We start from the raw sequence: 72,089 nt of genomic DNA, 5'->3' as shown, positions 1-72,089 counted from the left end.
AAGACTGTAAAGGACTTGGGGTAGTACAGACCCCCACCTGGTAAAGGCTCCCCGTTGTTTTGGTGATATGGACACCCGGTCACAGGCCACACTGTGACCTTAAGAACTCAATTTGTGCTTCGTCTGTCTGTTATTGTTTTATTGTTATGCATATTGTCTTTGTTTATTGTTTAGTCCCGGAGTACTAAATTTCACTAGGGGGGAATGTGTCACCCTGACCTGGATGCCACAAGTGTAATTAAAGCTGTGTCTGAGAGCAAGGGGGAGATTCTCTAGTCAGGGGAACATTAGCATGCAATGCCTCCTGTCTCAGGCCAGTAGGGGGAGCTGGCTGCCCCTATAAAAGCTGGTACTGAGGGCAGGGTTAGGGAGTACTGGACGACCTGCCTCAGCACTGAGAGGTGTCCCAGAGCAGGGACAGAAAGTTGTGTTGCACCTAAGAGGAAGTGTGGCAGTAGGAGAGCCACAAGCCAGAGACAAGAGGCGAAGAGAGCCTGTCTTGGCAGAGAAAAGACTTAATTTTACCAGACTTTGGTGTCTGAGGCTGGAAGGATTCCACATCCCCCAGCAGAGAACCAGTCCGCAAGGGACTGTACATTCCTTGGCCTAAAAAGCCTGGAGGCCCTGCCACAACCGAAGGGACCAGTAAAGCCGTACAAGGCTGGGAGCAGAAAGGAACCCACGTCGCAGGCCATACAGGCGAGAAAACACGGAAAGCTCGGAAACGTGGGCTGTTACCCTATCAGGAGGAGATAGCCAGAAGGAGCGCAGAAAGCACGGTAGGCCTACACCCTCACCCTGACCAGGGCCAATTTCCCCGTTGCTCTCAGACATCCAGGTCCCCTCCTAGCCGGGACTGTTTGTGGGTCAGTTTACCTGTTTAGTAAAGACCCTGGACTGCAACCTGTTGTCTGTGTGCTCCTTGTTCCTCCAGCACTATCAGCACTGGGACTCTCACTACCATTACTCCCACCATCCACTATACTGCCCTGGGGCCGCACTCTTCCCGTGGGGAGTCACACTACCATAGCTGCACACCTCATCAGCCCCAGCGGTCTGCATGCAGCGGCGGTTCCTAATAACCGCAAATCCACGGGTGGCGTAGTCGGACATAATTAATAACACATAACGGACTACCACTGGCCTGACCACCCTGAGCCACGGAACCGGTTTGCCACTACTACTCCCATCGTTCCCCCTATTGCCCGGATCCGAGTGCCCCACGGCCCAGGGGGCGAGTCAGAAGCCAGGGCCCACCGGAGGAGTCTGGTTCTCTGGTGGGCTCGTCCAATGCTGCCCTAAAGCAGGCCAGGCTAAGAAAATAGTGGGGGAAGGTGACAGGAGAAATAGGGGCGGCTGGGGACCGTTTATGGACACCCGGCCGCCCTCAGGCGGCTGGGGACCGTGTGTGGATACCCGGCCACAGGGCGGCTGGGGACCGAGTATGGACACCCGGCCACCCCCTGGCGGCTGGGGACCGAGCGTGGACACCCGGCTGCCGGGAGGATTGGGACTGAGTATGGATACCTCGCTGCCGAAGCAGCCATGAGGTAGTGGCCAGCTTCGGCCTCCTCCAATCTAAAAGGCCCCATTTCAAGTGAAAGCTAGCAGTATGGTATTGCAGACGGCGGGTGGGTGGGTGGTTAGCTGAATATTTGCGCTTGCATTGCAAGAAATGGGGGAGGTACAATTGAACATTGCCCTGGGACAAGGACTTGCACAGGGATAGTTGCAAGTCTGCATCTTCTGATGCGGCAAGGATCACTTCTGATGGGCACACTTTTAGGCAGTGACCTGGAAGTCAGAGATGCTTACAGGGGTTTTCCCCATGCTGTTCCCTTGTCTTTTCAGCACTGTATGCATGTGTCACACAGCACATGGCTAGATAAGATTGTAAAATGTTAAAATGACATTTCCTGGTGAATGCATTTGTCACGATTGAAAGTAATACAAAAGTGCAAAAATGCATGAAAAATCCTACTTGTGAACATAGCCCAAGGTGAGGAGGAGTATTTTTGTTTTTGGTTATTTATTTTACCTTATACACAAATCTTTACCCTGGAAAGGAAATTCCTTAACAAATTTCACAGGAAAGCAGTTTCAGTTTCGTTTTTGAACGTTTTATTGTGAGCCCGTAAACGTGACTTAATACCTCTGACCACGTTGTTGACAGCAGTGACCTGGGGGTCAGAAATGCTTCCAGGGGCGATCCCCATGCTGTCCCCATGTCTTTTGAGCACTGTCACTGTGGTTTTGGGCACTTTTTAGGCTTTCTACAGACTGCCAGGAGTGCCACCGCAAAAATGCTCAGGTCTCCCATAGACTAACATTGGGCTCGTAGCTCGGGTCGAGCACCCGAGTATCATGGTGAGCTCAGCCCGCGCTTCGAGCACCCGAGCATTTTAGTGCTTGCTCAACACTAGTTTTTATGATGCCCGTAAAAAAATTTTTTTATACAGCATGTTCGTATATACCCCCCACGGATAAATGTCTGTCAGCCCATACACTTAGTGCATGGGCATTACAACTATAGGAGAGTTTTCTAATGGGAACATTTTTTTATGAGGCCCTCTAAGTCTCTTCCAAGGGAAATTGGATTGCCTCCCAATTTTTGGCAGCCCTTGCATTCACTGCATAGGCCAACATTATGGGAAACCCTCTCCTTTCTAATGGGAATTTGTTGTTACAGTGGCCCTGCTCTATGAGTCTTTAAATTGTTAGTGGGGTTTTTCTTGAAATTGGTCAGCCGTTGGACTCACTGCATACCCTATAACTGTATAGCAGACCTTCTCCTTTCTAATGGAAACATGTTGTACTTGTTACTGTGGCCCTGCTCTATGTGTCTTTAAATTGTTAGTGGACTTCCTGGGAGAAATGACACCCAGAGTAGATACGGTTTCTCTCTATGCCAGTCCTTTCGCTGAACTAAAGAATATAGCTGTGGTGAAATACAACTCAGCTGTGGACTGGCTCCATACCGTCTCTGGCCACAGTTACCTGTTTGCGGTTAGGAGGTCCTTCCCAGTAAGTGCACTGGGGAGGGCACGGGTAATGTTGTTGGACCCGTGCTTATGGAAGGCGGAGACGATACCGGGAGAAATAGTGGCAGCTGAGGACCGAGTATGGACACCCGGCCGCCGCCGTCATGAGGTTTTGAAAAGCTGCCGCCTCCACGAGCCTAAAAGGCCACATTTCAAGTGAAAGCAACTTTAGAGGACTTCCGGTGCAAAATGACAGCTGGAGTAGATATGGTTTCCCAAGTCCTTTCACCAAGCTAAAGAATATGGCTGTGGTGAAATACAACTCTCAGCAAAAAAAAGCTGTGGACTGGCTCTGTAGCGTCCCTGGCCACATTCACTTGACCACGTGGTTGTGGTTAGGCGGTCCTTCCCAGTAAGTGCACTGGAAAAGGCACGGGTAATGTTGTGGGACCCGTGCTTGTGGAAGGCGGAGACGATACCGGGAGAAATAATGGCTGCATAAAAGACCACATTTCTAGTGCAAGCAGCTGTCAAAAATTTGGCAGTATAGTATTGCAGCCTGTGGGTGGGTGGCTGGCTGCATACTTGTGCTTGCATTCCAAAGGATGGGGTAGGGACAACTGAACGTCGCACTGGGACAAGAACATGAACGGTGATTGTTGCAAGTCTGCAACGACAGGTGCATGGCAGAAGGCATCTTCATATGCGCCAAGGATCACTTATGATGGGTACAGTTTTAGGCAGTGACCTGGGAGACAGAGATGCTTCCAGGGGTCTTCCCCAAGCTGTTCCCACTTCTTTTCAGTACTGTATGCATGTGTCTGATGATGTGTCACACACCACATGGCCAGATAAGGTTGTAAAATGTTAAAATGACATTTCCCAGTGAATGCATTTGTTTGGTTGAAATCAATGCAAAAGTGCAAAAACGCATCAAAAACTCTACGTATGAACACAGCCCAAGGTGTGGAGGAGTATTTTTGGTTTTGGTTATTTATTTTATCTTACATGCAAGTCATTACCCTGGAAAGGATGTTCCTTAACATATTTCTCAGGAAAATCCATTTTGGATTTGTTTTTGTATGTTTTATTGTGAGTCTGTAAAAGTGGCGTAATACCTCTGACAACATTGTTGACAGCAGTGACCTGGGAGTCAGAACTGCTTCCAGGGGTCTTCCCCATGCTGTCCCCATGTCATTTGAGCACTGTTCCCATCGATTTGGGCAATTTTTAGGCCCTCTGCAGACCGCCGGGTGGAGCTGCCTGAAAAATGCTCGAGTTTCCCATAGACTTACATTGGGCTAGTTGCTTGAGTTGAGCACCCGAGTATTCCAATTTGCTCAGCCCGAGCATTAAGCACCCGAGCATTTTAGTGCTCGCCCATCACTATTAGAAACCTATAATTTTTTTTTTTTGCGAACCACTCCCAGGACTCAAACCCAGAAAACTCAACATTCTAGGCAGTAGTTGAACATACAACATGCCTTGCAGAGCTTGGGTCATGGGCAGTGACGTACCCCCAATGGTGGCAGGCCAGGTGACTGCTATGGGGCCCATGAGCTGGGAAGAACCGGTGTCAGTGCCGCATTGGGTTGCCCCTCTGGCCAGTGAGAACCGCCCCCCCCAGATTCCGATACAATTGAAAGCAATGATGGAGGAAGGAGGTTCATGTGACACTCCCTCTCCCATCATTCTGTGGCGCCCTGCTACGCACTGGTGCCATAGATCCCAGAAGGGTGCATGGATGGACTTCTTCACAAGAGGCCCTAACACATTCACACACCTCCACCTTACCACCTCAGACCAGCAGAGGGAGCCCGTTAGGGATATATATAGGGAGGGTGGAGCCAGGCAGCTCAGTTCCAGTTTAGTGTTCGGTGTTGGAGTTGAGAGTTGAGAGTCAGACTGAGAAGGAGTCTGAGAGCGTGCTGACGCTCAGATAGCAGCGAAGAGGCAGCACGCTGGCTGCTGTGCTTAGGCGAGCCAAGGCCTACAGCACGTGTGAGAGCCTAGTGAGGGCCCTGAGTGTGGCCAAAGGCGAGAGGAGAAGGAAGACGTAGCGAGGGGGCAGAGGAGCATAACAGGCTCACCCCGATATATATATATATCGGACACCGGGTCCACGCTCACAGGGACCCTTTACACCCAGTAGGAACCACCGGAACCCCTGGAGGACACAGGTCCCAAGTTCACCAAATGCTGATTGCAGTTCCAGGGCTAGGAGTCAGGAAGGCCCCGGCGTCAAGGGAGAGTGATCTCCAGGAGAAGGCCCTACCACCAGGTCAGCAGGTGCAAAGAGAGACAGTAACCAAGCAAGGCCTAGCTCCAGGCAGGTCAGAAGCTCAGAGAGTAAAGCCATGGATCAGGAGGCCCTATACCCGCTCACTGCGGACAGTCCAAAAGTGCGCCCTTCGCCTGGAGTACCCTGGACCGTGCCTGCAGCATCACCAGTAAAGGTACTGAAGCTTACCCCCGTGTGAGTGTCCGTCTTTCCTCTGGGACCATCCTGCCGTCTCTCCCCTGCACCATCCACCGTTCACCCCTACACTGCCCTGGAGCCAGCTCTACCTGTGGAGAGCCACACCATCCCTGCTGCCGTAACACCAGCTCCAGAGTACTGCTCCGCAGCAGCGGCTCCCCTTAGCCGCATTCCACAGGTGGCGTCACAAACTTTCCAAATTCCCTATAAATATTCCCATTTTTTTACTGACCGCCCTGGGTCACAGACCGGGCCAGCCACCGTGATATCCCCCACCGGCATACGCAGAGGCCCGGCTGCCGACTACCCCACGGCCCAGGGGGCGCGTCAATTGCTTCTCTGCATCTGATGCTCTCCATCCTTGTATATAAGTCCCTCATCCTGGTATATGTGTCCATCATGTGTTCCATTCTGGTATATACAGTACATCCCCCATCCTAGTACATATGTCACTTACCCTGTGCCCCATCCTGGTATATATCCCCTGTTTTGCCTCTGTTCTGTAATGTCTACAAAAAAAAAAGGCATTATCCTCACCTTCCCTCTTCTCCTCCGCCGTGCGGGGTCCTCTTCTGAAACCTGCAGCTGACTTCAGCGTGCAAGCAACAGGTCCTGGTTGCGACGGCGGTCATTATGATCTTGTCTTTAACCCCTTCTCAATAGAACGATTTTTTGTTTTTGCTTTTTTCCTCCCTTTCTTCCAAGAGCCATAACTTTTTCAGTTTTCCGTCAAAAAAGGCAGATGGGGAATTTTTTCTTTTCCTAGATGAGTTGTAGTTTGGAATAACTCAATTCATTTGTACATACAATGTACTGGAAAACAGGAAAAAAATCCAAGTGCTGTGAATTTGTGAAGGAAATGCAATTATGACATTTTTTTTTTCCATTTTGTTTTTATAGTGTTCATTGTGTGGCAAAAATGACCTGGCAATATGATTCTACAATTCAGTATAATTATAGCGATACCAAACTTGATATATATATATTTTTTTTAGTTTTCTGTTGCTATTGTCTGAGACATGTAATTTTTTATTTTTCCGTCAATAAACCTCTATGAGGGCTTTTCTGTTTTTTTAGCGTGGCAAGCAGAGGCATACATAAAAATCATGGGACCCCATTACAGAGCTTCTAATCACCCCTACTCCCCTCTCTAAGAAAAAAAAAAAATATATATATATATATATTCTGTGGGGCACAGAAGAGCATATCTCTCAACTTTGCAGCCCTTACAGAGTAATTTACCTTCTTTTGATGCCCCTAGATTCCTCTTTCAGTGCCCTCATAAAATATGATGCCAACAAAAAGTGCCCCCCAAACACAGTATGATACCCACCACAGTGAATTCCTACACAGCACCCTCCAAATGTACAGTATGATGACCCTACTGTACCCATCTGGCAATGTATGATGACCCCCCAAGCCAGTATGATGCCCTAACTGTGACTCCAACACAGCCCTCCATACAATATGATGACCCCACACAGTATGATGGACCCCACACAAACCTCTACACTTTCTAATGGCCTCCACTAATCCTCATAAACAGTATAACGGCCAGACAAAGCTCTCCAAACATTATAATGGCCCTCACATAGCCCTCCAAACATTATAATGGCCCTCACATAGTCCTCTAAACATTATAATAGCCCCCACATAGCACTCCAAACAGTAAAATAGCCACCACATAGTTTAACGGCCCCACGTATCCCACCAAACAGTATAATGGTCCCAATATATCCCTCCAAACAGTATAATGATCCCACATAGCCTTCCATATAAAATAAAGGAACCACATTGCCGTCCATATAATATAATGGGCCCATATTGCCCTCCATATAATATAATGGCCCCCACATAGACTTCCATAGAATATAATGGCCCCCACATAGCCTTCCATATAATATAATAGCCACACATAACCCTCCATATAATATAATGGCCGATGAGACGTCAGCTGATGCTTTCTCCTCCATTATTGCTTTCAACTGTATTGGCATCCAGGATGCCGATACAGTTGGAAGTGCGAAGCCGGGTGGTGGGGTGGTGCCACCACTGGCACTGACCACCCCAACTCACGGGCCGCATAGCAGCCAGGAGACTTGCCGCCATTAGTGGTACATCACTGATGGAAAGCTGACACTTGATAATGTGATAAATGATAAAATTTGGGGGAAATTAAGACTTTATGATTACTTTTTATTGCAATTTTTAAGACAATGTGGTGGCCAAAATTAAAAAAAAAACTGCAATTCTATGAGTTTCAGTTTTTTTCAAGTTTGTGTTTTATTTCTCATTACGGCATTTACTGTTTTAGTTTATTAATTTTATATTTTTATCAGAATTTTTCCAGATGCAGCGATACTAAAGATGCTTATTTTTTTATTTCTGAATTATTATTGCAGGAAAAGTGGGGATTTAGAATTTTTATCTTTTATTTTTCTTAAAAACTACCGTGTGAAGAAAATGCTGCAGCTCGTGGTACCACAATTCATACAGAATGCTTATTAATGCATTAGAATTTGATAATAGTACACTCAAAGATGCTGTAACTTGTAGTTCAACGGCTGGATAAATTTGGCTAGATGCAGTATTCGCTAAACGCGTTTTGTAGGATATTATCACTCCTTCCTAAATGCTAAATAAGAAAAAAAAATGTCACAAAAAACATGGCAAAATAAGACTAAATTATAGAAAAAAATAATGCAATGCAATGATAAAAACATAAATAATGTAAAATGGTCTGTCTCTTTAAGGCTAAAACCAGTTGTGTCCATAAGAGGTTAGAAGACCATTCATGTCCAGTGCATTGGTTGTAGGTGATTGTCGGTTATGAGGTCACGGAATGTTGTCACGCTGATATATAAGCAACTGCCGGACGGAACTCCTCTGAGGGTTTACAGTTAGTGGAGTGTAAGTAGCCTTATATTATCTGCTGATTTATCTCCTATCAATCGATTGTGTCTTTCCCTCTCGTTCCTCATTTCCTTCATTCTCGAATAATATTTGAACTTTTATTTAGTTAATGAGCAAAATGTGTCATGTGCCCACCCGGCCTTCTGTCTATGTATCCACCATCCATACACAGGTACAATACATCACTATGTATCATAGAATCATAGAATCATAGAATGGTAGAGTTGGAAGGGACCTCCTGGGTCATCTGGTCCAACCCCCTGCTCAAAGCAGGATTCACTAGATCATCTCAGACAGATGTCTGTCCAGCCTCTGTTTGAAGACGTCCATTGAAGGGGAACTCACCACCTCTCGTGGCAGCCTGTTCCACTCATTAATCACCCTAACTGTCAAAAAGTTTTTTCTAATATCTAATCTGTGTCTCCTCCCATTTAGTTTCATCCCATTGCTTCTAGTCTTTCCTGGTGCAAATGAGAATAAAGATGATCCTTCTACAATGTGACAGCCCTTGACATATTTGTAGACAGCTATTAAGTCTCCTCTCAGTCTTCTTTTTTGCAAGCTAAACATTCCCAAATCCTGCAACCGTTCCTCATAGGACATGGTTTGCAGACCAGTCACCATTCTGGTCGCTCTTCTCTGAACTTGCTCCAGTTTGTCTATGTCTTTTTTAAAATGTGGTGCCCAAAACTGTACACAGTATTCCAGATGAGGTCTGACCAAAGAGGAGTAAAGACCGATAATGACTTCACGTGATCTAGACTGTATGCTTCTGTTAATACATCCCAGAATTGTATTTGCCTTTTTTGCTGCTGCATCACACTGTTGACTCATGTTCAGTCTATGATCTATTAGTATACCTAAGTCTTTTTCACATGTACTGTTGCTTAGCTCTATTCCTCCCATTCTGTATATGCTTTTTTCATTTTTATTGCCCAGATGTAGTACTTTGCATTTTTCCCTGTTAAAAACCATTCTGTTGGTTGCTGCCCACTGCTCCAGTTTATTTAGGTCTTTTTGAATCCTCTCTCTCTCTTCTCTAGTATTAGCTATCCCTCCTAGCTTTGTGTCATCAGCAAATTTAATCAGTTTACCCTCAATTCCTTCATCTAAATCATTGATAAAGATGTTGAACAATACAGGTCCCAGGACGGAGCCCTGTGGTACCCCACTTGAGACATTCATCCAGCTGGATGTGAAGCCATTTACAACCACCCTTTGAGTCCGATCACTAAGCCAGTTATGAATCCACCTAACAGTTGCCTGGTCCATTGCATACTTGGTCATTTTTTCAATAAGGATGGTGTGAGATACTTTGTCAAATGCTTTGCTGAAGTCAAGATATACTATATCTACAGTATGGATGAAGTGTAATCAGGAATATAGAAATAACTGTCATAAATCTTTATCTATTGCCATTCACAATTACATAATATTTAAATGGTTGAAGGGGTAAAGTGTCTCCTTGAAGAGAGTGCCAAGTTGATGTAGGGAAGGAGAGAAGGAGAAAAAGCGCGCTATGTGAAGGACCTTGTGGATTGATATGGAGAAAACGGCCAAGAGGCCACTCACCTAATGGAGTTGTGCACCCCTGCACAACCCCGGTGACAGTCTGAGGATGGAGAGAGCAGGCAAGTCTCACCACACGGTGCAGGTGGCTGGGCACACCACGTGCCGTGTGTTGCAGACCGCCGTTTGTGCTCACCGTTTCCGGGTTCCTGGTCGCGGACCATGTGACCGCCCGCAGACCACGTGACTCGGGATCAAATGCGCGTCATCACAGGTCCTGTTGGTTGAGAGGAAGCGGCCCCCTGAACGCAGGTCCTCTATTTGAACAAACGGAGGGGAATTACAGGGAAGGGTTTAAGCAGTTATTGTATGGAAGCTGCTCCTGCAGCTGACCCCCAAGAGAGGGACTGAGAGAATGTATAGAATAGATAAAAAGCGGTCTATGGAGCGCTGAAGGATTGACACTAGAGAAAACGGATTTGGGGCTAAAAAAAATAAGTATTTAATGAGCCCTTTCCACAACGCGTTTCGATAGTAAGCTATCTTCCTCAGGTGGTACAAGGGTATGAAAACAAGATAAAACATATATAGACAGAGCTTCACAGTGATTGGTTGATATATTCATTGATTTTGTTCAGACACTAATAAGTTAAACCTGGGTCCAAATAGAAGAGACCCTTCATGTGCCGGTGAATACGTGCCTCCAATGGTTTCACATAAACCACCTTCAGATGAATACAAGAAACCAAAAACATATTATATAAGGTACAGAATATAGCAATACATGTTCATGAACAAATATTCAAAAATACATCAATAATACAAATTGCCCCCAGGGGTTAGTAGACAATGTTAAACATACATTTACCAATGTAAAATATACATCACCAATGCAAAATACACACAAACGTCACTGTATTGTGACGTATTGCAAATTGGTGATAAAAGAAAAATGAAAAAAATTGTTTAAAACATGACAATTGTAAATCAATTAGAAAGGAACAAGAAATAACCTTAAGAACTGGTTACATTTTCAAGAGCCAAATTTAAACCTTCAGGGGCCAACGTGCCCAATTTGAAGATCCAGAATATCTCTTTATTAATCAAACTGACCAGTCGGTCAGAGACAGTGTCGGGTACATGGTCATTGTCCATCAAAAAGGTCCAGGAGATATGAGGCTTACTATTAATGACCATGCTCCACAGACAGCTTTTTATCTATTCTATACAAGTTGATGTAGGGAGACTTATAGGCCATAAAATGTTTCCCTAGGAATTTAAATGTGCAAGTAGTTTGTTCAGAGGAATAGGACAGTAGCTCTAGTTCTGCCTATAGGACATAACTTTGCACTGATGAGAAGCAAAAAGCCCAAAAACACTTGACTGCAAATAAAGATTCTGTTTTAGTTTTCTATCCTAAGTCATTTAACGAGACTCTTTAAAGGGTTGATCTTGATTTTTAGGAATGCTACCTCCAATGGGACTAGAGCTCCTATCCTCTTTGTCTCTGAAAATGGTATAAGATTGTACAAGATTTAAAAAATTCTGTCTTGTTTCTTCCAAAAACACAAACTGTCGATTGTGTCCGGTGTTACAGCTCAGCTCTATTCACTTCTATGGAGCTGAGTTACAATACCACAAACAACCTGTGGACAGGTGTGGCGCTGTTTTTGGAAGAAAGTGGTTATGTTTTTCTAATCCTCTCATAATCCCTTAAAGGACCATTTCATGTAAACTGGATTGGTTTCAGGTTTTTGTAACTTCGGACAGTTACTGTTGTTACTGGTGATTAGTGATCCATGGAATGGGATGATGACATCACACAGTGACATCATGATAACTGCCGAGGGGCCACTCACTAGAGGGGTGCAGATGGCAGTGAAGTGTAAGTAAACCTTATATTGGCCTCTTTTTACGTCTTTTATTATGTTCTGTTACTTTGTCTTTATCTGTAGATATTAACCCTATAATGTCAGGATGTCTATTCCCCGTCCTTATAGATTTTTTTTCCCTTAATTAAAACTGAATCTTTATTTAGTTAGTGAGCTGAGGTGTCAGTAACCGACCCTTCCCCCCTTCACAAATATCACAACAGGAGTGAAATTTGATGTCTACTATAATTGCTTTTTTTCCATTATTGTAGGGTTTTATTATTTGTGAGCGAAAGAATTGTGAGAAAAATAAGGTAAATGCTTAATTATCCTAAATCTACAATTTCTCTGATGGACTGGGGTCACTTGATGGCGGAGAGTCACCGTCCATGTCACCCATTATCTCCTGCAACTTCTCCTCCCATAGAGAAATACTGAAGCTCCATGTGAGTAAGGAGAATGGCAGGTGACTTTGTGTTACCATCGAGCATTAGCCCTAGGGAAGAGTCAAAGATCTCATCGCAATGCTCGGGCTGGCTGTCAGCTCTCCTGACCCGAGCGTGACAGCTGCATAGGAATACACGCCGTCACTCTTGGGTTGTTAAAGCCGTCGACCAGTTCAAGCATTGCGATGCAATCCTCATTCAAGTTATACAACCCTCTGACTCTTCCCGAAGGCCAAGGTCAGGTATGGCAGATTTATAAAATCCAACTTTTTGGAAATTCATTCATAGGGGGAATTCATCATACTCTCTGCCACAAAAGTTGTACATTTTTATTTAACACGAGCTTCCAAATACAACTTAGCACATTTTAGCTTTTTTACACCAGCCCTGACACTTTTCAGAAACGTGGGTACGGCCTAGTCAAAAGGCAGGGAAAGGCGAGGCCCAACAGAATAGCTATCATATGCAAAAGAAAGTGTAAAAAGGGCAAACTCCACCAAAAGTCCGGTGTTTGGGGTTATGTTTGGAGGGCTTCCCATGTTGGTTTCAGAGACACTGCTGGCTTAAGTGTCCCAGTTTTGGCTACTGTAATATTGATAGTTATGTTATAAATTGGGGTCTCTATTCTATAACTACTTTCTATATCTGATTATACAAACCCTCTAGTGACCATTGATGATCTCCTATTATCAGCTCTGGAGCAGATACCAACAATTCTCATTGTCTTCCTGAGGCTGTGTGCCCACGATGCAGATTTTATGTGTTTCCGCGATGGCAATTCTGCAGTGGAAACGCATTAAAATCGCTTGTTAAGATGTCTGCCATGTTCCCGAATGATAATCCGCATGTGCTGTGCACATGCTGCGGAAATATCCGCTGCGGATTTTTATTGCGGAAAAATCCACAGCACAACCAATTTTGCGGCAAAATCGCGCCTATTGACTTGCATTGAACCGCATAACATCCCCATGTTTCCATGCGGTTCAATGCGCGGATGGTACCCCGGTTGGGAGAGGAGGAGACTCTCATCCGACCCGGGTACTATTGTACCTGCAAGTTAAAAAAGAATTAAAAAGTAAAAAATAAAAAGGAAATATTCATACTCACTCCTCCGGCGGCCCTCGGTCTCCTCCCGGTGGCGATCCTCTCTCCTCGGCGGCCCACGGTGTACTGGCAGGACCTGCGGTGACGTCATTTAGTCAGCTGATGGTCACGCGACTGCTGACGTCAGCAGTCAGGTGATGGTCGTGTGACCATCAGCTGACTAAATGACGTTACCGCAGGTTCTGCCAGTACACCGTGGGCCGCCGAGGAGAGAGGACGGGAGGAGACCGAGGGCCGCCGGAGAGGTGAGTATAAGGTTTTTTTTCCCAGTTGCATGGATTTATATTGTGTGACCAACTTGTTAAGCCTTTTTCCAAGTGATGTTCAAAATCGCTTGGAAAAACGCTTGAAAAAAACGCATGTAAAATCCGCATGCGCTTTTTCTGCAAGGAGATTTCTGCTTCAAATCTGCATCGTGGGCACATACCCTGACGCTTTAATAGGATGAAGCCAGCAGTGGAGGAGGAGGAATATCCGGGTGGGATGTATGTATCTGATATTACTGGGATAACGCATTCTCCCATATTCTCTCTGTAATAATGCACTGGTTATATTAAGCCTCAATAGTATCATTTATCTTCTTACCATTTTTGTAAATGTTTGTGTGTAATATTATTCATTGTCTTTTTCTTGGCTTTTTCCATAACAGATTGATTGAGACAATAGAGAACACCAAGAGAACATTCAGGTATTTATCTTCCTACCACATTCCTATAGGAGTAGTATGTGTCCCAATAAGGGGAGGACTCCACAGTGATGGTATCATGGCATTGCCGCTCTCACTCATGGGCATTTACAATGTTTCCATATGAAGGATACAATTGCTTTCAATAATAAAGAATTTAGACCCCATTTAATTCTTCATACTGTTGCTCATCCCTTTCCCCTGTAGGATAACAATGAGGTCATGAGCAAATTACAGTAACACCAAAAATTTACCCAGACTCCTGATCGACCAAATATTGTCTTGGAGCCCTAGATTAAAGGATAATCATACTGTGCAGTACAACCTATGTGAACGTAGAGCTATATAGATTCTGGAGGTGATGTCCATGCTGTTATCTGAGGGACACGTTATATAGATAATATTTCTTTATTGTATTTTACAATTTATACTTTAAATAAAAATTCCCTATCGTTCTCTCACAACACTATTTAACTGCTTTTCTTTCTTTTTCCTACTTCCTTTTTGATGACGCTTCGTTTGAAAATTGGGATTCTCAAACAAAGCGTCATTACTCATTAGGGGATAGAAGCGGCGGTCACTGCCTCTGTCCTCTCCCTGAAACAAAGCGACAGCATTGACCTTCATTTCAGGGGATGGGCTAGTATCTGCACAATGTGCACTGTGCACGGTACATAAAGACAGTGCGCTTTCTTGCTGGCTCAGATCAGCAGTAATGAGCCTGGAAACAGAGCAGAGCGCACTGTCAGTTCACCTTGTAAGACAAATACCCGGCTTGCAGAGGCGAGTACTGGCCCCCACGAGTTACGTTAATTGCAGAGGCGGTGCTGGTCATTGCATGCTGGGAATTCATCTTGCAATGCGCACTACTGACAGTGCGCTCTGCTTTGTTGCCGGAAAGAGAGTGCACTGCCTTAAGACGGCAGATAACTTTATCCATAGGCTTCCTAAGCATCACTTCTTCTAAACAGAGCTGTACTTTTTTCATTTCAGGCACATGGAGTCCCACAGAAACATCGGGGGGCCTAATGAAGAGTCACTGCCGTAAGTAACTGGCGCAATCATGGTCCACGACTCTCACTGTTTGTAGTCCTCAGCTTCTTTTCACTATGAGATGTAGATGCAATCGGAGATGTAACTTGAACCTCTTGGGCTCCAATATAAAATATGTAGCAGGGCCCCTCAGCTATCATAAACCATTTGTAAAAGTGATGAATATATATGTGGTAGATGAGGGGGTCCCAATGCGACTGCTCGCTCTACACTCCCTAGAGCTATATGTAAATGTTCATCTCAGATCCATAAAACTGTTTTTTTCCTTATTACTCCATATAGTTATGCCCCTGAATGCTATCATTTTTATTGCATTATAGACACACTATATATAGATGATACTTTCTGTAGGTTTCTTAAATATCACTGTTTCTAACAAAAGCTACATTTTTATAGGCCAATTACACCAATAAAAGCCTGGGCGAGCGTGGAATCCATCAGGTAAGTTATCAGAACTTTTATTGCTGTCTCAGGTTTTCCCAAAATCACAGTTTTGCAATGATTTTGGGAAACCATTGCAAAAAAATGCACCATGATTGCAATGTGTGGACCCCCTTTAACCCTCACTTATAAAGAGTTATGTTATGTATTCAGTAGAGAGGAAGATAACAGCATTAATAAAGTGGTAGAGATTAAAGCGGAGAACAGCAGAGAGGATAACATCGGAATGTAAGTAGAGAGATAGTGAGATATATAGATATTATTGGCTGGATATGATTGTAGATGATTAATAGTAATTGATGAATGACTTGTTATGGGTACAGAAGGTTCAGGCTGGGCTTTGTAGGAGATCACACATGGCAGAAGTGGAGGCCTCCAGTAGACTCCTAGCTGCAATGGCAGCCAATCGGCACCCTACAATCGACTGCGTGGGGAGCTGCCGGGCATACAAAGTGACAGCCAACAAGATAAATCCCCTTTCTAATACTGCTGTCATACTTCACAGCAGCATTTAAAGGGTTAAACTAATGCAATCACGGCTAGCTTCAATTACATCAGTTACTGTTGGGTGTCAGCTATGTAACAGAGCCATCAACGGTGCTGCAGGGAGCAGACTCAACTCTTGAGCCCGCACCATACAGAGACTGTGCGCCCCCAAAAAGTGGTTAACCGGGACTCTTCATTCAGGATATACCCCAGTCGTCATATAGCTCAGTGTTATCTGGATGTCAGTGTAGATTATATATGATTTATATCACTTATTTTATGTGTCCAATAGTGAGGAAGAACAGGAGGAACCAACTTGGGAGAGTGAAAATTGGACTATGAGTAGGTAAGTGGAGAGTCTGAGACTAAATATATAATGGGTGATAAATACATACAACAGAGAACATTATGCACTTATAGTTATGGCATTTTAAGCCACATGGTATAAAACATCAAATTCTGAATTCATGAGCATTTCCGAACCGTCTATAAAGTTGTTCTCCCTTTCTGTACCTCCATTCTATAAAATTCTTTGCAGGCATGTGACATCTTTTTTTTCTTACTTCCTTTTTGATGAGGCTTTGTTTGAAAATCCCAGTGCATGCTGGGACACTCAAACAAAACACCATCAGGGGGTAGAAGCTGCAGTCACTGCCTCTGCCCTCTCCCTGAAATGAAGCATCAACAGTGACCTTCATTTCAAGGGCTGGGCTAGTCCCTGTGTGATGTGCACTGTGCACTGTGCACAAAGACAGTGCACTTTCTCACCAGCTCAGATCAGTAGTAATGAGCCAGCAACAAAATAGAGTGCACTGTCACTTCACCTTGTAAGATGAATACCCAGCTTGCAGAGACAAGCACCGGCCCCCACAAGTTGCGTTAATTACAGAGGCGGTGCTGGTCTCTGCAAGCTGGGAATTCGTCTTACAATGTGCACTGACAGTGCGCTCTGTTTTGTTGCCGGTGAGAGAGTGCACAGCCTTTCTGCACATCACGGCAGATAATTTTATCCATTGGCTTCCTAAGTATCAATTCTTCTAACCAGAGATGTATTTTTTTCATTTCAGGCACGTTGAGTCCCATAGAAACATCGGAGGGCCTAATGAAGAGTCATTGCCGTAAGTAACTGGTGCAATCATGGTCCACGACTCTCACTGTTTGTAGTCGTCAGTTTCTTTTCAATATGAGACGTAGATGCAATCGGAGGTGTAACTTCAACCTCTTGGGCTCCAATACAAAATATGTAACAGGGCCCCTCAACTACCAAAAACCATTTGTAACAGTGATGAATATATATGTGGTAGATGAGGGGGTCCCAATGTGACTGCTCGCTCTACACTCCCTAGAGCTATATGTAAATGTTCATCTTAGATACCATAAAACTATTTTTTTCCTTATTACTCCATATAGTTATGCCCTGAATGCTATCATTTGTTACTGCATTATAGACACACTATATAGGTGATATTTTCTGTAGGTTTTTTAAGTATCACTGTTTCTAACAAAAGCTACATTTTTATAGGCCAAAAAAAATAAAAACAGCCTGGGCGAGCACGGAATCCATCAAGTAAGTTATTAGAACTTTCATTGCTGCATTAATGGAAACCATAGACGAGGACTGGGGAAATCCCAGATAGTGAGATATATAGATATTATTGGCTGGATATGATTGTAGATGTTTAATAATAACTGATGAATGACTTGTTATGGGTACAGAAGGTTCAGGCTGGGCTTCGTAGGAGATAACACATGGCAGAAGTGGAGGCCTCCAGCAGACCCCTAGCTGCAATTGCAGCCAATCGTCACCCTACGATCGCCTTGCGTGGGGAGCTGCTGGGCATACAAAGTTTCAGCCGCTGTGTTAAATCCTCTTTTTAATACTATTGTCATACTTCACAGCAGCATTTAAAGGGTTCAACTAATGTAATCTTGACTAGCTCCAATTGCATCAGTTACTGTTGGGTGCAAGCTATATAACAGTCATCATTGGTGCTGCAGGGAGCAGACTCAACTCTTGAGCCTGCATCATACAGACATAGTGCGCCCTCAATAAGGGGTTAACTATACTACCTGAGTCTTCATATAACCCTCTGTCCTCTGGATGTCAAAGTACATTATATATGATTTATATGACTTATTTTATGTGTCTGATAGTGAGGAAGATGACAGCGAGGACGAAGAGGAAACAACTGGGAAGAGTCAGAATAGTAGTGTGATTAGGTAAGTGGAGCGTGTGAGCCTAAATATATAATAAGTGATATATACATACAATATAGAACATTGTATAGTTATAGTTATGGCACTTTCAGTCACTTAGTATAAAAAATGACTGCATATACATAATAACTGATGGAGGAGCCAAAAACAAAAGACCATTGAGGTCAGATCCTTTTCCTTTATTCATGAGCATTTCCCTACCATCAATAAAGTTGTTCTCCATTTCTATTCCTCCATTCTATAAAATTCCTTGCATGTAAGTGACATCAGGGAGGGGCCTAGAGCTAATTAGGACCTTTCCAGGTAACCTCCAGCCTCCTCTCCTGCACCGATCATTGTCAGGCAGGAGAGGGAGACTTGTGCAGCTCTCTTCCTGCACTTGTCTCTCTCTCCCGGCTCCACCTCTCTGTCCAACTTGCTTTCTTTATTGCAGTCCCTATGGCTGATACGGCTGTAGTTCTGTAAAAAGGATAATTAATGTCAATTGGTGAGAACGGGGATAATGAACAGAAGGTCACAGAAGGAGCAATAAACTATTTACTATACAAGGTGCAGTTTTCTGGGAATGGGACGTCTACTATAAATGTGCAGAACTCTGAATGCCGCTTTTTTTGCTTTGTTTTATGAATTCAATTATAAAACTACTGCAAATTAAAATATCCTCCTGCATTTGTTCTATATTATGTGTCCAATAGTGAGATAGAGGAGGGAGAAGAGATTATAGAGAGTGTAACATCAGAGAGAGGAGAGGAAAATGGCGGAAAAGAGAACATCGGACTGTAAGTAGAGAGACAGTGACATATACTGATATTATAGATTGTAGATGATTGTAGATATTTAATAGTAAATGGGAAATGGCTTGCTATAACGATTACAACAGTGATCATTTATGAGAGCGTTACTACATATAGTCTATGTTATATGTCCAGTAGTGAGGAAGAGGAAGGAAAAATATACATCGCTCACATAACAGCAGTGATAAGAGAGGAGGATGGAAGCGGAGATAGCTTCGGACTGTAAGTAGAGAGACAGTGACATATACTGATATTATAGATTGTAGACGATTGTAGATATTTAATAGTAAATGGGAAATGACTTGTTATAACGATTACAACAGTGGTCATTTATGAGAGCGTTACTACATATAGTCTATGTTATGTGTCCAGTAGTGAGGAAGAGGAGGAAGAAGAGTATATAATGATTAAGATAAGACAAAAAGAAGACCACAGCGCAGAGACCACCACATTGTAAGTAGAGAGATAGTGACATATACAGATATTATGGGATGTATACGATCGTAGATGCTTATTAGTAACTGATGAATGACTGATTATATCTGGGTAGAGATGGAGGAACATATAAAACATGGCTGCCCATACACTCGTCTGTAGTTCTACCTTCGTAAAGGGATCAATGAATGTTATTTGGGGAGAAATAGGGGCATGAAGCCACTCCAACACTCCCCATAAAAGAGCGATTACAACAGTGGTCATTTATGAGAGCGTTACTACATATAGTCTATGTTATGTGTCCAGTAATGAGGAAGAGGAGGGAGAAGAAGAAATGGATAGAATAGAGTTAGAGAGAAGAGAAGAAGACCACAGCGCAGAGACCACCACCCTGTAAGTAGAGAGACAGTGACATATACAGATATTATAGGCTGCATATGGTTTAGTAGCTGATGAATAACTTGTTATCACTTAGACTGAGGAGTAGGGATGAGCGAGTAGTGAAATAATCGGACTCGCTATACTCGTAACGAGTACTCGGGTACTCGTTACGAGTAGCGAGTCCAATGTAAGTCAATGGGAAATGCGAGTAAGCCGCATGATTGTTTAAAAGCCGGTGGTAAAAAGCCGCCGGCTTTTAAACAATCACACAGCCCAATTGTTTTTATTAGAAATAAAACAAAAAAACACTTAGAGATTGCATCTTTATTAAAAAAAATTATCTTCAGTCCGAGGTAGTCCAATGTAGTCTTTTTCTTTATCTCAGCTACATCTCTGGTAGAGATTCTCTACCAGAGATGTAGCTGAGCTGTGCGGCCGTGGGAAAGTTCATGTGAGTTCATCCAGTCAAGCATGAACTCACATGAACCCTCTGAGGGCACCGCGGCTACTTCAAATGAATAGCTGATCAGCATCAGCTGATACCTCAGCTGTTTATTTGAAATAACCGGTGGGAAAGCCGGCAGTGAAAACACTTCACCGCTGCGCTCCCTGATGTGCGCTCCCCGCTCCCCCGCCGCCTCCCATCCCGATCCTAAGTTAGGACCGGGCGGGGAGCAAAGCACCATGGAGCGGGGAGCATACATCAGGGAGCGCAGCACCAAACAGGAAAGACGGCGGTGAAGTCTTTTCACTGCCGGCTTCCCCGCCCGGGTCCTTCGCTCCCCGCTCCCTGGTGCTGCGCTCTCCACCCGGTCCTAACTTAGGATTGGGATGGGAGGCGGCGGGGGGAGTGGAGGATTGGGATGGGAGGCTGCGGGGAAGCAGTATGGGGCTGTGTGATTGTTTAAAAGCCGGCGGCTTTTTACCGCCGGCTTTTAAACAATCATACGGCTTACTCGCATTTCCCATTGACTTACAGTAAATTATACTCGTTACTCAGCGAGTAATCACAAGGAAACTCGCGGAGTAACGAGTAGCCCGAGTACCGTATTATTCAGCGAGTACCGAATAGTAACGACTATACTCGCTCATCTTTACTGAGAAGGATATAAAACATGTTTGTACATATTGGGGGGGTTATTGAATTGGGGTCCCCTACACTAGGGTTATAGTAAGAACAATTTTCCCGGCTCCTGGTCTTGTCTGATTAGCAATGCCGCTTCAATGTGGCCATGGGGCACTGGAACGGACATCATCTCCTCTACCTTCAACCGTGGTAGTCACAGTGGCCATCAGCAAAACCATTTCCAGTGCCCCATGGCCACTTTGGAGAGGTAAGAAAATATGGCTTTCTCTGGATTAAGACATCGGATTGCAGATATCAAGGTGTCATTTTATTCAACTTCCAGTGACCTACATGCCCATTTTGGCGGCTTAGGAGGGACGATCCTACTGACAGACTCTCTTTAAGTTATTGCATTTACAGTATTAAGGACACACACTAGATGATATTTTCTGATATTTTCTAAGTTTCTCTGTTTCTAATAAAAACTTCATTTTTGTTACAGGCCAAAAGTAAAGACAGCGTGGGCCGACACAGAGCCAATGTCGTAAGTAATAAGTGCAATCATGGCGGCATTTACTCCAATGAGACCTTGGACTTTTGAACGATGACGTCATATTGTGACATAAGCGCCGCACATTACACAGGACAATATCACTGTGTATATCCTCATAGACTGATCAGGATGATAATGTGAACTGCCTGTATCTCAATTTCTTTGTTTGGATATTTTTAAGATGCAAACGGAAATGGTGGATACCAAAATGCTTCACAAGATCGAGCAGGAGCCATGTCAAATACATGTAGGTACTTTACCCTCTTCCCACAAATGGACGCCCCCTTATGTCCTAATTGCTGTCTTCTAGATGCAAAAGTATTCAATGATTCATCCTGGCAGAAGATCAGTCACCACGAATGTGAAAGTGATATTTATACTAGGAGTTAATAATTAGTAATGACATCTATCCAGATATCTACATCATGTAGAAATGTATAGGAGAGACTTTATGTTTATTGTCTGTGTCCTATTGGGACTAGGCTTTGTTCCCGATAATTATTTTATAGGGTATTTATTTGTGATCATTTCTTCTATTTCTTCAGCACCAGAAAAGATGAAAAAGCACAACGTCCACCAAAGTAAGTAAAAGCTTCCCCCATTATAGTCTGTGACGTGTTGTTACACTGAGGCTCATAATATTGTGTCTTTCCTTTATATCTTTATACTATATTGTATATCTTAATGGAAGAAACCAATAGTTAAATGTCTATCGCTGTTACTGGTGGGCCTTTACCCATAGTGAGAGAAAAGCATTTCCCTATTCAGTTCCCGACTTCTAAACTCACCGACCCTCCCGTCCTTTCTTCTCCATTCTAAACACTATTGAACAATTTTTTGGCTTCCCCTTAGGCTCCTCAGAGCTTTCTTATGCTGCTTCAGCAGTACAGCGGCAGAGTAAAAAAAAAAAAAGGTAAGTTTTTTTTTTTAAATAATTTTTTATTGAATGATTTTAAGATTTACAAAAAATCTATTCAGTATGATCTTAAGTTTTCAATAATTATTATATAAACAGTCGGGTGGTGACAAATGAGTTTTTTTCTTATGAAAAAATGCCCAATCATACACTGATGAAGGCGGGTAGGTTGGTGTATAGAAGGGGAGGAAGGAGGATGACGTCACAGTCAAGTTCTGATATTCAGTATGTGGTATGATAGAACTTCATTGCTAGGAGTCCTGCCAGCTGCTGTAAGTTTTCCTTTCTGGCTGATACACTGGCATACTACCGGTGGTGCACATGTGCGGGGCAGGAGGACAGGCTGCATCCCCGGCTGTATCTAGAGCAGCGGCTGTTGTGGTCGTGTGATCAGACTCCCTTCCGCGTATCACTTCATGTGGATTGGGACTCCGGTCGCATGTTCTGATGTTACACAGTACATGACTTATTCAGAGAGTTGCGCCTGATCCCAAACTCTAATCATAGCATGTGCCAATCAAGTCTGCTCTATTAGCCAGTTGTGCCGAAACAAGCACCAGGGTTGGCGTCATGTCAGGGGTAGGATAGTCCATGAGTATATACATACAGTGCCTGCAAGTAGTATTCAACCCCCTGCAGATTTAGCTGGTTTGATAAGATGCAAATAAGTTAGAGCCTTCAAACTGCAAACGAGAGTAGGTTTTATGAACAGAAGCATAAATCTTACAAACCAAAAAGTTATGTTGCTCAGTTGAATTTTATTAAATTTTAAACATAAAAGTGTGGGTCAATTATTATACAACCCCTATGTTTAATATTTTGTGGAATAACCCTTGTTTGCAATTACAGCTAATAATCGTCTTTTATAAGACCTGATCAGGCCGGCACAGATCTGTGGAGATATCTTGGCCCACTCCTCCATGCAGATCTTCTCCAAGTTATCTAGGTTCTTTGGGTGTCTCATGTGGACTTTATTCTTGAGCTCCTTCCACAAGTTTTCAATTGGGTTAAGGTCAGGAGACTGACTAGGCCACTCCAACACCTTGACTTTTTCCCTCTTGAACCAGGCCTTGGTTTTCTTGGCTGTGTGTTTTGGGTCGTTGTCTTGTTGGAAGATGAAATTACGACCCATCTTAAGATCCTTGATGGAGGAGCGGAGGTTCTTGGCCAAAATCTCCAGGTAGGCCGTGCTATCCATCTTCCCATGGATGCGGACCAGATGGCCAGGCCCCTTGGCAGAGAAACAGCCCCACAGCATGATGCTGCCACCACCATGCTTGACTGTAGGGATGGTATTCTTGGGGTCGTATGCAGTGCCATCCAGTCTCCAAACGTCACGTGTGTGGTTGGCACCAAAGATCTCGATCTTGGTCTCATCAGACCATAGAACCTTGAACCAGTCTGTCTCAGAGTCCTCCAAGTGATCATGAGCAAACTGTAGACGAGCCTTGACATGACGCTTTGAAAGTAAAGGTACCTTACGGGCTCGTCTGGAACGGATACCATTGCGGTGGAGTACGTTACTTATGCTATTGACTGAAACCAATGTCCCCACTGCCATGAGATCTTCCCGGAGCTCCTTCCTTGTTGTCCTTGGGTTAGCCTTGACTCTTCGGACAAGCCTGGCCTCGGCACGGGAGGACACTTTCAAAGGCTGTCCAGGCCGTGGAAGGCTAACAGTAGTTCCATAAGCCTTCCACTTACGGATGATGCTCCCAACAGTGGAGACAGGTAGGCCCAACTCCTTGGAAAGGGTTTTGTACCCCTTGCCAGCCTTGTGACCCTCCGCGATCTTGTCTCTGATGGCCTTGGAATGCTCCTTTGTCTTTCCCATGTTGACCATGTCTGAGTGCTGTTCACAAGTTTGGGGAGGGTCTTAAATAGTCAGAAAAGGCTGGCAAAAGAGATCTTTAATCCACACATGTGAAGCTCATTATTCTTGGTGCCTGAACTACTTCTTAATACTTTAGGGGGACCAAACAGAATTCTTGTGGTTTGAGGGGTTGAATAATAAATGACACTCTGAATTAACTTTTAACGTTTAAAAAAAAAAAAAAAAAAAGTTGCTGCAGTGCATTTCCCACTTCCAGGCTGATCTACAGTACAAATATCACAATGCCAAGTTAATTCCGCATGTGTCAACCAGCTAAATCTGCAGGGGGTTGAATACTAATTGTAGGCACTGTATACTGTATACTTAGAGGTGTCCATCTGACTATTTGTATCATACTCTATGTCCAGTTTCTTGTCTATAGGCTCAGCTCTTTTGATATGCACTTGGAACATGTTGTTACCTTAATGTTCTGGACCCCTATACCACCATTATGTAATGTGTTGCCTCCTTCTGTGTTTCGTCATCCAGTGCATGACTTACTTTTTAATTTATGATCTATTAAATTATTATTTTTGTTAAGTGCCACCACTCAAAAACGGGAAGTGACCCCCTTATATACATCCCAACCACCAGAAGGCCGCCTTTGTTCAGGAGAAGTGGAGTCGCAGGCACGGAGCATCTTTGACCCACATTAAGAATGTGTCATAGTTGGGCTGGGACTGGCAGCTGCTTCCTCCATTGCAATTATTGTCCCTGCAGGGGAGTCTGGAGCACCATTGACTGCACAAACCCATGGAAGCTCTGCAGAAGAAGCAGACAGGCTGCAGCTCTAAAGGAGTTATTTACTACTCCGAATGTCCTTGGCAGAAGCTCTACTTTGGCCTTACCACCAGAGAACTGAAGATACAGGTAAGGGAGCATGTGCGGGACATCAAAAAAGCAAGTAGTATTGATGACCCCACTGTACTTAAGACTATTCTGCATAATTTTAAGTTATACCATAGTTGTAGCCCTAAAGGTCTTAAAGTTAGGGCTATCGACCAGATTGATTTGGGTCAAAGGGGAGGGGATTTTGGAAAAGTATTAGCCCAGTTAGAAAGCAGATGGATCTTTCGATTCTGCATTTTAAGCCCATAGGGCCTTAACGAGACCCCCGGCTTTGGATCAATGTTGTAATGTTTATTTAATGCTAGTTAGGTTTCATGTGTTCTTAGGTGACTATTTTTATTGGTGATTGTTTTTATCTCCTGGTGATTTATGCCATATTTTACCCTTCCCACTAGTGATGAGTGAGTATGTTCTGTTAACCCTTTCGGCGCTCTTGCTCAGGCGAACACCGAGTATCTTCAGCGTGCTCAGGTGTTATCTTTCAGTCTCTCTGTGCCCTGATTTGCGACTGTTTGACAGCTTTAATACATGTGAGGAATATCTGTTTCTTAAGCATTCCTCACATGTATTAAAGCTGTCAAACAGTCGCAAATCATGGACACAAAGAGAATGAAACATAACACCTGAGCATGCTGAAGATACTTAGTGTTCGCCCGAGCATGCTCGCCGAAAGGGTTAACAGAGCATACTCACTCATCACTACTTCTCACATCTTTTTAATTTAGTTTTCTGTTTTTTGGTGCCAAGTAATCCTAGTACTTGTATTTTCATTAATATCATTATATCTTTTGACTTCAGAGCGGAGCACCTTTATCTTCAACCCTTCCATTTACTTACCCTTATTTTGGGTTCCCATGAGAGAGTTTGCTGTAACACGGATGGCAATATTGGCTGAAAACAAGAAAAAATGAAAAACTCATTGCCGATGAAAACGTTGTCTCTTAGTAAACCTCCTGGCTTTTCTCTTGACGGTGCAATGAGCTCACCAACCTGAAGGGCCCTGAAAAAGGCTAAGGAAAAAGCGGTATTGTATAGGGCCGCCTTGTATTTGTCTTTACATATGGGTCGCGGAGATCAAGCGGCACAGCATTGAATAAGAAATGGGACCCGGGCATTCTTTTCTGACTATCTTCTTTTTCCAGCCCTTCAATGCTTGACGAATAAGAAAAGACTTGGTAAAATCAAAAATACCCCTTAGGCGGAAATGAAAACTTAAACCCGCCAATTTTCTCTGAGCTACAGTTTCAGAAACACCCAAATCCTTCAAGTGTAAGAAATTCTGAAACATGAGGCCTGTAAGAGAAGAAGCATCTTTTTCAAAAAATTATGGCCCCACGAAAAGACACCACTCATTCCATGTCTTATCATAAGCATTTCATGTAGCTGGAACCAAAGAAGTCAGGATCAACGATAGCATCCGCTCATTAGTACCTACCATAGCTCTGGGGGGCAGGGCGTGCCTTCCTTGGAAGCCTCCGGCATGAGATCCCAGAATGCCTGCCAACGAAAACGTGACAATGCATCTGCACATACATTCTTAACTCCCGGAATATGCCGAGACCTAAACCAGATGTTAAATTGAAGGCACCGAAGAACCAAATACCTGAGTAGTGCTAGAATCGGCAAAGAGGAAGATGTGAAGTTATTTATGCAGCTTACCACTCCAGAGTTGTCTGAGCAGAAACAAACCCTTCTGTTCGCGAGCCTGAGACCCCAGAGCTCAACAGCTACCACAATAGGGAATGGTTCAAGGAAGGAAATGTTACCGCACAGACCAGAGCTAATCCATGCCGCCATGCACACCATTCACTGCCAAAAATAGCACCAACCCCGGTGGACCCCACAGAGTCGGTGAACGTCTGCAATTCAGAGTTGGAGACTTCGACTGACTGACAGCAAGTGCGACCATTAAAATTGAGGAGAAATTGTTTCCAAATATTCAAATCCTTTTTCATTAAACTGGTAACCATAATGCGGTGCTCGAACCTGGAAATTCCCCTGGTAGCCAAAGACAGCCACCGGGAAAATACTCTGCCCATGGGCATTACTCGGCATTTTTGGGGACTGAGCATGCACGCGATGCCCCGCTACAGTCAATCCCGCAGCTGTTAGAAATTTGCACAATATCACGTCAGTTCATTTGAATGCTGACCGCTCCTTCTAGGATTACGCCTATCCTTGGCACTGTTCCTTTCTGCTCCTATGCATTAAGTAACCGGATTGGATAGACCACACTATATATACACTGGCCCCTTAGAGTACTGACACACCCCCGGAGGAAGCGTGATGCGAAACGGCATACGGGTTCTGAGAGGTGAAGCTATACACTTGCGTCTTGTCCCTGACATACAACACAACTACAATTAATTTACTACTACACCTAAGTGATCCCTTGTTTGTATGTTATTGTGATGGAAGTATATGTAAGCAGAGCTGTACTCATTTAGGTACTCTGTTAGGATGTATTGGCAGATAGGAGCTTAATGACCACCAAAGTATACAGGCACTTTACTTTATATTATCTTTATCTTTGGCTGGTAGTAATTAGCATTTGGATATTTATCATTCTGGTAATACATATCCCACCATGCAGTGTTGGCACTTTATGGATACTCCCATCTATATCTTACCAATTTTTGGAATTGTACATTGTTCGGCTCTGTTCTAGCTCCTAGTCATACCTGTTAGGATCTTTATTTATGTAGTAATTTTATATTGATGCAACGCAGCTTTACATTGCACCTCTCTGCATTGGGGGTTTCTTGTCCCCACTCTGTTCTTTCTTTCCTGTTTTTTTAAATTTGCATTTATCAAATAAAATTGATTTTACTGATCTAGAGTCTCTGTCATCCGGTAGTATAGATCATGCTGCATAGGATTAAGTGGATACCATGATATATTAAATAGGCATAATTAGAGCCGGAAATACTAGTCGATATGAACTAGTACACTCCGCCAAGAAGTGACCAGTAGAGTCAAAGGTAAGATTTACGACTCAGTACCATTCACATTGGAGCTTGATGAAAAATTGTATTAGGAATATTTTGGCCAATTGTCCTCCAGATCCTTTTCTACAGAAGGACTTATTTTCTTAACCGACTTTCACAATAATGAATGAATATTTCGCAATTTTCAAAATTTTCATTTTTATGCCTTTAAATCAGAGAGATATGTCACACAAAATAATTCATAAATAAAATTTCTCACATGTCTAGTTTACATCAGCACAGTTTAGGAACCAATTTTTTTTTTTGTAAGGGGTTTATAAGGGTTAAGAGTTGACCAGCGATTTCTAGTTTTTCCCACAAAAAATCGGTTGGACTACAGGTCAGTCTAATAGATCTGACAACCTCTACCTGCCCCTGAAGGATCGCCTTCAGTAGCACTGTACCTTCAAGGACTCCTATATCCATTATATATACGGTACTATTTACTATATATCTCCTGCATTTTATTGCACCTAAAGATACCCCCAGCAAGCTCTGGCAGATTCTCACACCCACTGTGTCATTTTTTCCTCGTCCCTTACACTTCTTTCCCCTAGAGCCACCCACTGGGCCAATCTTCAAAAAAAATCCCAGACCGATACACCAGGAGTGAATGCATCCACCTGGCAGTCCACCTGATACTCCAGGTACCGGCTGCTTGTACCAGGTAACTACCCTTCCTATACCATACCTTTACACCGGATGTCATCGGTTACACCCCCCATAAACCAAGTATACCTTAAATCGCTCTAGGATAATACTATTGTGCCAACGAACTAACTTCCAGAGACCCCAAGTAAGTCCTCAACCAGGATCCACACAAACCCCACCTAGGGTTAATAGAAGATAAACAATACCTGTACCCTTCCACAGGTACGTCCCTGTCCTTCTAACTTCTTTTAAACTTACCCTAGCATGTAATTCATATTAACATCATTCTTCCTCTCTTCTCCTAATAGGATCCACCTTAATCTACATCCAGGTCTGAACAATACCCCAGGACCCTTTGTGCCTTATTTTTAGCCTTTTAAACAACCAATATTTACTATACGCATGTAGATATTTTTAATTGTATCTTTTATCTAAAAATAAAACTTTATTATTTTACTACTCCACTGTCTATGCTCTTCAATTAGATCAGCGCTAATTTTATTATTATTTTTTATTGTATTTTCTAATACCCCATTCTCTATATATAGATTTTTTTTTTCAATTACATCACCTTGAATTTATAATCTTCTAATTAAAATTTAGGGACCACATCACATTTGAAGTAACTTTGAGGGGCCTTTATAACAGAAAACACCCAAAAGTGACACCATTCTAAAAACTGCACCCATCAAGGTGCTCAAAACCACCTTTAAGTGCTTCACAGGAATTTTTGGAATGTGGAAGAAAAAAATGAACATTTAACTTTTTTCAAAAAAATGTTACTTTAGACCCCATTTTTTTTATTTTTGCCAGGGTATCGGGAAAAAATAGACAACAAAATTTGTTGTGCAATTCCTCCTGATCACGCTTATACCCCATATGTGAGGGAAAACCACTGTTTTGGCGCACGGCAGGGTTCGGGAGAGAAGGATCGCCATTTGACTTTTTGAATGTAAAATTTGCTTGAATAATTAGCCGATGCCATGTTGCGTTTGGGGAGCCCCTGATGTGCCTAAACAGTGACACCATTTTGGAAACTAGACCCCACAGGGAACTTATCTAGGTGTGTGGTGAGCACTTTGAACCCCCAGGTGCTTCACAGAAGTTTAGAACATTGAGTGGTAAAAATAAAATTTTCACATTTTTCCAACAAAAATGTTTTTCAGCTTCCAATTTAGCATTTTCATGAGGGTAACAGGAGAAATTGCACCATGCAATTTGTTGAGCAATTTCTGCTGAGCACGTCGATACCCCATATGTGGGGAAAAAACACTGTTTGGGTGCACGGCAGGGTTTGGAAGGGAAGGAGCGCCATTTGACTTTTTGAATGTAAAATTTGCTTGAATAATTAGCAGACGCCATGTTGCTTTTGGAGAGCCCCTGATGTGCCTAAACAGTGGAAATCCCCCCACAAGTGACACCATTTTGGAAACTAGACCCCTCAAGGATTTTATCAAGGGGTATAGTGAACATTTTGAACCCAGAGGTACGACACATAATTTGAAAACATTAGGTCATCATATTGAATAAGTTGTCTTTAGTCTCGAGCGCAAGTGCTCGCTACTTGAGTTTGCATCGGGTACTCGGGTAAGCACCAAGTATCACAGGTGCTGGAGTGACATGCTCGAGTCCCTGCCCGGCATGTTTCACGGTTATTAGACACCCAAAAAAACATATGGCGATCGCTCATGCATGGCAGGCAATCCCCGCAAGGTTTTTTTGGCTATATAATAGCTGCAAAACATATGTGGCGGAGACTCGAGCATGTCACTCGCCATATCGTCGTCATTTTTTTTTTCTTTACTTTTAAAAAAATCCCAACCCCAACCCCAATACAACCCCAACCTTAATACAACTCCAATCCTAACCCTAACCCTAGCACAAACCCAACCCTAACCTTAGCCCAACCCTAACCCTAGCCCAACCCTAACCCAACCCTAACCCTAGCCCAACCCTAACCCTAACCCTACCCTAACCCAACCCTAACCCTAGCCCAACCCTAAGCCTAGCCCAATCCTAACCCTAGCCCAACATTAACCCTAGCCCAACGCTAACCCAACTCTGACACTAGCCCAACCCTAACCCTAGCCCAACCCTAACCCTAGCTTAACTCTAACCCAAGCCCAATCCTAGCCCAACCCAACCCTAGCCCAACCCTAACCCTAGCCCAACCCTGACCATAGCACAAACCTAGAGTTTATTTTTTACGCCGTTCCTCGTGCAGTATAATTGATTAGATGACTTTATTATTCGGGTCGGTGCGATTACAGCGATATCAGATTCATATTGGTTTTTTATGATTGACAGCTGTCACACACGAAAATACGCTTTTTTTTCAAAGACTAGGTTTTGCGTCGCCATTTTTTGAGAGCTATAATTTTTCCAGATTTCGGGTGACAGAGTCATGTGATGGCTTGTTTTTTGAGGGACATGTTGACTTTTTATTGGTGTCATTTTCTGGCATTTGACATTTTTTGATCGCTTTCTATACCGATTTTTTGGAGGAGGAATAAACAAAAACCAACAATTCTGTAATTTTTTTTTTTAATGCAGTTCCGCGTGTGGTAAAATTGATAAGGCAATGTTATTCTTTTGGTCAGTACGTTTACAGCGGTACCCCAATTATATCCTTTTTTTATATCTTTTGCATTTTACACAATAAAAACTATTTTATAGAAATAATTATTTTTTCGTATCACTTTATTCTGAGAGCTATAAATATAAGTGTGAATGACTAACATATAGAAAAAAAACCCTAAAAGAAAACTGTATTGGATATGCATTAAAAGCAAGGACTAGAAAGACATAAAACACAAGTAGCAAGTCGCCGAGTCGTCCCCATCCCCTGGGCGCGTCAACAAGACAGAAGGCCTGTCTACAGTTTTAAAGTTTTTGGAGATTAAGCTTGATTTCGTCCAAATGGAATGCAGGTTGCCAGCAGAGAAACTGGTGGATTTGAATAATTCCGTACAGGAAGCCTTACAGGCTAGGAAATTGCGTTTGAGGCTTCTGCAATCTCTTTTAGGGAAACTTAATTTTGCTTGCAGAATCTTACCTATGGGTAGCGTTTTTTCGTGTAGGTTGTCTCATTCCACGGCGAGGGTTAAATGCCCGTTGCATTTTGTGAGTACAAAGGACTTGTAGCAGGGGCCTCTACAGCTGGCTTCCTCAATAAAAAAGAAAAATCCTTTTTAGACATTAAAAAATTCAAAGTCCCTTATTTTTATTTTTTACCCAAAATTCATAAAGATAAATTTAATCCCCCTGGACGTCCTATTATTTCTGGTATTAATTCTATCACATCCAACTTATCCCACTATATTGATCTTTTTTTACAGAAGTACGTTTTATCCCTAGATTCTCATTTAAAGGATTCTACACATTTAATTACAATATTGAGAGAATTACCCCCTCTTCCAGGCTGTCTTCTTATTACACTCGATATAAGCTCTCTTTATTCCAATATCACACATGTATTGGGTTTACAGGCAATTAAAATATTCCTAGATGAGGACCCTAACTTATAAGATCCTCAAAAAAAATTTTTATTGAGGGGTATAACTTTCATTCTTGAGAACAATGTATTTTCTTTTGAGGGGGTGATGTATCGGCAGCTGAGGGGCTGCGCGATGGGGACGAGGTTTGCCCCCAGTTATGCAAATCTATATATGGGGGCATTCGAGTCTATCCACATCGCGCAATCCCTCGGCGCCGATAAACCCATCGTTATGTACCGCCGCTTTATAGATGATCTGTTTATCATATGGAGGGGAAATACTGTGGAGGCTGCCAAATTTATTGATGAATTAAACTCTAACGACTGGGGTCTTTCCTTTACCTCTACCATATCTGGGAGTAATATTCAATATCTTGACCTTCAGATAAATATAGACAATTCAGGTAAAATATCCACATCTACCCACTTTAAGGAAGTGGATGTAAATAGCTATCTTGAATTTGACAGTGGCCATCTACCCAGCTGGATTAGAAATATTCCATACGGTCAATATTGGCGTGTCAGAAAAAATTGTACACATGATTCAGATTTTTTTCTGGAATCTAAGGTTTTACAAAAACGTTTTAGAGCTAAGGGATACCCCCGGAAATTATTAGAGGATGCTTTCTCCAAAACTAGATCCCTATCACAGAACTTGTGTATCAACAAATCCAAGAATACCAGTCAAGAGCCAAACAACGATTTCAGTTTAAATCTGATTACTACTTATGGTAAACCTACGCAAGTGTTATCCAGTTTATTAAAAAAATACTGGTTCATTTTAAGTAATGATCCAATATTAACTGGTCATTTACCGGAATTTCCTCATGTCATATATCGGAGGAGTAAAAATCTAGGAAACTATATAGCCCCTAGCAATACAACAATTGGTAGAAGACCGAACCATTCAGCTCCTATTAGCAATAATGGATGTTATAAATGTAATGTCCCTAAATGCTTATGCGGTCAATCCATTGATAACGGAGCCAAAACATTCGTCTCTGCGGTCACTGGAGAGATATATCCCATTCGCTTTAGACTTACATGTCAGTCCTCATATGTGATCTATCTGCTCCAGTGCACCTGCGGCCTGCAATACATTGGCCGCACTATCCAGGAAATGCACTCCAGATTAAATAAACATCGCCAAAACATTAGAAACGGCTTTCCCCTACACAGTGTTTCTAATCATTTCTTAAAAGAACATCAAAAAAATCCTAATAACCTAAAACTAACTATCATTGATCATATAGTTGATACACACCCTGATAGACTAAATCGTCTCATTACACGTGAAAATTATTGGATTTTCAAAATGGGAACCTTGTCTCCTGAAGGTTTGAACCTTAATATAGAGAAGACAACTTTTTAAATAATTGTTTTCATATTTTAGCAAATTTATTATATATATCTTTTATATGGAGGAGGAGGGGGGAGGAGAGAGAGAAGGAGGGAAGAGGGGAAAGGAGAGAGGGAGGGGAGGAGGGAGGAGAGGGAGAGGGAGGAGAGAGAGAAAGGAGAAAAAATTTAAAGAAAAATTTTATATATTTTTTTTATTTTTATTTTTTTGGGGGATTTTTTTTTTTGCGGGGATTTTTTTTTTTTTTTTGGGGGGATTTTTTTTTTTATTTATTATTATTATTTTTTTGGGGGGGGATTTTTTTTTTTTTCTCTTTTTTTTTTCTCTTTCCTTTCTTCGTCTACTTTTCCTAATTACAATGATAGAAACTGATTGTAATTTTATACTTTATATTTATGCATTGTTTTATGTTGTATGTAAAAATTATTATTATTATTTTTTATATAATCTAAAATATAGGGTGGTAGATGACAATATATCCTATGAAGTATTAAGATTATAGGATTCACAAGTTTTTTTTTTACAGCGAATCCTTTTTATAAGAACCCTATATGCTTCATTAGGCATTATTTTATAACAATCCTTTTTACTCTATTGAGCATATATGAACTCAAGGGGTTAATATAGAGGTATTACTCTGTATCTGGCCCCACCCCTTTTAAGTAATTGTATACCTAGTCAAGTGTATATAAGGATCAATTGTTTGCTGCTTGTCACACCTGATGAAGGTGGCTGTGTCCACCGAAACGCGTTGTGTGTGTATTAATAAATCAGTCCTTTTAATATTTTTGCCCTGTTATTGGCACTCTGGTACCACTATTCATATTCACTGATCGTTGCATTTTGTGAGGTTGATTGCAGAGCACAAGGCTGACTTGGCCGTGTGGGCAATTTTTCTGCAGTTGTATAATGGAAAATCAGTTTGGTTGGAGAAAGAAATGTCTAATGTAGATTTAGTTTTATACACTGATGCTTCTTGTTCTTTTGTTTTTGGAGTGTACTTCAACAGCTGGTGGTGCGTTAGCGAGTGTCCTGAGTCTTGAATGCATGCTGGGTTGAAGAAAAATTTGGCATTGCTGGAGATGTTTCCAGTTGTGGTAGCGTTGGAGGTTTGGGGTGCGGAATTGAAAAATAAAAAAGTGTGTTTCTTTTGTTATAATTTGAGTGTGGTTCGTTGTATTAACAACATTACAGCGGATTCCCCGCCGGTCGTATCTCTGTTGCGACATCTTGTGGTCAGATGTCTGAATTGCCATATATATGTGGCCCCCTGCTACGCACTGGTGCCACAGAACCCAAAAGGGTGCATGGATGGACTTCTCCACAAGAGGCCCTCACACATTCACACACATCCACCCTACCACCTCAGACCAGCAGAAGGAGCCCGTTAGGGATATATATATATAGGGAGAGTGGAGCCAGGAAGCTCAGTCAGTTAGTTAGTTAGTTAGTAATTAGTCTCTCAGACTGAGAGAGAGAGCGTGCTGACGCTCAGAGAGCAGTGAAGAGGCAGCACGCTGGCTGCTGTGCTTAGGCGAGCCAAGGCCTACAGCATGAGTGAAGGCCTAGTGAGGGCCCTGAGTGTGGCCGAAGGCGAGAGGAGAAGGAAGAAGTAGCGAGGGGGCAGAGGAGCATACCAGGCTCACCCCGAGATATATACCGGACATCGGGTCCACGCCTACGGGGTCCCTTTATACCCAGTAGGGACCACCGGAACCCCTGGAGGACTGCAGGTCCTAGGTTTAAACAAACGCTGACTACAGTACCAGGGCTAGGAGTCACGGAGGCCCCAGCAACCATTGAGAGTGATCTCCATGAGGAGGCCCTACCACCAGGTCAGCAGGTGCAAGGGAGAGAGAGACAGTAACCAAGCTAGGCCTAGCTCCAGGCAGGTCAGAAGCTTAGCGAGTAAAGCCATGGATCAGGAGGCGCTATACCCGCTCACTGGGGAGAGTCCAAAAGTGCGGCCTTCGTCCGGAGTACCCTGGACCGTGCCTGCATCTTCACCAGTAAAGGTACTGAAACTTACCCCCGTGTGAGTGTCCGTCTTTCCTCTGGGACCGTCCTGCCGTCTCTCTCCCCTGCACCACCACCCATTACATCCCACACTGCCCTGAGGCCTGCTCCACTTGTGGGGAGCCGTTCCATCACAAGCTGCCCTACCATCTGCCTCAGAGGACTGCTCCGCAACAGCGCCCCCCCCTTTTTGCCGCATTCCACAGGTGGCGTCACAAACTTTCCAAATTCCCTATAAATAATTCCCCTTTTTATTGACTGCCCTGGGTCACGGACCGGGCCAGCCACCGTGATATCCCCGCCATACCAGCATACATAGGCCAGGCTGCCGAGTACCCCATAGCCCTAGGGGCGCGTCATATTGTTTCGTACTGCACATTTGCTGGGGGTACAGAATTCTATTGCTGTTGATTTATATCGCTTCCAGTGGGATCGGTTTCGAGAGCTGGCGTCGGATGTGGAGCAGCTGGAGGCGGAGTGGCCCCGGTAGTTATGGGATCTGGTGTCGGTACTGCATTGAATCTGGTTAGGACTTCAGTTACTCCTAGCATAGGTATGTTTCGGCATTGCAGGTGTGGAAGGATTTGATGGATTCGGTGGGTGAGCAGCAGGGCCGGCTCCAGGTTTTTCTGGGCCCCGGGCGAAAGAGTCTCTGTGGGCCCCTTTAACACATACCACGATTCATGATGCAGAGATACGGTGGAGAAATATATATATATATATAATATATATATATATATATATATATATATATATATATATAGTACAATGCAAAGATTTCACTTCTTACATTACATGAGTGATATCTATTGTAAATTCCACAATAGCTCAGAAACCGGTGAATCGCTCCACACAGAATAGTGGCCCCCATATAATGCTTCATACGGAATACTGGCCCCCATATAAGGCCCCATACGGAATACTGCCCCCCATATAAGGCCCCATAAGGAATACTGGCCCCCATATAAGGCCCCATACGGAATACTGGCCCCCATATAAGGCTCCATGCGGACTACTGACCCCCATATAAGGCTCCATGCGGAATACTGACCCCCATATAAGGCTCCATGCGGAATACTGGCCCCCATATAAGGCTCCATGCGGAATACTGACCCCCATATAAGGCTCCATGCGGAATACTGACCCCCATATAAGGCTCCATGCGGAATACTGGCCCCCATATAAGGCTCCATGCGGAATACTGACCCTCATATAAGGCTCCATGCGGAATACTGGCCCCCATATAAGGCTCCATACGGAATACTGGCCCCCATATAAGGCTCCATACGGAATACTGGCCCCCCATATAAGGCTCCATACTGAATACTGGCCCCCATATAAGGCCCCATAGGGAATACTGGCCCCCATATAAGGCTCCATAAGGAATACTGGCCCCCATATAAGGCTCCATACGGAATACTGGCCCCCATATAAGGCTCCATACGGAATACTGGCCCCCATATAAGGCTCCATATGGAATACTGGCCCCCATATGGAATACTGGCCCCCATATAAGGCTCCATACGGAATACTGACTTCCATATAAGGCTCCATACGGAATACTGGCCCCCATATAAGGCTCCATACAGAATACTGGCCCCCATATAACGCTCCATACAGGATACTGGTCCCCTTATAAAGCTCCATACAGGATACTGGCCCCCATATAATGCTCCATACAGGATACTGGTCCCCTTATAAAACTCCATACAGGATACTGGCCCCCATATAACGCTCCATACAGGATACCGGTCCCCTTATAACGCTCCATACAGGATACTGGCCCCCATATAATACTGCATGCAGGCTGTTACCCCCCACATAATGCCCCATACAGGCTGTCCCCCCCTTATAATGCTCCATGCAGGCTGTTACCCCCCACATAATGCCCCATACAGGCCCCCCCGTTTTAATGCTCCATGCAGGCTGTTACCCCCCACATAATGCCCCATACAGGCTGCCCCCCCCCTTATAATGCTCCTTGCAGGCTGTCCCCCCCCACATAATGCCCCATACAGACCCCCCCTTTTAATGTTCCATGCAGGCTGTTACCCCCCACATAATGCCCCATACAGGCTGCCCCCCCCCCTTTATAATGCCCCATGCAGGCTGTTCCCCACCTTATAATGCCCCATGCAGGCTGTCACACCTCCTCTTTATAATGCCCCATGCAGGATGTCCCCACCTCTCTTTATAATGCCCCATGCAGGATGCCCCCCCCCTTCTCTTTATAATGCCCCATGCAGGCTGTCACACCTCCTCTTTATAATGCCCCATGCAGGATGTCCCCCCCTCTCTTTATAATGCCCCATGCAGGATGCCCCCCGCTCTTCTCTTTATACTGCCCCATGCCTCCATACATTAAAAAAAAAAAAAATCAAATACTCACCTCCCTTCTCCTCACCTGCTACCTGCTGCCCGCTGCCCGCTGCCCGCTGCTCGGGTCCGAACTCCAGCGTTGTCGGCGTCTTCCCGCTCAGCGCTCCCTGTGACGGCTCAGGGGAGGGCGCGGTGTAAAGGCGTCACCGCGCCCTCTGACCTGAGACGTCACAGGGAGCGCAGAGCAGGAAGACAGCTGATCTGCGCAGGCACGGGGAGAGGTAAGTATCCGACTGCAGGGGCCCTGAGCAAGCGGCGGAGAAGGGCGGGCGCTGACACCGCTCTCCTGCGCCCATAGCCCAGCGGGGTGCGCGACCGCCAGTGGGCCCCTCTGCCTGCTCAGGGCCCCGGCATTTGCCCGGGTGCGCCGGGTGCTGATGCCGGCCCTGGTGAGCAGGTAACTGTGGATTATCATCCTTATTTGTTGCTGTATAAGATTGGTAGCGCGTTTCAACGGGGTTTGTCTTTTTTGGTGGTGGCCAGTAGGCTAGCAGGATTGGCCTTCTTTTTCAAAATGTTGGGCTGGAAAGATTGTACAAAAGAGTTTTTGGTGCAGCAGGCTATGAAAACCTTCCGGATGAATTGTAACAAGAGGAATTGGTGGTGGCCGGTTTCGTTTAAAATTTTGGGCCAGTTATTGAAGGGTGTTGGGAAGATTTGTAGGTCAGAGTATGTGACGCGCCCCCAGAGCCGTGGGGTACTCGGCAGCCGGGCTTATGGATGCTGGCGGGGGATATCACGGTGGATGGCCTGGTCCGTGGCCCAGGGCGGTCAACAGAAAGGGGAATTATTCATGGGGGATTTGTAAAGTGTTCGTGACCCCACCTGTGGAATGCGGCTAAAGGGAGCCGCCGCTGCGGAGCAGTCCTCTGAAGCTGATGTTACTGCAGCAGGGATGGTGTGGCTCTCCACAGGAAGAGTTAGCTCCAGGGCAGTGTAAGTGCTGGTGGTTGCGCTGGGCGTTGTAGTGCAGGGGGCGAAGATGACGCAGAAGAAATAATGGACGGAGGCAGTGCGGTGCAGTCATCCGAGTCTTTACTCACAGTTGTTAAGTTCCTCAGGTTGCACTGTCCAGCTTACAGCCTCCCACGTCGCGCTGCGTTCACCAGAATGGGGGTTCAGCTCTTCCTCAGGTAGTTTAGGAGCACCTGACGGAACCCCGCTTTCTTGTGTTCCTCTCTAGACCGTCTTCACGATGGGTCTTCTCCCTCCTGCCCTGCGCTTCCCCACTCTCAGTCCCGCTCGGGTGCTCTGAAGTCCCTCCTGTCTGACTGGAGTTCCCGGACCTGCTTGACCCTCACGGAGATTAGAACGAGGCTTTGACAACTGAACTATATAAGCCAGAAGCCTCCGGTTTTCGCAGCCGAGACTTGAAGTAACACGGCTGGTACAGGGGCCGGTCCACTTCTTGCGGCCTACGATCCCTCTGTCTTCTGACAGATTTGGGGCGTACGGGTGCCGTCCTGCACTCGCCGTACCCCCTGGGATCCCTTCAATAGAACGGAGCCTTTCTCCTCTGCTCCCCTCCTGGGCCTCTATATCTAGGCCCCACTTGTGGAGCAGAGCTCCTGACGAGACTCTGCTCCCAGACTGTCTTCACTCTCTCCTCTCACTGACTGACCTGCCACCCTAAGATGGCTTCCCTTTATATATCTACTGTCAAAGTGCTCCCTTAAACTGCTTCCTCCACCCACACCCACTACTGGTTCCCCCTACCTCTGGGTTCCCCCCACTCCAGCCAGGGACAGGGCTCAGGAGCTGCCCACATGCATCTTGCCCTTCCACCGGGCCTGGAGCAGTGTAGTGTTGAATGTGGGTGTTGGGGTTCTGGACAGCACTCCCTCCTTACCTGAGAGAAGGAGATACCACACCTCTGGGTGAGGTGCAGTACCTCTGTGGCGACTGAACCCTCAGGGGCGCCACATATGAACGCCGCTTGCTTGGGGCATCTTTAATGTTGACCTTTTTTGGGGCCTTTCGATTGAGTGAGTTGGTACGCAAGAATGTCAAGTGTCAGGGGGGTCTGTGATTTCAGGATGTGCCATGTTCGGTCGAAGCAGTTCAATGTTATTTGAGGTGGTCGAAGACTGACGTGGTTGGGAGAGGTCATATGGTGGAGTTCCGTGGTGTGATCGGTTCGTTTGAATGCCCGATTAGATGGGTATCCTCGTTTATGGAAATGAGAGGTTTTGTACCAGGTTCATTTTTGGTGCAGCAGGATGTATCTGCTTTGTCAGTTTATCAATTCATTGCTATTTTTTGTCAAAGTTTATCTAACCATGGGGCAGCTACAGAGGCGGCCCGATGGGGTCTGGGGGTTCAAGCGGTAAAGAGCATAGGTCGATGGGAATCTGCCAGATATAGGACTTATATTAGACCACACATGTTGTAAGGGTCTTAGTGTATTTGGTTATGCATTGCTGGGGTAAAAGGTTTTGTTGTTATCAACCTTATTTTCAATTCTCATTTACAGGAAACCTCGTATTAGTATGGGTGTTAGACCATTCCTATGTCTACTGGGGAGCTATTCAGGTAGACGTGATATTGTCAGGCTGCCAGTTGGGTTTAGCAAAGGATCTGGTGTTGGTCCGGTGGATCAGAATCAGGGGTTTGCAGTGGAACAGGGTAATGCCGGAATTTCATTTTTATTAGTGATGAGCGAACGTGCTCGCCACTATTCGGTACTCACCCGAGCTTCATGGTGCTCGACAAGCTCGACGCTCGGCGTGTATTTCCCGGTTGCTCGGGCGGGAACTCGGGTCTCCTCCCTGCATGTTTGGTGCTTTTAGAGAGCCAGTGAACATGCAGGGATTGCCTGTGACGCGCCCCCTGGGCCGTGGGGTACTCGGCAGCCGGGCCTATGGATGACGGTATGGCGGGGATATCACGGTGGCTGGCCCAGTCCGTGACCCAGGGCAGTCAGTAAAAAGGGGAATATATAGGGGATTTGGGAAGTTCGTGATGCCATCTGTGGAATGCGGCTGTAATGCACACGCCCGGGCTGAGCGGCGTGTGCGTGTGATTGTAGTGATTCCACTGTACCGTACCGGAGAGTGCCTGGAGGGGCGTAACTAAGTGTCTGCCCGATCCGACCAAGATCGCACGACGGCATACGACGCCAGTGCACCAGGGAGGAACCGAGCAGAGGGACCAGGGTCTACTCCAGGTCAGACTCCGGACACGGCTGTTGGCCCCCACCGGGGAATACAGGAACTGGAAGGTTTAGGCTGGCACACTGGTTTTCAGACGGGGAGGTACTGGCAGGTACAACAGGTTGGAGCACAGAGAGGATAGGACCCAGTACAGACTGGGACTTCAAGAACAGAACCGCAGAAGCGGTATACAAACACAGCAGGTTGAGACCGCCCGGAGCGGCGGGCAAGAGCAGAGCAAGACGAGACCGCCAGGAGCGGAGCAAAGGGTCAGAGCAGAGCGAGGCTGCCGGAGCAGCGAGCAAAGGGTCTGAGCAGAGCGAGACTGCCGGAGCAGCGAGCAAAGGGTAAGAGCAGGGTAGGACTGCCGGAGCAGTGAGCAAGAGGGAGCAGAGCGAGACTGCCGGAGCAGCGAGCAAAGGGTCAGAGCAAACTACCGGAGCAGCAATCAAGAGGGAGCAGGGCGAGACTGCCGGAGCAGCGAGCAAGAGGGAGCAGGGCGAGACTGCCGGAGCAGCGAGCAAAGGGTCAGAGCAGAGTAGGACTGCCGGAGCAGCGAGCAAAGGGTCAGAGCAGAGTAGGACTGACGGAGCAGCGAGCAAAGGGTCAGAGCAGAGTAGGACTGCCGGAGCAGCGAGCAAAGGGTCAGAGCAGAGTAGGACTGCCGGAGCAGCGAGCAAAGGGGAGAGAGCAGAACGAGACTGCCGGAGCAGTGAGAAAGAAGGAGCAGAGCGAGACTGCTGGAGCAGTGAGAAAGAAGGAGAGAGCAGAACGAGACTGCCGGAGCAGTGAGAAAGAGGGAGCTGAGCGAGACTGCCGGAGCAGTGAGGTAAAGGAAGAGAGCAGAACGAGACTGCCGGAGCAGTGAGAAAGAGGGAGCAGAGCGAGACTGCCGGAGCAGTGAGGTAAAGAAAGAGAGCAGAACGAGACTGCCAGAGCAGTGAGAAAGAGGGAGCAGAACGAGACTGCCGGAGCAGTGAGGAAGAGGGATAGAGCAGACTGCAGGAGTAGCGAGCAAGAGGGAACAGAGCGAGACTGCCGGAGCAGCAAGCAAAGGGACAGAGCAGGGCAGAGGAGACAGGACACTGTACACACAGGACAGGCAGGAAGGGAAAGGCGGAACCAGAAACAAACTAGATACTTACAAAGAAGTAACGAGAGAGCACAAAACTCACAACTGAAGTACAGCGACAACAAGAGGGAGTTAGGTACAGGTTCAGACAATGCAGGAAAAGGGAAGGGACGGACATAGAGGCAAAACAGGTAAAAGATAGGAGAGAGTTCAGACTGGAACTGAGTGTACGGAGGAGACCGACACTGCAGCGGGATACAGGAGCGGGTCTGGGAATACGGCCCCCAGAGAGACGGGACGAACAGGCAAGGAGCGTGTTCAGACTGGCCTGGAAATACAGCCTCCAGGAAGGCGGAACAAACAGGCAAGGAACGTGTACAGACTGCAGGTTAGGGTACACAGATACTGCAAGACAGGTAACATAGACAGGACCTGGCATGTCAGAGACAAAAGCCAACTGACAGGGCAAGATGCTCAGGCAGGGATTGATTGGAGCAGCTGGGTTAAATACCAGGTGACAGACAGCAATAGGCTGAGGACGCACAAGGGGTGTGACCCACAGCAGGTACAAAAAGCAGGAAGTGATCGGGTGCCGCCCTTAAGCAGCAGAAACAGACACAAACAGACAGCATGGAGGGAAGCCAGAGAGACATTCTGGACTGGAGATCAAGTGCGCGCTCTTGCACAGTGGGAGATGGACCACTATGCAAGGACGCCGCCAGGTGTGTTACAGCGGCTAAGGGGAGCCACCGCTGCGGAGCAGTCCTCTGGAGATGGTGTTACGGCAGCAGGGATGGTGTAGCTCTCGACAGGTAGAGCTGGCTCCAGGGCAGTGTAGGGGTGAATGGTGGATGGTGCAGGGGAGAGACGGCAGGACGGTCCCGGAGAAAAGACGGACACTCACACGGGGGTAAGCTTCAGTACCTTTACTGGTGATGCTGCAGGCACGGTCCAGGGTACTCTAGGCGAAGGGTGCACTTTTGGACTCTCCCCAGTGAGCGGGTATAGGGCCTCTTGATTAGAGATGAGCGGTGTTCGAATCGAACTGTTCGCCAATCTCAAATTCGAGCTGTTTTGGGCGGTGTTCGAGCCATTCGACGAACCCGAACGATTTGAAAAAAATCCGGCTGTTCGAGGTTATGTTCGATAACTCTTCGTGCACCCAATCGTCACTGGATTTTTTCACAGTAATGCTGATAACCAATGTTAATACACAGTTTGAGGGTACAGCGGGGCGGGGGGAGGGGCATGGGATGGATCTCTGCAGAAATAATGAAGATCTCCATTTTTTTTTCTTTTTCCCGCATTTACAGTGGGGCGGTGCAGTCTCTCAGCCTATCAGCAGTGCACACACGGAGTGAAGTGCTTTTTTTCACACAAGCAAGGGCATGTGTCATTGGTAGTGTTGAGCATTCCGATACTGAAATATCGGGTATCGGCCGATATTCGCGGTATGGGAATTCCGATACTTAATTCCGATACTTTTGCAATATCGTATACCGGAATCGGAAGTTCCCATAATGCAATGAGCCATTTTCATTTTATTCAGCCAATGAGGATCCTAAGAAGTGTGGGCACATCCTGTTAGGCATGTAGGCATCTTAACTAATGGCATGGCTGTGATTGGCTGCTGAAATGATGTCATGATGCACTATAAAAGCCGCCGCCGCCATTTTGAGCTCACTCTACTGTGAATTCAGTTAGAGATAGGACGCTGTTGTTCTGAGGGACAGTTTTAGCTACCTATTTGGTCTATTCTGCTTTACCCAAGCTACTTTATAAATCGCTGTGCCTTGCAGTGCTAGTGCACAGTTCTCTGTGCTGTTCACCTCTGTCTGCAAGGTCTGGTGTGTGAGTGCAGCTCACCCTGTAGTGTGTGCTTCAACCACGTCTGGTTGTAGTGCACTCAGTGTGTGTCACTGCCTCATACATTGTCCTTTTTTGCCAATTCATAATTTTTCCTGATTTCTCCTATTAGTGTGGTGGTTCCATCCGTATTCAGCTAAATTGGTTCCAAACACACTATATAGGAGTAGTTAGAGGAGCCTTTCTGCAGCATTGGGCCCTGCAGCCCCAGCCAGATTAGTATTAGCCTATTTTTTGCAGCCTCATCTATTGCATTGTAGGTTACCTTCCTACATTGTAATAGCTACAAAAAGTTTGTGATACTATCGTTATTACATCTTTAGGCACATCCAGTGTCTTTTTGTGACAAAAAAAACCTAAATAAAGTTCACCAAACACTCCACTTTACAGTTGTGTAGGCCACATTAGCTCATATTAAAGTCTAGTCCACACTTTATAAAATTAGTGTTTCTTATACCTGTTAGCAGCTGTTCGGGAATAAGCACACTAAGCCCTTAGTACTTTTCTACCAAGATGAAGAAGGCACGGAGTAAGGCATGTGGTCGTGGGCGTGGGCGTGGAGTTTCTGCAGGGAGAGGACGTGAGGATTCTGTGCCTGCAGGGAGAGGATGTGGGGATTCTGTGCCTGCTGCGGGCACCAGTGACTCAGCATCCCCCAGTTTTACCAGGGAACAGTCCTTTATGCGCAGCTTTGTAGGAGCTAGCCGTACCCCACTGCTGCGCGAGGAACAAATTGAAGCCGTTGTCGGATGGATGGCAGCTATCGCATCGACTTCAATTAGTTCCAGATCCTCTCAGGTCCTGAGCACTGAAGAGCACCCATCTGTCTCTTCACCACCTGCCAAATTGCCCAGGCAGTCAGAGAGCCCTGGACAGGAGCCATCTCTACTTCTGTTCTCTGAATCTCTTGGCTTGGAAAGAGGGGGCCAGCCAAGCAGAATTCGAGAATTTGAAGAAGAGGTAGTATGCAGTGATGCGCAACCGTTTTGTCTCTCTGAATCTGAAGAGGCGGGTGGGCCAGTGCCTATGGTCAGCAGCACACCTCAGTACGCATCTGATGATGAGACTCAGGTGCCACTTTCTGGTGCGTACTGTGCTGTCGAGACTACCCAGGAGAAGCAGTTGTTTGAAGAGGGTGGTGTAGATGATGAGGTCCTTGACCCATCATGGCGTGAGGGACAGGAAGGTGGTGGGAGCAGCTCTGAGGAAGAGATTCCCCAAACGGCCCAAAAAGGAGGGAGAGGGAGGGGGCAGACTTGGTTGCCTGTAGCCTCCACTTCGGCACCCATTAGGAGCATGGCTCTTCCAAATCCAAAGCGGGCGCTCCCAAGACTTGCAGTGCCTGGTCCTTTTTTGACACAGTTGCAGATGACATTTGCTTTGTCAAATGCAAGCTGTGTAATCAGAAGGTGAAAAGAGGGAAAAGTGTCAGCAACCTCAATACCACGAATATGTGGAAACATGTGCGGACCAAACACGGGGTGGAGTTACAAAAACACACTGAATACCTAGGCCAACCTACAGCGCCACCTACCACCTCTTCAGCTCGTGTTGTAGCCTCTTCCTCCAGCTCACACACAGCTGGTTCGGCTTCCTCACAGGATCGCCATGGAAGAATCTCTGGCACTGTTGTACAGAGACACAGTGTAATTCCACCCACAGCACCACTTTTCCAGTCATCCTCACACTCCCAGGCCAGTCTACAGACATTGTTAGCACAGGCATGGGAGAAAAGGTGCCCATACTCGGCAAACCACCCCCGAGCACAGGCTCTGAATGCTGGCATTGCTAAACTACTGGCCCTTGATATGCTATCATTCAGGCTGGTGGAGACTGACACATTCCGTAACTTTATGGCATTGGCAGTCCCACAATACAACGTGCCCAGCCGATTTTATTTCAGCAGGCAAGCCGTCCCTGCCCTGCAACATCATGTGGAGGGAAAAATTAAACATGCGCTACAAAACGCCGTCAGTAGCAAGGTCCACCTGACCACCGATGCGTGGACCAGTAAACATGGACAGGGACGATACCTTTCCCTCACTGCCCATTGGGTAATTGTTGTGGAGCCGGGTACAGATCTTGAGAGTGGCGCTGTACGTGTTCTGCCAACTCCAAGGATTGCAGGAATCCAGTCTGTACACATTGACTCCTCCTCATACTCCAGTTCCTCTGAATCAGCGCTGCAGGAGCCGTCACGGTCTACCTCCACATCAACCCGTGAACGGTTACCTGTTATGGTGACCAATATGAGCACAGCCGTGGCCAAACGTCAACAGGCCGTATTAAAATTAATTTCTTTGGAGAATCGAAGCCACACAGCGCAGGAGCTCTGGAATGCCATCAAGCAGCAGAGCGACGTGTGGTTTGTGCCAGCGAATCTCCAGCCAGGCATGGTAGTGTGTGACAATGGCCGAAATCTGGTGGCAGCTCTGGGCCTAGGCAACCTCACTCACATCCCATGTCTGGCACATGAGCTCAACTTGGTCGTGCAGAGTTTTTTGAGGGACTATCCGGATCTTGATGCACTGCTTCACAAGGTCCGCATAGAGTGCGCTCACTTGCGGCGTTCCAGCAATGCAAGATCACGCATTGCAGCTCTGCAGCGCCGATTACGTCTTCCGGAACATCGCATCATATGTGACCTACCCACCAGGTGGAATTCAATGTTACATATGTTGGAGAGGTTGTGTGAGCAGCAGGCAGCAGTAATGGAGTACCAGCTGCAGCAGGCGCAAACAAGTCGCAGTGCGCGCCGTTCACACTTCACCACCACTGAGTGGGTCTCTATGAAGGACATTTGCCACGTTTTGCGTGCCTTCGATTATTCCACGCGGATGGCGAGTGCAGATGATGCACTAGTCAGCATGACTATCCCCCTTATCTGCCTGCTTGAAAAAATACTGCAAGCACTAAGGGACGAGGTTTTGGAAGAGGTGGAGGATGAGGAGGCACAAATGCCATCTGCTTCTCTACAGTCTGCGCAACGTGGTTCCTCACAAAGGCCTAGGCAGGGGACACTTTGTGAGGAGGATGAGGAGGAGTCAATGGATGAGGAAGACATCTGTCCAGAGGAGGGAGGTACACAATGCTCTAGTAGTCAGTATCTAGAGCGAGGGTGGGGTGATGCAGAGCAGGCAGAGATCACGCCTCAAGCAGGGGACAGCGTTTCTTGGCCAGTTGGCAGTCTGCAGCACATGGTTGATTTCATGCTGCAGTGCCTGAGAAACGACCGCCGCATCGCCCACATTCTCAACACGGCTGATTATTGGGTGTCCACCCTCCTAGATCCTCGCTACCGGGACAACTTAGAAAGCCTCATAACACCGTTGAACCGGGAGCGTAAAATGCGGGAGTACCAAGACGCACTGGTGCATTCCATCATGTTCTCCATTCCAACCGAGAGCAGTGCTGCTAGTGCTTTACAAAGCAGCTCAGTGCGTCGAGGCAGTGAAGGAAGCTCTGCACAAAGAGGGAGCAGAAGCAGCGCCTCAGCACAAGGCAAGACCAGTATGGCCGAAATGTGGCAAAGTTTTGTGTCCCCGCCGCCACAAATGTCTACACCATCACAGACGGCTCCAGTCAGCAGGAGGCAACGTTTCCGTCAGATGGTGACAGACTACATGTCTTGCCCTCTTAGTGTACTCCCAGACGGCTCTTCTCCCTTCAAGTTTTGGGTCTGTAAGCTGGATACATGGCCAGAGCTTAGTCAGTATGCATTGGAGGTGCTAGCTTGCCCTGCTGCTAGTGTATTATCGGAATGCGTCTTTAGTGCCGCAAGTGGTGTACTAACAGACCGTAGCATGCGACTATCCTCCGATAACGTTGACCGGCTTACTTTTCTCAAAATGAACAAGGCCTGGATCTCTCATGAATTTGCCAGTCCTCTTCCAGAATAAATAATTGGTTGGCAACAGTATCCAGGTCTCCTGTTCTGTTCATGTTTCTACCACCTGAACTGTAATCCCTGAGCTCCAACACCGCCAGTTGGCGCTCGGAAGTGCCGTCTGCACAGTCAACACTTGCTGCCGTGTTATTGGGGTTCAGTAACGTCAGCTGTTCCCCTGCTGTGCGGACGGCAATTTCTCCTGCTCTGTCCACATTCTCACTACTACAGATTTTAAAGTTGCTCCAATTACACCTCTGGCTCCTCTGTTTTCAGTATTATCCCTGAGCTCCAACACCGCCAGTTGGTGCACGGAAGTGCCGTCTGCACAGTCAACACTTGCTGCCGTGTTATTGGGGTTCAGTAACGTCAGCTGTTCCCCTGCTGTGCGGACGGCAATTTCTCCTGCTCTGTCCACATTCTCACTACTACAGATTTTAAAGTTGCTCCAATTACACCTTTGGCTCCTCTGTTTTCAGTATTATCCCTGAGCTCCAACACCGCCAGTTGGCGCACGGAAGTGCCGTCTGCACAGTCAACACTTGTTGCCGTGTTATTGGGGTTCAGTAACGTCAGCTGTTCCCCTGCTGTGCGGACGGCAATTTCTCCTGCTCTGTCCACATTCTCACTACTACAGATTTTAAAGTTGCTCCAATTACACCTCTGGCTCCTCTGTTTTCAGTATTATCCCTGAGCTCCAACACCGCCAGTTGGCGCACGGAAGTGCCGTCTGCACAGTCAACACTTGCTGCCGTGTTATTGGGGTTCAGTAACGTCAGCTGTTCCCCTGCTGTGCGGACGGCAATTTCTCCTGCTCTGTCCACATTCTCACTACTACAGATTTTAAAGTTGCTCCAATTACATCTCTGGCTCCTCTGTTTTCAGTATTATCCCTGAGCTCCAACACCGCCAGTTGGCGCACAGAAGTGCCGTCTGCAGTCAACACTTTCTGCCGTGTTATTGGGGTTCAGTAACGTCAGCTGTTCCCCTGCTGTGCGGACGGCAATTTCTCCTGCTCTGTCCACATCCACTGTACTACTGATTTAAAACCTCCTCCAAATACACCTCTGGCTCCTCTGTTTTCAGTATTATCCCTGAGCTCCAACACCGCCAGTTGGCGCATGGAAGTGCCGTCTGCACAGTCAACACTTGCTGCCGTGTTATTGGGGTTCAGTAACGTCAGCTGTTCCCCTGCTGTGCGGACGGCAATTTCTCCTGCTCTGTCCACATCCACTGTACTACTGATTTAAAACCTCCTCCAAATACACCTCTGGCTCCTCTGTTTTCAGTATTATCCCTGAGCTCCAACACCGCCAGTTGGCGCTCGGAAAGGAAGTCTGCACAGTCAACACTTGCTGCCATGTTATTGGGGTTCAGTAACGTCAGCTGTTCCCCTGCTGTGCGGACAGCAATTTCTCCTGCTCTGTCCACATCCACTGTACTACTGATTTAAAACTTGCTCCAATTACACCTCTGGCTCCACTCTGTTTTTAGTATTTACCCTGGGTTCCAGCACCGCCAGCTGGTTCTCGGCAGTGCCTTTGGATTAGGTGCCTCCTTCTCGGTATCCAAGTTCCACCAACGTCTGCTGGTCCTTGGTAGTGCTTTCTGGCACAGGTACCTCCTGCTTAGTAACCGAGTTCCAGTACCGTCAGCTGGTCTTCGGCAGTTCCATTGGCTCTTGTACCTTCTGCTACCCATCCGGGTTCCAGTACCGTCAGCTGGTCCTCGGTAGTTCCATTTGCTCTTGTACCTTCTGCTACCTATCCGGGTTCCAGTACCGTCAGCTGGTCCTCGGTAGTTCCATTTTCTCTTGTACCTTCTACTACCCATCCGAGTTCCAGTACCGTCAGCTGGTTCTTGGCAGTGACTTTGGCATGGGTACTCCCTCCTGCCCAGCCTGGTTCCAGCACGCCAGCGGTTTCCGGGTAGTGTCAACGTCACTTTGCCTGCAATGCGTTGTCCTGTCGTGTTGCGGTCGGGTTAGCCGCCTCTATGGTGCCTGCAGTTTAGGTGACTCCTATGTGGGCTGCGGGATCTGGCAATGAAGGCTGGTTCCATAGTGCCAAAAGGACAAGCACCCCCTGTAGGACTGTGGGTTTTGGTAACTGCGGCCGGCTCGCGGCCTTGAACTTTTTTTTACATGGGTACCTTCTGCTACCCATCCGGGTTCCAGTACCGTCAGCTGGTTCTCGGCAGTGCCTTTGGATTAGGTGCCTCCTTCTCGGTATCCAAGTTCCACCAACGTCTGCTGGTCCTTGGTAGTGCTTTCTGGCACAGGTACCTCCTGCTTAGTAACTGAGTTCCAGTACCGTCAGCTGGTCTTCGGCAGTTCCATTGGCTCTTGTACCTTCTGCTACCCATCCGGGTTCCAGTACCGTCAGCTGGTCCTCGGTAGTTCCATTTGCTCTTGTACCTTCTACTACCCATCCGGGTTCCAGTACCGTCAGCTGGTTCTCGGCAGTAACTTTGGCATGGGTACTCCCTCCTGCCCAGCCTGGTTCCAGCACGCCAGCTGTTTCCGGGTAGTGTCAACGTCACTTTGCCTCCAATGTGTTGTCCTGTTGTGTTGCGGTCGGGTTAGCCGACTCTATGGTGCCTGCAGTTTAGGTGACTCCTATGTGGGCTGCGGGATCTGGCAATGAAGGCTGGTTCCATAGTGCCAATAGGACAAGCACCCCCTGTAGGACTGTGGATTTTGGTAACTGCGGCCGGCTCGCGGCCTTGAACTTTTTTTTACATGGGTACCTTCTGCTACCCATCCGGGTTCCAGTACCGTCAGCTGGTTCTCGGCAGTGCCTTTGGATTAGGTGCCTCCTTCTCGGTATCCAAGTTCCACCAACGTCTGCTGGTCCTTGGTAGTGCTTTCTGGCACAGGTACCTCCTGCTTAGTAACCGAGTTCCAGTACCGTCAGCTGGTCTTCGGCAGTTCCATTGGCTCTTGTACCTTCTGCTACCCATCCGGGTTCCAGTACCGTCAGCTGGTCCTCAGTAGTTCCTCAGCTTTCTTGTACCTTCTGCTACATTTCCAAGTTCAAGCTTTTTGAAATGGTTCTTGGTAATCACTCTAGATCTCCCTGATGAGGACCCTGAAGACGAGGACCCTGAAGACCAACCCTAAGAAGACGAGGACCCCAAAGACGACGACGCTGAAGACGAGGACCCTGAAGACGAGGACCCTGAAGACCATCCCGAAGAAGACGAGGACCCTGAAGACCACCCCGAAGAAGACGAGGACCGCGAAGACGAGGACCCAGAAGACCAACCCGAAGAGGACGAGGACCCCGAAGACGAGGACCCCCGAAGACGACGACCCTGAAGACCACCCCGAAGAAGACCAAGAAGATGACCCTGAAGAAGTTGACCAAGAGGACAAAGAAGAGAAGACAAGCACCAAGATACAGAAGAACAAGAGACAGAAAACCAAGAAGCAGAAATACAAGAAGCTGCAGAACAAAAAGTGGAAGAACATTAAGCATAAGACTAAAAATCAGAGCAAAAGATAATATCTAAATTATAAGCAGAAGATGACTAAGCAGTGTATGGGGGTGAGTCCGTTCCTCCTCGTGGTGCCCCTGGAAAAGACCTGCTGCTGCAGGCCAAACTGAACGCGGACAAATCCTGTTGTAAATCTTTTGTGACGGGCAGAACGAAAGGTGTAATGTCTAACCTTTTATAGATAACAACTACAGGAATGCCTGCCACAAATAAGAATATGATGAAGAAGAAGAAGATGAAGAAGATGAAGAAGTAGAATATGAAGAATGTAAAAAAAAGAATAATACGAAGAAGGTGAAGAAGAAGAAGATGAAGAAGGTGAAGAAGAAGTGGATGAAAAAGATGCTGAGGATGATGAAGGAGAAAGTGTGGGAGAAGTAAAAAAGAAGGTGAAGAGCATGGAAGTAGTGAAACATAAATATCTGACAAAATATAAAAATACTTAACATAGTCAATATTTCCGTAACTCAGAACGTCTTAAAAAAAAATATTAATTCCTGCTATTCCATTTGATTGGGCTAAACCTCTATGCCTTTATTGTCTCCCCCACCTCCCCCAATACATTCTACATTATTCTTAGTTGTTTTCCTTCATGTAGAATTAACCTACAAGGAAAGAAAGGGTTTATTTTCATTCCGATATTTCTGTCCCATTGACTTGCATTGGTTTCCGGTATCGGAATCGGCGATATCCGATACTTTTTCGGTATCGGTCCGATCCAATCCGATCCGATATTTCCCGATATCGGAAGGAATCGCTCAACACTAGTCATTGGCTGTCTATGTCACATGTCCTTGCCCTATAAGACCCAGCCATTTTCCCCGTCGCCATCATTTTCTCACTGCTGCAGCTGAGTGTTAGATGGCACTGCTGCTGCTGTTAGCATTCTCACTACTACAGATTTTAAAGTTGCTCCAATTACACCTCTGGCTCCTCTGTTTTCAGTATTATCCATGAGCTCCAACACCGCCAGTTGGCGCACGGAAGTGCCGTCTGCACAGTCAACACTTGCTGCTGTGTTATTGGGGTTCAGTAACGTCAGCTGTTCCCCTGCTGTGCGGACGGCAATTTCTCCTGCTCTGTCCACATTCTCATTACTACAGATTTTAAAGTTGCTCCAATTACACCTCTGGCTCCTCTGTTTTCAGTATTATCCCTGAGCTCCAATACCGACAGTTGGCGCACGGAAGTGCCGTCTGCACAGTCAACACTTGCTGCCGTGTTATTGGGGTTCAGTAACGTCAGCTGTTCCCCTGCTGTGCGGACGGCAATTTCTCCTGCTCTGTCCACATTCTCACTACTACAGATTTTAAAGTTGCTCCAATTACATCTCTGGCTCCTCTGTTTTCAGTATTATCCCTGAGCTCCAACACCGCCAGTTGGCGCACAGAAGTGCCGTCTGCAGTCAACACTTTCTGCCGTGTTATTGGGGTTCAGTAACGTCAGCTGTTCCCCTGCTGTGCGGACGGCAATTTCTCCTGCTCTGTCCACATCCACTGTACTACTGATTTAAAACCTCCTCCAAATACACCTCTGGCTCCTCTGTTTTCAGTATTATCCCTGAGCTCCAACACCGCCAGTTGGCGCATGGAAGTGCCGTCTGCACAGTCAACACTTGCTGCCGTGTTATTGGGGTTCAGTAACGTCAGCTGTTCCCCTGCTGTGCGGACGGCAATTTCTCCTGCTCTGTCCACATCCACTGTACTACTGATTTAAAACCTCCTCCAAATACACCTCTGGCTCCTCTGTTTTCAGTATTATCCCTGAGCTCCAACACCGCCAGTTGGCGCTCGGAAAGGAAGTCTGCACAGTCAACACTTGCTGCCATGTTATTGGGGTTCAGTAACGTCAGCTGTTCCCCTGCTGTGCGGACAGCAATTTCTCCTGCTCTGTCCATATCCACTGTACTACTGATTTAAAACTTGCTCCAATTACACCTCTGGCTCCACTCTGTTTTTAGTATTTACCCTGGGTTCCAGCACCGCCAGCTGGTTCTCGGCAGTGCCTTTGGATTAGGTGCCTCCTTCTCGGTATCCAAGTTCCACCAACGTCTGCTGGTCCTTGGTAGTGCTTTCTGGCACAGGTACCTCCTGCTTAGTAACCGAGTTCCAGTACCGTCAGCTGGTCTTCGGCAGTTCCATTGGCTCTTGTACCTTCTGCTACCCATCCGGGTTCCAGTACCGTCAGCTGGTCCTCGGTAGTTCCATTTGCTCTTGTACCTTCTGCTACCCATCCGGGTTCCAGTACCGTCAGCTGGTCCTCGGTAGTTCCATTTTCTCTTGTACCTTCTACTACCCATCCGAGTTCCAGTACCGTCAGCTGGTTCTCGGCAGTGACTTTGGCATGGGTACTCCCTCCTGCCCAGCCTGGTTCCAGCACGCCAGCGGTTTCCGGGTAGTGTCAACGTCACTTTGCCTGCAATGCGTTGTCCTGTCGTGTTGCGGTCGGGTTAGCCGCCTCTATGGTGCCTGCAGTTTAGGTGACTCCTATGTGGGCTGCGGGATCTGGCAATGAAGGCTGGTTCCATAGTGCCAAAAGGACAAGCACCCCCTGTAGGACTGTGGGTTTTGGTAACTGCGGCCGGCTCGTGGCCTTGAACTTTTTTTTACATGGGTACCTTCTGCTACCCATCCGGGTTCCAGTACCGTCAGCTGGTTCTCGGCAGTGCCTTTGGATTAGGTGCCTCCTTCTCGGTATCCAAGTTCCACCAACGTCTGCTGGTCCTTGGTAGTGCTTTCTGGCACAGGTACCTCCTGCTTAGTAACCGAGTTCCAGTACCGTCAGCTGGTCTTCGGCAGTTCCATTGGCTCTTGTACCTTCTGCTACCCATCCGGGTTCCAGTACCGTCAGCTGGTCCTCGGTAGTTCCATTTGCTCTTGTACCTTCTACTACCCATCCGGGTTCCAGTACCGTCAGCTGGTTCTCGGCAGTAACTTTGGCATGGGTACTCCCTCCTGCCCAGCCTGGTTCCAGCACGCCAGCTGTTTCCGGGTAGTGTCAACGTCACTTTGCCTCCAATGTGTTGTCCTGTTGTGTTGCGGTCGGGTTAGCCGACTCTATGGTGCCTGCAGTTTAGGTGACTCCTATGTGGGCTGCGGGATCTGGCAATGAAGGCTGGTTCCATAGTGCCAATAGGACAAGCACCCCCTGTAGGACTGTGGATTTTGGTAACTGCGGCCGGCTCGCGGCCTTGAACTTTTTTTTACATGGGTACCTTCTGCTACCCATCCGGGTTCCAGTACCGTCAGCTGGTTCTCGGCAGTGCCTTTGGATTAGGTGCCTCCTTCTCGGTATCCAAGTTCCACCAACGTCTGCTGGTCCTTGGTAGTGCTTTCTGGCACAGGTACCTCCTGCTTAGTAACCGAGTTCCAGTACCGTCAGCTGGTCTTCGGCAGTTCCATTGGCTCTTGTACCTTCTGCTACCCATCCGGGTTCCAGTACCGTCAGCTGGTCCTCAGTAGTTCCTCAGCTTTCTTGTACCTTCTGCTACATTTCCAAGTTCAAGCTTTTTGAAATGGTTCTTGGTAATCACTCTAGATCTCCCTGATGAGGACCCTGAAGACGAGGACCCTGAAGACCAACCCTAAGAAGACGAGGACCCCAAAGACGACGACCCTGAAGACGAGGACCCTGAAGACGAGGACCCTGAAGACCATCCCGAAGAAGACGAGGACCCTGAAGACCACCCCGAAGAAGACGAGGACCGCGAAGACGAGGACCCAGAAGACCAACCCGAAGAGGACGAGGACCCCGAAGACGAGGACCCCCGAAGACGACGACCCTGAAGACCACCCCGAAGAAGACCAAGAAGATGACCCTGAAGAAGTTGACCAAGAGGACAAAGAAGAGAAGACAAGCACCAAGATACAGAAGAACAAGAGACAGAAAACCAAGAAGCAGAAATACAAGAAGCTGCAGAACAAAAAGCGGAAGAACATTAAGCATAAGACTAAAAATCAGAGCAAAAGATAATATCTAAATTATAAGCAGAAGATGACTAAGCAGTGTATGGGGGTGAGTCCGTTCCTCCTCGTGGTGCCCCTGGAAAAGACCTGCTGCTGCAGGCCAAACTGAACGCGGACAAATCCTGTTGTAAATCTTTTGTGACGGGCAGAACGAAAGGTGTAATGTCTAACCTTTTATAGATAACAACTACAGGAATGCCTGCCACAAATAAGAATATGATGAAGAAGAAGAAGATGAAGAAGATGAAGAAGTAGAATATGAAGAATGTAAAAAAAAGAATAATACGAAGAAGGTGAAGAAGAAGAAGATGAAGAAGGTGAAGAAGAAGTGGATGAAAAAGATGCTGAGGATGATGAAGGAGAAAGTGTGGGAGAAGTAAAAAAGAAGGTGAAGAGCATGGAAGTAGTGAAACATAAATATCTGACAAAATATAAAAATACTTAACATAGTCAATATTTCCGTAACTCAGAACGTCTTAAAAAAAAATATTAATTCCTGCTATTCCATTTGATTGGGCTAAACCTCTATGCCTTTATTGTCTCCCCCACCTCCCCCAATACATTCTACATTATTCTTAGTTGTTTTCCTTCATGTAGAATTAACCTACAAGGAAAGAAAGGGTTTATTTTCATTCCGATATTTCTGTCCCATTGACTTGCATTGGTTTCCGGTATCGGAATCGGCGATATCCGATACTTTTTCGGTATCGGTCCGATCCAATCCGATCCGATATTTCCCGATATCGGAAGGAATCGCTCAACACTAGTCATTGGCTGTCTATGTCACATGTCCTTGCCCTATAAGACCCAGCCATTTTCCCCGTCGCCATGATTTTCTCACTGCTGCAGCTGAGTGTTAGATGGCACTGCTGCTGCTGTTAGCATTCTCACTACTACAGATTTTAAAGTTGCTCCAATTACACCTCTGGCTCCTCTGTTTTCAGTATTATCCATGAGCTCCAACACCGCCAGTTGGCGCACGGAAGTGCCGTCTGCACAGTCAACACTTGCTGCTGTGTTATTGGGGTTCAGTAACGTCAGCTGTTCCCCTGCTGTGCGGACGGCAATTTCTCCTGCTCTGTCCACATTCTCACTACTACAAATTTTAAAGTTGCTCCAATTACACCTCTGGCTCCTCTGTTTTCAGTATTATCCCTGAGCTCCAATACCGACAGTTGGCGCACGGAAGTGCCGTCTGCACAGTCAACACTTGCTGCCGTGTTATTGGGGTTCAGTAACGTCAGCTGTTCCCCTGCTGTGTGGACGGCAATTTCTCCTGCTCTGTCCACATTCTCACTACTACAGATTTTAAAGTTGCTCCAATTACACCTCTGGCTCCTCTGTTTTCAGTATTATCCCTGAGCTCCAACACCGCCAGTTGGCGCACGGAAGTGCCGTCTGCACAGTCAACACTTGCTGCCGTGTTATTGGGGTTCAGTAACGTCAGCTGTTCCCCTGCTGTGCGGACGGCAATTTCTCCTGCTCTGTCCACATTCTCACTACTACAGATTTTAAAGTTGCTCCAATTACACCTCTGGCTCCTCTGTTTTCAGTATTATCCCTGAGCTCCAACACCGCCAGTTGGCGCTCGGAAGTGCCATCTGCAAAGTCAACACTTGCTGCCGTGTTATTGGGGTTCAGTAACGTCAGCTGTTCCCCTGCTAGGCGGACGGCAATTTCTCCTGCTCTGTCCACATTTTCACTACTACAGATTTTAAAGTTGCTCCAATTACACCTCTGGCTCCTCTGTTTTCAGTATTATCCCTGAGCTCCAACACCGCCAGTTGGCGCACGGAAGTGCCGTCTGCACAGTCAACACTTGCTGCCGTATTATTGGGGTTCAGTAACGTCAGCTGTTCCCCTGCTGTGCGGACGGCAATTTCTCCTGCTCTGTCCACATTCTCACTACTACAGATTTTAAAGTTGCTCCAATTACACCTCTGGCTCCTCTGTTTTCAGTATTATCCCTGAGCTCCAACACCGCCAGTTGGCGCTCGGAAGTGCTGTCTGCACAGTCAACACTTGCTGCCATGTTATTGGGGTTCAGTAACGTCAGCTGTTCCCCTGCTGTGCGGACGGCAATTTCTCCTGCTCTGTCCACATCCACTGTACTACTGATTTAAAACTTCCTCCAAATACACCTCTGGCTCCTCTGTTTTCAGTATTATCCCTGAGCTCCAACACCGCCAGTTGGCGCACGGAAGTGCCTTCTGCACAGTCAACACTTGCTGCCGTGTTATTGGGATTCAGTAACGTCAGCTGTTCCCCTGCTGTGCGGACGACAATTTCTAATGCTCTGTCCACATCCACTGTACTACTGATTTAAAACCTCCTCCAAATACACCTCTGGCTCCTCTGTTTTCAGTATTATCCCTGAGCTCCAACACCGCCAGTTGGCGCTCGGAAGGGCCGTCTGCACAGTCAACACTTGCTGCCATGTTATTGGGGTTCAGTAACGTCAGCTGTTCCCCTGCTGTGCGGACGACAATTTCTCCTGCTCTGTCCACATCCACTGTACTACTGATTTAAAACTTGCTCCAATTACACCTCTGGCTCCACTCTGTTTTTAGTATTCACCCTGGGTTCCAGCACCGCCAGCTGGTTCTCGGCAGTGCCTTTGGATTAGGTGCCTCCTTCTCGGTATCCAAGTTCCACCAACGTCTGCTGGTCCTTGGTAGTGCTTTCTGGCACAGGTACCTCCTGCTTAGTAACCGAGTTCCAGTACCGTCAGCTGGTCTTCGGCAGTTCCATTGGCTCTTGTACCTTCTGCTACCCATCCGGGTTCCAGTACCGTCAGCTGGTCCTTGGTAGTTCCTCAGCTTTCTTGTACCTTCTGCTACATTTCCAAGTTAAAGCTTTTTGAAATGGTTCTTGGTAATCACTCTAGATCTCCCTGACGAGGACCCTGAAGACGAGGACCCTGAAGACCAACCCTAAGAAGACGAGGACCCCGAAGACGACGACCCTGAAGACGAGGACCCTGAAGACCACCCCGAAGAAGACGAGGACCCTGAAGACCACCCCGAAGAAGACGAGGACCCTGAAGACCACCCCGAAGAAGACGAGGACCCCGAAGACGAGGACCCAGAAGACCAACCCGAAGAAGACGAGGACCCCGAAGACGAGGACCCCCGAAGACGACGACCCTGAAGACCACCCCGAAGAAGACCAAGAAGATGACCCTGAAGAAGTTGACCAAGAGGACAAAGAAGAGAAGACAAGCACCAAGATACAGAAGAACAAGAGACAGAAAACCAAGAAGCAGAAATACAAGAAGCTGCAGAACAAAAAGCGGAAGAACATTAAGCATAAGACTAAAAATCAGAGCAAAAGATAATATCTAAATTATAAGCAGAAGATGACTAAGCAGTGTATGGGGGTGAGTCCGTTCCTCCTCGTGGTGCCCCTGGAAAAGACCTGCTGCTGCAGGCCAAACTGAACGCGGACAAATCCTGTTGTAAATCTTTTGTGACGGGCAGAACGAAAGGTGTAATGTCCAACCTTTTATAGATAACAACTACAGGAATGCCTGCCACAAATAAGAATATGATGAAAAAGAAGAAGATGAAGAAGATGAAGAAGTAGAATATGAAGAATGTAAAAAAAAAGAATAATACGAAGAAGATGAAGAAGAAGAAGAAGATGAAGAAGGTGAAGAAGAAGTGGATGAAAAAGATGCTGAGGATGATGAAGGAGAAAGTGTGGGAGAAGTAAAAAAGAAGGTGAAGAGCATGGAAGTAGTGAAACATAAATATCTGACAAAATATAAAAATACTTCACATAGTCAATATTTCCGTAACTCAGAACGTCTTAAAAAAATATTAATTCCTGCTATTCCATTTGATTGGGCTAAACCTCTATGCCTTTATTGTCTCCCCCACCTCCCCCAATACATTCTACATTATTCTTAGTTGTTTTCCTTCATGTAGAATTAACCTACAAGGAAAGAAAGGGTTTATTTTCATTCCGATATTTCTGTCCCATTGACTTGCATTGGTTTCCGGTATCGGAATCGGCGATATCTGATACTTTTTCGGTATCGGTCCGATCCAATCCGATCCGATATTTCCCGATATCGGAAGGTATCGCTCAACACTAGTCATTGGCTGTCTATGTCACATGTCCTTGCCCTATAAGACCCAGCCATTTTCCCGTCGCCATCATTTTCTCACTGCTGCAGCTGAGTGTTAGATGGCACTGCTGCTGCTGTTAGCGCTATATTGTGTAACTTAATTGCAAGCTAATTTTCTCTTAAATAGACAGAAAGGTTTAGGGAGTAGGGACTAGTTTGTAATTGCAGCCCTTTTGAGGGCTAGGTTACAGCAGTTCCTAGCACTTTTTCCCAGGCAGGTCTGTTTTAGTGCTGTGCAAGTGTTTTTCACAGCATTTGGCTAAATCTAGCTAGGCAAATCCTTTTGGGCCTCTTGCAGTGTGTGTTAGTCAGTGGAGTAGCCTATCTGTGTTGCAAGCTATACCACGTGTGTATGTAATACAATTTTTTTACTGCACCTAGCCAAGTAAAACCTTTTGGGCCTGTAGCAGTGTGTGATACTCATTCTATTAGGCCATCTATACTAAGCTCCACCAGCTTTCAAATTACTAATAATTTTTAGCTGCATCTTGCCTGGAAAATAATTTTGGGCATAATAGTAGTGTGTGGTACTCATTGTATTAGGCCATCTATACCAAGCTCCAACAGCTTTGAAATTAATAATAATTTTTAGCTGCATCTAGCCCGGAAAATAATTTTGGGCTTAGTAGCAGTGGGTGGTACTCATTGTATTAGGCCATCTATACCAAGCTCCACAAGCTTTGAAATTAATAATAATTTTTAGCTGCATCTTGCCTGTAAAATAATTTTGGGCATATTAGCAGTGTGTGGTACTCAATCTATTAGGCCATCTATACCAAGCTCCACCAGCTTTGAAATTAATAATAATTTTTAGCTACATCTAGCCCAGAAAATAATTTTGGGCTTAGTAGCAGTGTGTGGTACTCATTGTATTAGGCCATTTATACCAAGCTCCACCAGCTTTGAAATTAATAATAATTTTTAGCTGCATCTAACCCGGAAAATAATTTTGGGCATAGTAGCAGTGTGTGGTACTCATTGTATTAGTCCATCTATACCAAGCTAGTAGCTGTGTGTGGTACTCATTGTATTAGGCCATCTATACCAAGCTCCACCAGCTTTGAAATTAATAATAATTTTTAGCTGCAATTAACCCAGAAAATAATTTTGGGCTTAGTAGCAGTGTGTGGTACTCATTCCATTAGGCCATCTATACCAAGCTCCACCAGCTTTGAATTTAATAATAATTTTTAGCTGCATTTAGCCCGGAAAATAATTTTGGGCATAGTAACAGTGTGTGGTACTCATTGTATTAGGCCATCTATACCAAGCTCCACCAGCTTTGAAATTAATAATAATTTTTAGCTGCTTCTAGCCCGGAAAATAATTTTGGGCTTAGTAGCTGTGTGTGCTACTCATTGTATTAGGCCATCTATACCAAGCTCCACCAGCTTTGAAATTAATAATAATTTTTAGCTGCATCTAGTGTGGAAAATAATTTTGGGCTTAGTAGCAGTGTGTGGTACTCATTGTATTAGGCCATCTATACCAAGCTCCACCAGCTTTGAAATTAATAATAATTTTTAGCTGCATCTAGCCCGGAAAATAATTTTGGGCTTAGTAGCAGTGTGTGTTACTCATTGTATTAGGCAATCTATACCAAGCTCCACCAGCTTTGAAATAAATAATCATTTTTAGCTGCATCTGGCCCGGAAAATAATTTTGGGCTTAGTAGCAGTGTGTGGTACTCATTGTATTAGGCTATCTATAGCAAGCTCCACCAACTTTGAAATTAATAATAATTTTTAGCTGCATCTAGCCCGGAAAATTATTTAGGGCTAAGTAGCAGTGTGTGGTACTCATTGTATTAGGCCATCTATACCAAGATCCACCAGCTTTGAAATTAATAATAATTTTTAGCTGCATCTAGCCCAGAAAATCATTTTGGGCTTATTAGCAGTGTGTGGTACTCATTGTATTAGGCCATCTATACGAAGCTCCACCAGCTTTGAAATTAATAATAATTTTTAGCTGCATCTAGCCCGGAAAATAATTTTGGGCTTAGTAGCTGTGTGTGGTACTCATTGCATTAGGCCATCTATACCAAGCTCCACCAGCTTTGAAATAAATAATAATTTTTAGCTGCATCTAGCCCGGAAAATAATTTTGGGCTTAGCAGCTGTGTGTGGTACTCATTATATTAGGCAATCTATAGCAAGCTCCACCAGCTTTGAAATTAATAATAATTTTTAGCTGCATTTAGCCCAGAAAATAATTTTGGGCTTAGTAGCAGTGTGTGGTACTCATTGTATTAGGCCATCTATACCAAGCTCCACCAGCTTTGAAATTAATAATAATTTTTAGCTGCATCTAGCCCGGAAAATAATTTTGGGCTTAGCAGCTGTGTGTGGTACTCATTATATTAGGCCATCTGTAGCAAGCTCCACCAGCTTTGAAATTAATAATAATTTTTAGCTGCATTTAGCCCAGAAAATAATTTTGGGCTTATTAGGAGTGTGTGGTACTCATTGTATTAGGCCATCTATACCAAGCTCCACCAGCTTTGAAATTAATAATAATTTTTAGCTGCATCTAGCCCGGAAAATAATTTTGGGCATAGTAGCAGTGTGTGGTACTCATTGTATTAGGCCATCTATACCAAGCTCCACCAGCTTTGAAATTAATAATAATTTTTAGCTGTATCTAGCGTGGAAAATAATTTTGAGTTTAGTAGCTGTGTGTGGTACACATTGTATTAGGCCATCTATACCAAGCTCCACCAGCTTTGAAATTAATAATAATTTTTAGCTGCATTTAGCCCAGAAAATAATTTTGGGCTTAGTAGCAGTGTGTGGTACTCATTGTATTAGGCCATCTATACCAAGCTCCACCAGCTTTGAAATTAATAATAATTTTTAGCTGCATCTAGCCTGGAAAATAATTTTGGGCTTAGTAGCAGTGTGTGGTACTCATTGTATTAGGCCATCTATACCAAGCTCCACCAGCTTTGAAATTAATAATAATTTTTAGCTGCATCTAGCCCGGAAAATAATTTTGGGCTTAGTAGCAGTGTGTGGTACTCATTCTATTAGGCCATCTATACCAAGCTCCACCAGCTTTGAAATTAATAATAATTTTTAGCTGCATCTAGCCCGGAAAATAATTTTGGGCTTAGTAGCAGTGTGTGGTACTCATTGTATTAGGCCATCTATACCAAGCTCCACCAGCTTTGAAATTAATAATAATTTTTAGCTGCATCTAGCCTGGAAAATAATTTTGGGCTTAGCAGCAGTTTGTGGTACTCATTGTATTAGGCCATCTATACCAAGCTCCACCAGCTTTGAAATTAATAATAATTTTTAGCTGCATCTAGCCCAGAAAATAATTTTGGGCTTAGTAGCAGTGTGTGGTACTCATTGTATTAGGCCATCTATACCAAGCTCCCCCAGCTTTGAAATTAATAATAATTTTTAGCTGCATCTTGCCTGTAAAATAATTTTGGGCATATTAGCAGTGTGTGGTACTCATTCTATTAGGCCATCTATACTAAGCTCCACCAGCTTTCAAATTACTAATAATTTTTAGCTGCATCTTGCCTGGAAAATAATTTTGGGCATATTAGCAGTGTGTGGTACTCATTCTATTGGGCCATCTATACTAAGCTCCACTAGCTTTCAAATTCCTAATAATTTTTAGCTGCATCTTGCCTGGAAAATAATTTTGGGCATATTAGCAGTGTGTGGTACTCATTCTATTAGGCCATCTATACTAAGCTCCACCAGCTTTCAAATTACTAATAATTTTTAGCTGCATCTTGCCTGTAAAATAATTTTGGGCATATTAGCAGTGTGTGTTACTCATTCTATTAGGCCATCTATACTAAGCTCCACCAGGTTTGAAATTACTAATAATTTTTAGCTGCATCTTGCCTGGAAAATAATTTTGGGCCTGTAGCAGTGTTTGGTACTCATTCTATTAGGCCATCTATACCAAGCTCCACCACCTGTGTATTTAATAAAATTGTTTTACTGCTTCTAACCCAGCTAATCCTTTTGGGCTAGTACCACAATTTGGCCACTCAGCTCTGCTCGGTTTCCATCCATCGTTTTTTGTGCAAATAACTCCAGAGTTGTCAATTAGTTAACCACTAAAATGAGTGGCAAAAGGCCTGCAGCTGGTGGATAGGGGAATAGGCGTGTTGGGAAGGGAAAAAAAGTGTTATGTTCTGCTACCAGAGCTAAGGAAAGAGAGGAGATCTGTCCCTACGATAGAACTCAGCTGAATCCCTACGATGTAACAGGGAACCTGATCCTGCGATCAGACCTGCTAAAGTCCTAAGCTAGTCTGTACGGAGACCTATAGATGTGGGGAAGGAATCCCTACAAGTACTAAGGACTGGGAGGAATATGGGACACCTCCTAACAGAAATAGTAGCAGACAGACAAACAAACAAAATATATAGAACATAGAGGTCCGTAGACCAAGCAAACTAACAGAGTTAGATACAGAACACAGGCTAGCTAGAAAGTAGTTATACAATGAAGTCCAGCAAAGCCAGAAGGGCAGAGCAGGATTAAATAGGCCAACAAGGTCATGTGACCAGCAAAGGAAAAAACCTAAGAGCAAGGTTCTAACAGTACCCCCCCTTCTAAGAGGATCCTCCGGATCCCCTAGGACCAGGCTTATCAGGAAATCTCCTGTGAAACGCTCTGATAAGTCTGGACGCGGAAACATCATCTGACCTCACCCAAGAGTTATCCTCAGGTCCGAAACCTTTCCAGGCCACAAGATACTGCAAACTACCTCTATACCGTCTAGAGTTAAGGATGCGAGAAATTTCATATTCCCCGTCCTCCACCACCGGAGGAACAGAGGCAGAGGCATCACCATCCGACACAACAGCTTTTTTTAACAGAGAGACATGAAATACCGGATTAATTCTCCAGGAGGTAGGAACCTCCAACCTAACAGCAGATTGGTTGACAACCTGAAGCACCTTAAAGGGCCCTACAAACTTGGGACCCAATTTCTTAGAAGGAATCCTCAACCGCAGATTCCTAGAGGACAACCAAACCATGTCACCAACAGCGAACAAAACCTCCTGTCGTTTCCTATCAAAGTAGTCTTTAGATTTTCTGTTGGCCTCCTGAAGATTACCACGCACCTCCGTCCAAACTCTCTCCAAATCACCGGAAAAATTCTCCTCCTCAGGCACGGCAGATCGCAACTTGGAGAACGACCCAAACGACGGATGTCTCCCAGAACAACAAAAAAAAAGGCGAACAACCAGCAGAAGAAGATGTATGATTGTTCAGAGCAAATTCAGCAAGTGGCAGAAACTCAGACCACCCCTCTTGATTGTCTGCCACAAAACAACGCAAGAACTGCTCAACATCCTGGTTTTTCCTTTCTGTCTGGCCATTAGATTCAGGATGATATCCGGACGAGAACGACAAATGAACTCCCAACCTGTCACAAAAGGCACGCCAAAAACGAGCCACGAACTGAGGACCCCTATCAGAAACAATGTCAGTAGGAACGCCATGAAGTCTGACAATTTCCTTGACAAAGGCCTTAGCGAGAGTTTTAGCGCAGGGCAGTTTGACGAAGGGAACCAAGTGACACATCTTGCTAAAACGGTCCACGACCACCCAGATGACAGTAAAACCCTCAGAGGGGGGAAGGTCAGTTATAAAGTCCATAGCCAAATGTGTCCAAGGAGCACTGGGAACCTCCAAAGGACAAAGCAACCCCGCAGCAGGAGTATGTGAGGACTTAGATCTAGCACATATAGTACATTGACGCACCCACTTAATGACTTCCTTCTGCCATCCAGGCCACCAAAAACTGCGACCCACCAGTCTCTTGGTCTCAGAGATTCCGGGATGACCTGCCAACCGAGATTCGTGACACTCAACAAACAAATCTCTCCTAAAGGTCCCAGGCACAAACAACCTCCCATGAGGAGTGTTAGATGGGGCATTCTCCTGTGCTTTAAGAATCTCATCTTCCAAAACGGAGTCCAAAGCAGCTATCACAACACCTTCTTGTAAAATGTCCTCCTCTTTCTCAGCACCGACTATGGGAGAAAAACTGCGAGACAAGGCATCCGCCTTAACATTCTTAGTACCAGGGATGTAAGTAACGGAGAAATTAAACCGCGAGAAAAACAGTGCCCACCTAGCCTGACGGGCATTCAGGCGCTTGGCAGCATCAAGATATATCAGATTTTTATGATCCGTAAGAACCTGAACGGGAAATTCCGCACCTTCCAAGAAGTGGCGCCAGTGTTCAAATGCGAGTTTAATAGCCAATAATTCCCGATTACCAATATCGTAATTCAGTTCAGTCTCCGAAAATTTTTTTGAAAAAAAGGCACAGGGATGTAATCCATCCCCGTTATCCTGAGACAATACTGCGCCAACCCCCACAGAGGAAGCATCAACCTCAACCAAAAACGGCTTAGTCACATCAGGCTGCATAAGGATGGGAGCAGAGGTGAACCTCTCCTTGAGATACACAAAAGCTTCAATGGCCTCAGAAGACCACTGAACCGCATCAGCACCTTTCCTGGTGAGATCGGTCAGAGGTTTGACAATACTAGAATTTTTTTTTATGAATTTTCTGTAATAATTGGCGAAACCTAAAAACCTCTGTATCGATTTCAAACCAATAGGCCTAGGCCATTCCTGTACAGCTTGAACTTTAACCGGGTCCATCTCAAAACCTTCGCTGGAGATAATGTAGCCCAAAAAACTAATTCTCTGTACAGCGAACTCACATTTCTCCAGCTTAGCAAAAAGCGAATTGTCCATTAATAATTGTAACACCTCACGTACGCTCCACCAATGAGACTCCAGATCCGGCGAATAAATCAAAATGTCATCCAAATACACAACCACATTTTTGCCGATCAAAGGTCTAAGGATGTCATTAATAAGATTCTGAAAAAATGCAGGAGCATTAGTAAGACCAAAAGGCATAACCAGATTCTCAAAATGACCCACAGGAGTGTTAAAAGCAGTCTTCCATTCGTCACCCTCCTTCATGCGCAACAGATTGTATGCCCCCTTAAGGTCAATTTTAGAGAACCACTTGGCCCCCATTAACTGGTTAAACAGATCAGGAATCAATGGCAGTGGGTAAGGATTGCGTACAGTAATTTTGTTAATCTCACGAAAATCCAGACAAGGACGTAAACCGCCGTCCTTTTTTTTTACAAAAAAAAATCCAACCGCCACAGGAGACTTAGAGGGCCTAATGTGACCGGCGGCCAAACTTGTCTGTATGTATTCCTCCAAAGCCTTCCTCTCAGGAATAGTAAGGTTAAATAAACGACTTTTAGGAAGAGTCGCTCCAGGGACAAATTCAATAGAACAATCATAGTCTCTATGGGGAGGCAAAACCTGCGATTCCTTCTCAGAAAAAACTCTCCAAAAATCCTGAATAGGAACAGGTAATTCCCCCCTATCCACAGCTGCAATACGCCCGTTACAACACTTGTCATAACATTTATGGCTCCAGGATTTAATTTCATTGGTAGACCAATCCAGTACAGGATTGTGAAATTTTAACCAGGGCAATCCCAATATTACTGGAGAAGGCAAGTTATTCAAAACTACCAAATCCAATTTCTCATGGTGAACACCATTAATAGTGAGAGGAAATTCACAGACCTTGAGAGTAATATTCTTCAAAGGGGAACCATCCACAGAAACCACAGCAATGGGGGATGATAAAGGTTCGGGTTTTAAATTGAGTCTTTCCAAGAATCCCCCATCAATTACATTCAGAGTAGACCCACAATCAACAAACACCCGAAATTCCATTCATTTTTCCTGAGCAATCGTGGAAGCAGCTAAAAATACACCCTTGGAATTTAAACAGGCAATACGGGCATGACTGACCATTTTTTTTTCTTTCTTCATACGAAGCTCACAGCCTTTAATCAAATGACCAGATTTTCCGCAATAGAAACACAAGCCTTCAGAAAATCTACGGTCTTTTTCTTGAGAGCGAGGTGCCACCGATCCAATCTCCATCGGTTCACCACTGTTAGTACACACATTCTCATAACCAGAAACTGACATAGCAGAGGATTTGCTCTCATTAACCCTTGCACGCAGTCTCCTATCCACCCGTATAGCTAATTGCATAGCCTGTTGCAAATCTTCAGGTGTAGGATAAGCAATTAGCAGGTCTTTAACCCTTTCATTGAGTCCAGCAAGAAATAGACTTTTCAGAGCAGAATCGTTCCACCCTGTTTGAGTAGACCAACGACGGAAATGAGTACAATATTTTTCCACATTACCTGATCCCTGTTTCAAACGTCTCAACTCAGTCTCAGCTGATGCGACACGGTCAGGATCATCATATAATAGTCCCAAAGCAGAAAAAAAACTATCCACTGATCTGAAGCATGTATCACTAGGTTGCAAAGAAAAGGCCCACTCCTGAGGCTCTTTGCGCAAAAGTGACATTATGAACCCTATGCGCTGGGATTCATCCCCAGAGCACTTGGGTCTCAAACGAAAATACAATAAGCAAGCATTTTTAAATGAAAAAAATTCTCGGTGTTCACCAAAAAATAAATCCGGCAAACATACCTTAGGCTCCAAGAAATGTGCTCCAGTACAGTTACTCACGTGCTGACGGAGCTCGGCCACTTCCAGAGAGAGTCCCTGCAGGTGTTTAGCCAAATCCTGAACCGACACCATGATGGAACAGAAAAATCTTTCCTTAGAGAATTTGCAGGCTGGACTTACTGTTATGTTCTGCTACCAGAGCTAAGGAAAGAGAGGAGATCTGTCCCTACGATAGAACTCAGCTGAATCCCTACGATGTAACAGGGAACCTGATCCTGCGATCAGACCTGCTAAAGTCCTAAGCTAGTCTGTACGGAGACCTATAGATGTGGGGAAGGAATCCCTACAAGTACTAAGTACTGGGAGGAATATGGGACACCTCCTAACAGAAATAGTAGCAGACAGACAAACAAACAAAATATATAGAACATAGAGGTCCGTAGACCAAGCAAACTAACAGAGATAGATACAGAACACAGGCTAGCTAGAAAGTAGTTATACAATGAAGTCCAGCAAAGCCAGAAGGGCGTAGCAGGTTATAATTAGGCCAACAAGGTCATTTGACCAGCAAAGGAAAAAACCTAAGAGCAAGGTTCTAACAAAAAGGTTGTGTCCATGGGGTAGGTGTTAAAGCAACAGTAACATCCGCAGAAGAAAGACCATCTTCCAGCCAAACTAAGATGTCTACTTCTTTAAGTGGACAATGTGATATGATCCCTTTCTTACGGCCAAGCCCATCACTACAAATTCCAGATGAGGCACAAAAACAGCAGGTGCTTCAACGGATATCAAGTGCTCCTTTAAGTGGGCTCTCCTCCACCTCAACTTCAACATCACAAATACTTCAGTCCTCAGAGGTGTCACCCCAATCGCACTTGCTTCCTCACAGCTCCCAAGTCTCCAGCTGCCTGTCTGAGTATGGGGTAGAACAGATGGTTGAGTCTGCAGAGCTGTTTACTCATACTATAGCCTGGGAATCAGAGGTCGGCTCCAGAGCTTCTGTGAATCCAGACGAGGAAATGATCTGCACTGATGCCCAGAATCATTATGAGTCGGATCCAGGACCAGATGAAGAAGGTTCTGACCATAATGTAGACCCTCGTTCCCAAACTGTAACTCCTGTTGGTGGAGACAATGAGGAAGACGATGATGAGACTCAAAAACCTGATTGGAGCGACAACTTGAGTTTTTTGTCAGGGCAGGAAGAGGTTGGCTCTGAGGACGACGGGTGTGAGAACACACAGGGTGATGATGACGAGGTTGCAAATCCCACTTACTGTTAACCCACAGTCAGCCAGTCGATGAGGTCAGCAGAGGAGGTAGAGGAGGATGCTAGTGACGACGAGGTCAGGTTGCGCCTTCCTGGACAGAGACGTAATACTGGAAGCACGTCAACAACTGCATCCTCAAACACAACTCTGCCTCTGACAACAAGTCGTGGTGGCTCTTCAGGTCGCATGGGTTCTAAGCCTTGCATAGCCTGGGCATTTTTTCAGATCGATAAGGATGACTCAACTCATGTTATCTGTAACATTTGTAACCAAAAGCTAAGTAGAGGTCAAAAAATCCATAGTTTGAGTACTTCATGCATGAACCATCACATGGATATGAAGCATAAGTTGCAGTGGGAAGCTCACTGTGCTACAATGCGGCCTAGCGGGCCGGGCCAACCACCGTCTGCCCCATCTTGTGCATCCGCGGCCTCTTCATCCTCTGTGACTGGGGGGACAGCAGTCACACCTGTTTTGAGATGCAGACCTGCCACTTCTTTACCCGCAACAGACAGTGTGATTGGCAGGTCATCATTTCATTTGGAAGTGGAAACACCAGCTGGTGTTGAGCGCTCTCCGACATTGAGAGCACCACCTTTGGATCAAGGCAACCTAACTTTTCCGCCTGCATATTCCTCACAGACAGTCAGTTTGCCGGGGACACCCTACTCAACCCCGTCTAAGCACAACAGCCAGACCTCGGTCCCTCAGATGTGGACAAGTAAAAGACCATTTCCTCCTAGCCATGAGAAAGCTAAGAGGTTGAATTTCACCATCTGCAAGCTCTTGGCTACAGAAATTCTGCCTTTTCGCCTGGTGGGCACAGAGGATTTTTGAGACCTTATGTCCGTCGCAGTGTCCCATTACCGGATGCCCAGTCGGCACTACTTCTCAAAGAAAGGTGTGCCTGCGCTCCACCAGCATGTCGCACACAACATCACCGTTTCTTTGAAAAACTCTTTGTGTGACAGGGTGCATTTCACCACAGACACTTGGACGAGTAGGCATGGACAGGGGCGTTACATGTCGCTGACTGGGCACTGGCTAACTATGGTGACAGCAGGACAAGGGGCTGCTGTCCAAGTCTTGCTGTCCCCACGAGTTGTGCATCAATCCTCTTTATCTCGAAGTTCCTCCACTGCTTCTGCCTCCTCAACCTCCTCTCGGTCCTCCACCTGAACCCAAAGCCTGTCTGGTCATGCCACCCGCTTTCTAACTGCGCAGAAGGGATCCTGCACACCTCCTTACTATGCTGGCAGCAGGGCTCAAAGTCATCTGATGGTTTTTACTTTGAAATGTCTGGGAAATGTGAGTCACACAGCTGAAGAGTTGTAGTCAGCTCTGGAGAACCAGTTTCATGAATGGTTGTCTCCACTGGACCTGCAACCAGGGAAGGCCGTGTGCTACAATGCTGCAAACCTGGGTGCGGCCCTTCGCCGGGGCAATGTCACACTCGTGCCTTGTATGGCTCAGGTGTTGAACCTGGTTGTCCAGCTATTTTTAGCCCACTATCCCGGACTAGATGGCCTTCTGCAGAGGGCACGGTCGCTGTGTGCTCACTTCCGCCGTTCGCATCCCACAGCTCAGCGACTTACATCACTACAGAAGTCGTTGGGCCTGCCACTTCACTGGCTAAAATGCGATGTGCCAACACGGTGGAATTCAACTCATGTTGCAGCGACTGTGGCAGCACCGACAAGCCCTGGTGCAATACGTTCTGACTATAGCCTGGGCCAACGAGATCCAGAGGTGGGGCAAATCACGCTGGAGGAGTGGTCTCAGATCAGGGACCTATGCACCCTTCTGCACAGTTTTAAAATGGCGACGAAGACGTTTAGTGCTGACGATGCCATTATCAGCATGACTATTCCGGTGATTTACATGCTGGAGCACATGTTAAACAGAATTCGGAGTCAGGTGGTGGGACAAGAGGAGGTGGAGGAAGTAGAGAAGGAGGAGTTGTATGTGGAAGGGCTAACATCTGCAAGGTCCAGACGGTTGGCAGCACCAAGGCGGCAGGCATGGGAGGGTGTGGGAGAGGTATTAACCAGGGCGCATGGTAGCAGCCAAACTAGTGAGGAAGGTGCAGGAGCCCAGGAAGAAGTGGAGGATGAGCTGGCGATGGGCATGGAAGACTCATCAGATGAGGGAGACCTTGATCACATTTCTGTTGTGTGAGGTTGGGGGGAGAGGGCAGAGGAAGGAAGCATGATTCTTACCTCGCCACCAACACAACAGGGACTTGGTGCTCCTGGATGAGCAAGACACATGAGTGCCTTCTTGCTGCACTACCTGCAACATGACCCTCGAATTGTCAGAATTCAAAATAATTCTGGCTACTGGGTAGCCACACTCTTAGATCCCCGGTACAAAAGTAAATTTGCCAAAATAATTCCTGCCATAGAAAGGGATTCACTGTTGCAGAATCTTACATGTGCTTTTCCACAAAACACCAGTGGTGCACTTAGTGAATCTCACAGTTCTAACTTGCCAACCGTGGGACTGTCGAGTCTTCATCACTCAAACCGTAACAGTAACACAGTATCTGCTGGTAACAGCAATTTTGCGGAATCCTTTCACGACTTTTTTAACCCATCCTTTGCAAGGCCACAGGAGACAAGAAGTCAGACACATAGTCAACGCCTAGAGACGATGGTACAGGAGTATCTCCAAGTGAACATCGAAGCCATGACTGTGTCACTGGACCCTTGCTCTTTTTGGGCTTCCAATCTGGATAAATGGCCGGAGCTCGCCACTCACGCCTTGGAGATCTTGTAATGC

Source organism: Phyllobates terribilis, unplaced genomic scaffold (assembly GCF_046119375.1).
Source record: "Phyllobates terribilis strain yellow unplaced genomic scaffold, ASM4611937v1 Scaffold_13__5_contigs__length_258822181, whole genome shotgun sequence".
NCBI classification, from domain to species: Eukaryota; Metazoa; Chordata; class Amphibia; order Anura; family Dendrobatidae; genus Phyllobates; species Phyllobates terribilis.
The sequence above is the reverse complement of the archived record's forward strand: the minus strand, read 5'-3'. Positions refer to the sequence as shown.